Source organism: Cyrtonyx montezumae, unplaced genomic scaffold (assembly GCF_038088225.1).
Source record: "Cyrtonyx montezumae isolate F1298 unplaced genomic scaffold, pur_monq_1.0 scaffold_0, whole genome shotgun sequence".
Classification (NCBI taxonomy): Eukaryota; Metazoa; Chordata; class Aves; order Galliformes; family Odontophoridae; genus Cyrtonyx; species Cyrtonyx montezumae.
In genome coordinates, this window is record NW_027071824.1 from 8444209 (window position 1) to 8514386 (window position 70178).

The following is a 70178-nucleotide window of genomic DNA, read 5'->3' on the forward strand; positions in this document are numbered from 1 at the left end:
TCACCCTCTCTCAATCACTCAATGCGGCTTTATGGCCAGATCACATGGACAGCACATGGCAAAGCAGTTGTGATCTCTGATTTCCTCCATATATTTATTTTCTACCCATCACCACTGCCCAGATGTTATTTCCTGCTTGATCCTATTTGCATCTACCTGAAGTTTAAGAGAATCTTTGGAAACGCTGGACTATATTTCATTTGTTTTTATTGTTAGTGCTTTGGGCACCTGTGTAGGTACAGTTGTGACCCTTCCCTGTGTGTATGAACTGCACACAGTATGCTTTATTTACAATAACACAGCTCGCGTATAGAAACAAGGGACATTTGATCTTGGTGTTCCTGAGGTTCATATTTATGGAATTAAACTAACTTTTTGTTGGTGGTGGCAGTGGTAACAATGTCTTTTTCTAAATACTGGCCCACTGGGTAGAGAAGAACTGCTATCTACAACAGAAAAAGAGTTTCCAAACAGATATGGATCTTTCTAACAATCTGACTCCAAAAGTTTGTCAGTCTACACAAAAATAACACAATGAAGCTATGTGTGTTAATGCACAAAGAGGTCCACAAGAACATCTGTACCTCTCTCCCATCCTCCCTCCCCTATTCTAAGTCCCACCTATCAAGGGTTGAAAGCTGAACTAGAGTTCAGATGGGATTTTGAAGAACAACTAGCCCAGAGGCACATTGAGTGGGGCAGCTTTTGTGTCTGGGCAAAGTCCCACGGAGAGGAAGCAGCCCTCTATCTTTTCTCTCCACTTGCTTCAATGGGGATCTTTCCTTTGCCGTGTCATGCTACCTGGGACACAACTGGGACTATTACATGTATAAAGCCCGAGTAGTCCAGCCCAGTCACTGCCAAGAGTATAGTACAGGTACTAGTGAAAAAAGGTGAAGAACCATAACATGGGGTCTCTGTGGGAAGAAAGGATGGGAAACCGATCAGGTACCTTATGTCCAACCCAAGATGTCCTGGCTAATTGTCCTTCTGGGATCTCTTCACAGAGCAGTATGCATGCAGTAAAACACTTAAACACTTGCTTCGGCCGACGGTGTGTGTGAACATGTTTTGTGCAGATGCCTCATCCCTCAGTTCTGTACGCCCTGATACAAGGAGCCTCTTTGGAGAAAGTCCCACAGATTGGCAGTGGATGTTTTCAGAGGGCACTGACACCTACACATGCAGGTTACATGGCACTAGCACAGAGTTCAACTTCCACTCAGAGCTTCCCAGGCAAGAATAGCGATCCCAAAACAGAAGGGAAGTTATCCAGGGGTGCTTTGATGGGAGCTCCCACATGGTGCTCCATTTAACAACTTCACACTGTGCTCTGTTCACTTCCTCCCTCTTTGTTGTGTGTCCAGAAAGACTCTGACCTCAGAAGTGCTCTCTCCACGTATTTATAGCAACAAGCCCGGGCCAATCGAAACTTCAAAGCCACCCTTTCCAGCAGTGCACTTCACAAGGACAGGCCTTCCTGCCAGATAACCCCCAGCCCTCTAGTTTCCCAGCAGTGGCAGTGCAGTGCGAGGGGGCCTGGTCCCACAGGGTAGTACCACAGCAGGGATAAGGGAAATGTGCAGGGAGCTGGGAATGCAGGGCTGTGATGGGAGCATCACAGGGCACGCACAGGAGAGCGGGACTGCCATAGTGAGTAGGTCTCAAATCCCTTGGAAAGAAAATCCCTGTGCCTCTTGTGCAATGGGTTATCTTCTGTTAACACAGGGACACTGCCTGATCTATGCTGAGGCTGGGCTGACAAGGAGCCAAGCATCAGCTTTCACCACTCGGTGACAGAACACACAGCCCTGGCACAGCCAAAATAGACACGAGATCCTAACATACCCATTAAAGGAGACAAAACCCAAGTGTACACCCTTCATGGTGACACAGGGAACAGCTATGGATAGAGTGGGTCGCATGTTTTAGTGCCTCATTTGTCTTTTTTTCCTCCACCATTATTTTTCACAGTTCCATGACTCACAGCATTACAGGGGCACAAAAGATGGCCAGCACTCAGGGCAGGAAGGGAGGTCATGTCCACAGAAAACCAGCTTTGGGGCACAAAGGGAGGGATAACCACCTGCTGGAGAGGAAAGCACTGAGACAATGAGGTGCTGAGGCAGTCTGTAACTTTTCTTTGATCCCAATTGAGTCTTTTTTAATTCCATATAGAAAGCAAAGAGAAGAACAACAAACCTTTCTGCTAAGCCAGTAACTTTCTCATATTCATTTTCCTGCTCTGTAATGGAAACAAAGGCCCTACCCAGCATTAATGAAAAAACAAACAAAAGCAGAAGCTCATTAGTGATAAAAGTTGCATTTCCAGCCAATTATTTACTGTTTCTGCTTCTAAAGAGTCTATCTATACACTGCATAGGAGTCAGCTGAAAGCACCTTCAGCAAACACCTTTGGTCAATTTGTTCAAACTCTTATCACAGTAAGTAGCAAGATAACATGTATTATCTGCTTGGCCTTACTGTCACCTCCTCACTAGTTCCCAAGTTCATATATTGAAAAACTATTCATCCTCATAGCTTGCCCCACAGTTTGGCAAAAGCAGGCCAACAAGGCAAGTTTCAGAAGGGCCCTGCAAGTCATAGCACCTGCAGCCCTCCAGAAATGAACTGCAAGCTCAGGCTGTGGAAAGTACCTTCACATCACTACCATCACCCTGCATCCTCCACATAATGTGTGCAGGTTTATTTCCAGAGCTTGCTGCCCTCAGTGCCAGCTGTAGGAACAGGGCTAGCAAAGCCAACCAAATAGCACCCCAGAGCTGGTACAGCTTCCCGTCCTCCTCCACATGTAATTCCACTCCCGTGCTTCACACAGCCAGCATGAACCACGTGTAAGGTAGCCTGGTATCACCTGCTCAGCATCTCCTGCCACAACAAAATCATTAATATCATATCAATAAGACTATTGCACACCTGTTCCCTAGCACCACCTGGAGGCAAACTGTGTCCTTCACGAATTCAATGGAACTGGTTCCTGTAGATCCAGGATAACAAAAGGCCCTAACTGCTCTGGCTCAGAGCTTCAGGAGATTCAAGTGGTGCTGACCTGTATTGCACACTGTAACAGAGACTAACGCTTCAAGTTTTGTTGTTTGCTGCAAGACTGCTTAGAAACATATTTAAATTTGGTATAACTCTGGGTAAAAAGCAGAACACAACGTGGGTATGGGTATGCTTTACATCACAAGGTTTTGCTCCCATTTTAATTTACCGGAGAGCTGATACCTTCTCCATCTGAACCCTCGAAATAGCAAATAAAAACAAAATCTTCTTCCTGGCCTGTAAGACAGAAGTATTCAGCTCTTAGCAATCTAATATGCCAATCAAGCCAATATTATCTTTCCTCCTCATGAAACCCACAGAAAGGCAGACATCTGAAGAATTCAGAATAGGGCATTACAAATCATTTCCCAAAGGCGCAACCAGGAAAACACTTAAACAGAAAGACAGGAAGAAGTCCAACCTGGAAAATCATGTATGTGTACAATCTTAAAGCAAGTGCTCTTGCCAAGGGCTGGTAGGATGCATGATTTTCTACCAAAGGTGGTCACGGACCAAAAAACAGTACTTCACTATTTTCTTCACGAAGCTACTAACAACCCCCAGGGAGACAAGGCCTGTACCTCCCTACTTGGCCCTCAGAATAAGTGACATTTTTAACTCACCTCTTCATTGTTTAATTCAACACATTTTTGCTCAGTATTTCAGCAGATGCACGTTCATATAAGGTAATGTGAGACATCACAATACCCAATTCTTGCAACACTGGTTATCATAGCAGAATCCAGAGCAGACAAGTCCCTCTAAGATCTCAAGAGCATTGGACTCATTACCCTTTCACGTTCCCTGCCTCCTTATACTAGGCAGACAGAAGAGTAAGCCTGTAAATAAGACCCAATCCAGAGTTCTTTGAGAATGATTCAAAAAATAATAATAAAAGCACACCCTTCTCAATATAGCGAAGATCTGAGCAACTCTTTTGTTACTGTATGCAAGGGAAAAGAAGGGGGAAAGTAGGAAGACTGCCATGCTTTCCTTCCAACTGCACACTGAAAAGAATTGGAGTTGTTACCTGCTCTGCTCAGCTGGGGTTTTCAAGCAGGTCCTAGTGGAGCTAATGTGTCACAAACACGGAGCCACAGACAAGTGACTTCCAGTCAGTGGAAAGAAGCACAACATATCTTTATCACATTTAAAAGACAGTAACATTGTATACAAAGAAAGCTATATTTGTTAGTAACTTGTATCTGTATAACACTGTGCTCACTTCTTGACCTCTCATAGCAAAACTCCACTTAAGGCCAAGATGTATGTTGGTTTTATTTATTATGCCATAACCAATAGTTTCAGTAACACCATATATTTCAGTTTCTAAGTCTATACCTGAAGAAAGTTACGAAGCTTGGGGAATACTTGCAGCGCATTCTGCGTCGTCACTTCTATAACTTCTTCAACTGGAATTCCTTTAATTTTAGCAATAAATTCTGCAGCAATGTAAACATTTTTTGGTTCGTTTCTCACCTGATTTAAAAAATATATATAAAAAAAAAAATCAGACCAAATAACAGATTCCTCCAGACAAGTGCTTCAGACTCAGTACTTCCTGACATACCTTCAGTCACATCACAGTATTTATGGTAAAGAATGTACAGATACCTACTGTCCTTGAATCATTTTCCCCTCTGATCCTTTCTGGAATGCAATCTCTTCAGCTACTTCTCTGACTTGTTCATCTCCAAATTTCCACACCTGGCAATCTCCTTCATCCCTTGTCCATGCCTACACTACTCTCCCATGCCAGCAACTAATCTCCACGAGGAGCCATTGTGGATAAACATACATAGAAATCCCCCTCATCATTTACCTGTTTTTCAGGCCCCAGAGCAGGAGAGTCAGTTTCCAAGCATATCCTTTCCAGAGGTAGCATTTTCACAAGTTTCTGCTTCTTGAAGAAAATAAAGATAACTGTTGAATGTTTTACATATTTAAGACTTGCAGGAAAAAAAAAAGAGAGATAAAAAGATAAGCTCTGCATTTAAAAGCACTGTTCAAAGACTGACACCACTGTCAGTATACTATCAGCAAGTCCAGAATGGCAGCAAGAATACCAGGAGTTGCTCAAGTCCCTTTTAAAAACAATTATCCCTTTTTTTGTAGCTCTAAACATCTGAAGCACTATTACCTGAATACTGAATCCTTTATTACTTTATCAAATCATGTGATTATTTTCCACAGAATACCCCACAATTAGATTGTCAATGCAGTCTTAATCTGCTACTTTTCTGTATACAGAGCACTTGAAAATCCTTTTTCCTACCTCTGCTTCTAACACTCAGCCCTCTCCCTCCTGCAGCTTCCTACCCTCATCCCCAACCACATCCATCCCTCACAACCTTCCAATATGAATGCTGCCTTTTCTTTTCATACATTTCCTGAGCTTGTTACAGAAAATGATGACAGTGCAGGATGGAAACAGACTGCTACCTGAGGAGTCAGCATAGTTTGCAGCAGCCCAGAGTAGAAACAGAAGCAGCATTTCACTAAGGCCAGGGCTGAAACTGGCTAGTGCTGATTTTAAGCAGTGTAGCTCAAGTTTCAAGAGGCATGCCGTGGAGTGATCACAATTAGTCCTGTAACTTAGCCAATTGCAAGTGGGTTTCCTTTCAAACAAAAAGTGCCATAGCTCTGAGATAAAAGCTAGTCTTTTCCCATGAGTCATCTCTCTACTCTAAAACATTACAGTATCAAAAGTTTCCACAGAAAAGTTCTTAAGAACACAGTAAAAAGAGAACAAACACTCATTTTCTTAATGCTTGCTTCTCAGGAATAGCTAAACTGTTTTAGTAAAAATTTATATTCCAAATGTCTAGCTAAGGCAAAAGTCCCAGACTTGCAGCCAAAGTAAAAAGGCAATTTTAAAAGTAACCAAAAGCAGGATGTTCTATCAAAAAGCATCAAGTGGCTGTAATTGTATCTGTCTATGATAGTCCTTTAAACTATACTGACTTAATGAAAAACAACCAAACATTCTTTTGAGCTGCACAGTAAAAATGTTATGTTAGTTATGTCTGTCAACATGTTAAGCTGTCAACTATCACCTGCAGCACCCATGCACCAAGGAGCGACCCCCTTCAAATGTTACCTGACCACTCCTAATAATAGAAGGAGGAATGGAGAAGAAGTATCCAGCTTTCACCCCTTCCATTGCTACAGATGGCTTCCCATCAAATGCATGAAGCAACACCTTTGAAGCACCTTGGAAAAGATAAACAAACCAATTTATTAGCAGTGTTTACAGCAGGTTCACCAAGTCAGACTCTAAATTGACCTCTGCTCCACCAAAGAGCAAATACAGAATCTCTGCACCACAAGTTTATTGGGCATAAAATGATAGGAAGGCATTCCAAAACTGAAAAAAAATATTCTATGAAATTCTGTTGGCAAAAAATAAGAGGAAAAAAATACATTAAAAAAAACACCTTGCTCCTTTAAGAGATTAATGGTTGGTCTTCCAGCTGAGCGGGAGTGAACATTTCTACAAAGGAAAGAGAGAGAGGCCAGGCATTAGGAAATTAAGCAACAGTATCTGTACCTATATTTCAATAAACACAGATCACAGAATCATAGAGCTTGGAAGGGACACCTGTAGGTCATCCAGTCTAGTCCCCTGCTACAGCAGGCTCCCTAGAGAAGATTGCAATAAACTAACAGCAGGTTGGGAAGAAAACAATTCATCTGCATTACCACTTTTACCAGGAAAAAAGTGCAGAAATGTGTATTTAAATCATTTTAGCCACACAGAATATTAAGCAACAGCACTGTGAGGACAGGATAGAGAAGTCTGCTGCATTCGTGGGCAAAATTCAGTAATTTCATCTCAGGTTGGAGAAGGTCAGGACACTAATACCAGTTTAAGCCTTGTAAGTTCTGGAGGATCTTAGTAATTATAAATGCTGGGAACTATTCCCGGAGGTTACTGAGATCTGGAAAATTCTCCTATTAGTTAAACTTACAAAGGCAAATCCAGTCTTCTTGCTAACTCAACCTGCTTGATCAGAACCTGTCTTTGTGCTTCCTTGTGTTCATCTGTGCTGGCAAATCTGGGAGTGAAATCTAATCCAACCTATGGTACAAGAACAAAAGTGAGGAAGTTTTACAGATCTAGCGCTTGACTAAACCAATAGCATAGGGAGAAAAACACAAAAGGCTCAAACCTGCAAGGCATTCCAAAACGTATTTACCAAAGTTGGCAATTAAGAAGGCTGTAGCCACAGCTGCAGCTTAATTCAGAAAGGAATTTATTGTCAAAATAAGAGTTTTGATTATGAAAGCATTTGAGGGCAGAGCCTGTATTTAGCATTTTAATCCGAGTTTTTATATATTAAATATTATTTCAGACTAAATCTCAAAGCTGGATCTCCAATCTAAGTTGAATTTCTGACTTGAACCTGTAACTTATCTTTAACAAAAATTACTCATTAATTCTATGCTTTTTTGATCTAAGCATGTTCAAACAGAATTTAAACTTTGTCAAAGAATCCAAACTCGCAGTGACACCAACCAAAGACCTTGTTAAAGTATAGGAACAACACAGAATTACAGAACATCCTGAGTTGGAAGGGACCCATAAGGATCACTGAGTTCAACTCCTGGCTCCACACATGACAAATTTAGCTCCGAGTTGTCTCCACACTTGCCTTTCCTCCAGCAAGTGCAGAGCCAACCACAAACTACTCTGCTACCAAAATACCAAAGGGACAGACTCTACCCTAAAGTTTTCAAGCTTCTGATTGTTTATATACAATATAATAAACATTATGTGCATAGAGCCAGACAAGGAATCACAAGAAAAAAGGACTCATAAGTCATCAAGGCATGCTGAAACCACAGGCTGGCCTAACTGTGTTGGGGAAGAGAAGAAGGATCTGAACAAGGGTAACTATTTCCTAGTAACAGTATAATGAAGGAAAACAGGGATTTGGGCAAATCTATGAAGGAGAGCACATTGAGAGAATTACAAATGAGACTTGGTGTTTTTTTAGACCGCCAGCAACATTTATAAGTTATACAAAGCCAAGCATTCAGTAAACTTTTCTAACTCTGGTGGCAGATGCTGCCAAAACCATACACATTTGAACCCATTTTGGAATTCCACTTACTTCGCCGATCGCCACCAAGTTATCTTTGTAGAGTTCTATAAGTGGCAATGCCGCATCCAGATCCTGCAAGAACAAAAGTAATCCTCATTGACCTTATGAGGTGGAGGCTGCGTGAATGCAGAGTAGTGATTCATTTGAACTCCCTGGCCACAAAAGGCACACTGTTGGATCATGGGCAACGTGCTGTCCACTGGAACACCTAGGTCCTTCTCAGCAGAGCTGCTTTCCAGCAGGTCAGCCCCTAACCTGTACTGATTCATACAGTTATTCTCCCACAGGTGCAGGAGCCTACACTTACACTTGTTGAAACTCACTAGGTTTCCCTCTGCCCAACTCTCCAGCATGCCCAGGCCTTGCTGAGTGGCACCAACAGGTTTCTGCTGTGTTAGCCACTTCCCCCAGCTTTGTATCATCAGCTTTTCCCTTCTCTTAAATTCTAAAACTTAAACTTGCCATTACTGGGAGTCAAGCCATCAACCATACTTCAGAGACCTGCTTTACTCAAAGACCCCTCCTTTCAATGTGAACTTTCCATAGGACCAGAAGAAGTAAAAAAACCCACAGTCAGTCTGGTCACGCTATGTGGCTGCAGACAGCTCCCCAAGCTCCCCAGACTAACGGCACAAAGTGGTATCCTCCCACTCCCATGCTAACAAAGGGCCATCTGCAAACACGATGCATTCTGTTCACTGTAAGCAAATTATTCACTTGAGATTTTTAGAACTGTTTGTCAGCAGCATCACTAATGGGGCCAGATGGCACCCAGTGCTACTGAAGTCACACAGGCAGATGCTGTGCTGGAGGCCCTGGGGTTTGGGTCTGCTGCATTATCCACCTTACAGGAACACAGCTAACTGGGAATCAGGCAGATCAGTGCTCCTCCTTGTAACTCCAGCACAGCCATAGCATAGAATCATAGTAAGGGAGTCTCAAAAGATCTAGTCCTTCAAAGTTTCTCCCTCACTGCAGGACAACAGCCTCTTGGCTAAGGCTGCAAACATATCAGAAAACCAACAGGCTGCTTTTTCTTTTATTTTTCTGTTCCAATTCCTATACAGACAATACTTGAAACCTCCCTCCCACTGCTGGCCACCCTTCTTTTGATGCAGCCCAGGATACAGCTGGCTTTCTGGGCTGAGTGGGCACATTGCTGGCTCATCCACCAGTACCCCCAGGTCCTTTTTGGCAGGGCCGTGCTCCATCCTTACACCCCTGGTTGTACTGATAGCAGGGGTTGCCACGACCCAGGTGCAAGATTGCACTTGGATGTGCTGAAGCTCACAAGGTTCTCCTAGCCTTCCTGCTCAGCCTGTCTAGATAGCATCCCATCCCTCAGCACGCATCACAGCTGCGCCAGGATCCCTGCCACTGCTTTACCTTTAAAGTAACGCTGCGTTGCTCTTCCGGAGAAACCTCCTGCACAGGGTGAACGCCCAGACACGGCAGCACGAACCCTGGGAACCTACAAGAGAACGCACGCACCAGCACAACGACAGACCAAGCGACTTCGAGGTGGCCAGGCCCTCGCGTCGCACCTGTGGGACAGCTCCAGCACGCTCTGGAACTCCTCCGCCTGCTCGGACACCGCCACCACTGCCGCCACCGCCGCCTGTCACAGCCACAAACAGCGCTGAGCCCGCGCTGCGGGCAGCACCTGCCGGGCCGAGGGCTGCCCCTCACCTGCCGGGCTGCCTCTCACCTGCCGGGCCGCCTGCACCACGGCCGCCACGTCCTGCAACACACACGCAGCGCCTTAGCGCCGAGCCGCGCCGCTACGGCTGCCCCCCGCCCGCCCGCGGTGCCTCACCGTCTGAAAGCAGCGCGCGGAGAGGTGGCAGTGGCAATCTATCGGCCCCACCGCCATGCCACCGCCCCACGCCCGGCCTCGGCAGGGAAGGGGCGGGGGAGCGGCGGGTTGTGCTTCCGGGCCGGCATTTTCGGTTCTGCGGAGGCGGGAAATGGCGGCCGAGTCGCCCGCCCAGCGGGATTGGCGGGTGCGGTGCTGCTCGCGGCGCGGCCTGGACGACGTGGTGGGGCTGTGCGCGCCCTTCCTGCGGGCTCTGGCCCGGGGGCAGCCGGGCGACAACGCCGCCGCGGAGGATGCCATCTGGGTACGGCCTCGGGGCGGCCCGCGGCGCGGCTGGGGTGTTCCGATACGGCACGACCCGTCATGCCGGGGTCGGGCGGTCAGCGAGCGGCAGAGCCCCGGGGTGCTGGGGTGAGGAAGCACAGGGGTCGGGTGCTGTGCTGTAAGAAGGGTACGGAGCGGCCAGAACGCGCTCCGAGGGGAACAAAGAAGCTGGTGAAGGGCCTTCTGTTTTCTAGCGGGAGTTAGGGAGGGGCTGAGGGAGGCTGAAGGGAGATCTCGTTGCTCTACAGCTGAAAGGAGGCAGTAGCGAGGAGCGGGTCAGTGTTTTCTTACAAGTGACAAGGTGGACACAAGAAAACGGCCTCAAATTGTGCTGGGGAGCTTTAGATTGGATGTCGGGAAGGATTTCTTCATACAAAGAGGAGTCATGCATTGAAACGGGCTTTCCAGGGAAGTAGGAGAGTCCCCCGTACGGGAGGTATTTAAGAAATGTGTGGACGTGGCACTAATGGATGTGATGCAGTGCTGGACCTGGTAGTGCCAGGCTGATGGTTGGAGCTTTGCTACCTTAAGGATTCCATGACTCCTGCCTGCCCCGCCAGGCACTCATACAGGGAGGGTTCTTTGTGCTGATGTTGAGCACGTATGCCCTAAAGTATAACTTCTACAGCCCGTGCATCTCTTGTAGAACTTTGAGGCAGCAGTGAGAGAGAATGTTACCATTAATGGGCAGCCCTGGGCGGAGGTATCAGCTGACTCCGAACCGAGCGGTACGTGTGGCTTTTCATTCATTTTTCATGGGTTTATTTATTTTGTTCTTTTTCTTTCAATGTTGTGTTCTTAACTGGGCAGTTCTTTCTTTGGTGACTGTGGCAACAATGACACTCATGAAACAGATGAGGTAGAACTCAAGCTTGGCTGCTTCTGTACAAAAAACTGAAGTACTACACAGCAGGAATATGGTTCTTACAGAACAGTGTTTTAAGGGAGAAGCAACTGAAAGGTATAGGAACGTGTAACTGTGACAAAAACAGAAGGGAAGACGGCATGAAGGATCTGTTCTTTACTGGAGGAAAGTAGCTTAGAAACTCACTTGTCATCTGATATTGACATAGAAGAAAATAAGGTTTAACTGTTTTTAATGTTAGCTGTCTTGCTGGAAAGTCCACAGGCTTTTGGAAAGTTACTGTTCCAAAACATAATTTTTAATTCAGGTTAGGAAAGAGCATGTTCTGCTTCTCAACTTCCCTCATAAAGAAAAAGGGAGTATACAAAATCTGATGGACTAGGGCCAGTTGATCTATTTTTAAAGCTAGAATATAGCAGCAGGATGGATCCAAGTGTGGAGGCTTCAGCTCTGCTCTAGGCACCCACTGGTTGATTGCCCAGATGGTGAAATTTTTTTCCTTGTGGCTGTTGGAATTTCCCTTACTGCATCATATCTGTTGCCTCTTGTCCTTAAGCTGCCTACCTCTGTGAAGAGCCTGCCTCCATCATCTCTAGAACCATCCTTTAGCTAGGCAAGGGTAACAGATTTCTCCTGCAGCCTTCTTTAGGCTGAACAAGCTGCTGTCTTTTATCTGCTTCTCATACATCACGTACTTCAGATGCCAGCCCTCTTGGTGTTCTGCCATTATCCAAGCAAAGGTGGCATAGTCTAGGTAGGTGAAAGTGCTGGCTGGATCACTGAGCTCACAGCATTATCTTTTATGGCTCGTTCTTTTACATCCAGGCTGATTACAAACAGATATCCTTCTGGGACCTGTTAGGTTTAAAAACTACTTCTTTGATGTGCAGGAGAAGATAGAAGGTACCTTTATCCAATTTGTAGGTGACATCAGCTAGGGTGGGATACACTAAATTAAACCTACCCCCATGGATATTCAGGGGAACATAAACAGAATGGAGAAATGCACCTATGGGAATCTCATGAAACTCAACAAGGACAAACAGCAAGACCCTAAACTTACCCCCAGTGGTGGCATAGGATGAAAAGTACCTGGGTAGCAAACAGTTAGCCACCCTAGTAATATTCTTTCAACTGGATTCTAGTCAGCAGGTCCAGATAAATGATTATTTGAAACCACAAAGTGGTTTGGGTTGGAAAGGACTTAAAAGACTCTCTAGTTCCAACCGCCTGGGCTGGGACCAGATATCTCTCTCTAAACCCCACTGTGAGCAGGAGGTTTGAGTCAGGAAGAGACCTGAGAACCCTTGCAGGCTGAGTGATTTTGTATGGCTGACATTGGCCAACATCTCATCTCTATCGAGACCAAATGATATGTTGGTTGCTACCATGTAAAATACAAATTAAGTGCTTATTATTACTGTGTAATCATATATTTAGAGGTAATATGTGCAGTATGTTTATAATTATTGTCTTTTTAAAAATAATAGTGGAGTTTCTTGGTAATCTGTTGTCCAAAGACAATTTCTTTACAATCTGCTTGCCTGCCTCTGTTAGTGGTAGATTTTCTTTTCCCGCAACTTGGTGCTTTCTGCAGTTCTGTGAAACCCAAAACATACAGATATTGAGCTGGCAATGTAGTAATAGCACCCTGGTTTTGTCAGGAAGCTTCTGCAGCTGTAGATCTAGATCTAGAATGCCGAAGCTCCCTTACACTTCTTAATGGCAAGTCTGAGAGGAATCCCACTAACTCTCAAAACTTGTTTTTGTTTGCTTTCTGGGGTTTATAATCACCTGATTCTGCACAGTGTGACCAAGAGAGGGTGCTCAAAATCCATTTGTTACCACAAGATTGAAAATAATGCATGGCTTGCAAGCTATGTTCAACACATTATTGGAAACTGTGAATGTAAATTCTAAGAAGTTTGCAAAATTAAATGTAAAAATTATAAAGCAAAACTATTTTTGGAGTTTCAAGTCTCCAGATGTATTTATCTTCATTGAGAATCGTGTTCGATTTCTTATTTCAGATGTAAGGCTGTTTTTTTCCTTAGGACTTTGTCTCAAAGAAAAGAAATGCTGTATTTAGGAGCATCATTACAATGACTTTGTTGTGTGCTTGCCATGCTTAGGTTCCGACATCAAAATTCTTGAAGATCAGCTTGATGAACTGATAGTAGAGACAGCAACAAAGCGTAAGCAGTGGCCTAAGAAGATACTGGTGCATGCTATCCAAACCATGAAAGCAGAGCAAGAGATGTTGGTGAGTAACACAGATGGTCAGGAAACCTTTGCTATAGCTGCTGCTGTGTAATTTGAAGGAACAAATCGTCAAATATCGACCTTTAAGTTTCTTCCCACAGTTGCATTTGATTTTGTCATTGCAAGGGCACTAGGTAACTATACAGTGAGGCAGATTACAAACTGACCAAACTGCAGACCCCCGGAGTTGTGATCAGCAGTGTGAAGTCTACCTGAAGGCAAATATACCCCAGGGGCTGATGCTGGGACCAGTACTGCCTAACGTCTTCATCAGTGGACTGTATGGTGGGACAGAGTGTACCCTCAGTGAGTTTGCAGACAGCACAAAACCAGGAATGGCTGATTCATTGCATGGCTGTGCTGTTCAGAGGAATCTGGATATGCTATGAAGATGGACTGACAGGAAACTCATGAAGTTCAGCAAAAGATAATGCTGGGATAAGAAATAACCACATGCACGAGGCCAGGCTTCCCAACAGCTGGAAAGCAGCTTTGTTGAACAGGCCCTGACTGCCAAGCTGACTGTGAGCCAGAAACGCACCCTTGTGGCAAAGGAGGCCAACAGCCTCTTCTGCAATAGGAAGAGCACTACCAGCTGGCTGAGGTTGTGACATGTCAGAAGTATGGGTCCAGTTCTGGGCTCCTCAGTGCGAGAAAGATGTGAACAAATTGGAGAGAGTCCAGTGACAAGTCACTGATGTCATGGCATTGTTCAGCTTGGAAGAGAGAAGTCTTGGGTGTATCTGAGCACTGTGTATGAATACTGCATGCAGTAGGAGAGAAGTGTGACCCACGTTCATCTCAGTATTCAAACAATGCTCTCAGACATAGGGTTTGAATTTTGGGTGGTCCTGTGTGGAGCCATGAGCTGGGCTGTGTGAGCCATGTGGGTCCATTCCAACTCAGGATGGTCTGCGATTCTATGAAGAGATGCTGTTGCATAACACCAAGATTTAACAAGACCTGATCATTTTGCAAAGGGAAGCTATGTTCCAACTGAATCCTAAATTAGATGACTTATTTAGGATGGTTCTCAAACTCCTTTATTCTGCAGCTGACCTTCTCCAATTTTACTACACAACTAGATGATTATTTCAGTTGTGTCTGCAAAATACAGAAACATGTTCATGTTCCCATGTCTTTTCTTGCATTTCCTTCTTCCCCAGTAGTTAGTTTCTTCTAATTCTATCCTTAATATAATTAAATATTGATTATATTAATTAGTAGTTAACTTCATGCCATCGTTCAGTGATGTCACAAGATTCACAGTAGAGCCAAAGAGCTGGAGCATCTGCTTTTTGCAGGAGATTGTTCTTACCCTTGCACAAGTAAATGCAGTGATAAAATACAGTAATTCAAATAATTTTTCTTAGCTTTTTATCTTGATGGCTGTACAAGTTTACTACTCTGTGAAAGAGTACTGTTTTTGTGAACGGTTCGTTAGAAGTCAGAGGTGTTCTTTTTCCTCAGTTGTTCAGCAGATGGTAATGCTGCTTCCAAAACATCTGGATTTTAATTTAGAAATTCTCATACTTTAATCATTAGAATTCCACAAACCACAGCAGATTTTGGAGACATGTTCTCAGTGAACTTAACTGTGTTAATCAGAACATCGTTTCTACTAGATGAGTATTAAATAACATCTAATACACTCTATCTAATTCCACCACCATCTCTTTCTATTGACCTTTCTCCGTTGTTCTAAATGCTGTGTATTCAGCAAAAAGCAAGAGAGTGTTTCTGAATTTTTCTCTTTTGAATTTGCAGAAGCTCTACCAACCTGTTGTAACACCAGAAGAGATCAGATCACAGCCTTCTCAAGGTAATGATTTCTCAGGGGAGGGCAGTGGTACTGAGGGAGTGCTGCCTTCCTTACTGGCTAGCAACAAACCTGTATGCAGGTTAACTCATATTTCTCTTGTTCTGAATACTCTCTGCTGTCATATGCTGTTCTTAAAGACAGAAGATGCCACTATGAGGGCACGGGGAAGAAACTGTTAAGTATTCACTCTTTTTCTTACCTCTATTCCCCCTATGTTCTTACCTCTTTTCTTCACCACTGGTAGAGGCAAGATGCGGAACTAGATGGACCGCTGACATTATACTTTGACCATTCTTGTGTTCCTTTCTAAATAAATACTAGAAATGCTTCAGTCTCTCTTCCTAATCAGGCTGCTTCCTCAGGGAATTGAAAGCTGTCCTGTGGTACTCTCTGCTGGTAGGGTTGACTCTCCTCACTTGTAAAACACGTATCAAATTGTATCCTGCTTATGATATCTTTTACACTTTTACGTAAGTCTTCTACGCCCTTTAGGAAGGTTATTCCTTGTTATGAGGCATTTGTATAAGATGATGTGATGTGTATTTTGCAATAGTAAAATAGGATGTGCGTTTTCTGTAGCTGGCTGAAATAAATGCCTTGCCTGTTTTTATGCTTTTACTGAAAAGCAACAGGATTTATGTAGGTCACGCCAAAAGTAATGTCTCATATTTGTTTCAGTGCAAACTATAATGGATACAAAGAGCACATTAACACTACTTGATAGAGCAGATTCTTAGCTACAAAACTATTTTTCAACGTAGTCACTACTGTTAGCAGTGCATCTTAGCCAATGAGGAACAAGAGCCTGAATGCTGCACTTGTAAAAATCTGCAGCCATGGAGGTGGTCACTGTTGCACAGCTGCCATGGCTGTGTCATCACTAGGAAAATGGTGCCTGTGCAGTCTGTCTTTCACTGGCCCAAATAAATGGAAGTCAGAAGGCACCACGTCTGAACTATACAGTGGGTGTGCTAGGACAGTCCAGCCAAGGTTGGCAGTGTGCTCCATGGTCTCCAGACTGGTATGGGGCCTGGCTTTTTTTGTGTTGCAAGAGAAAGATTGCTTTCTTTCCTGGCCCGACTCTGGAAGTTCAAGCCTTTGGCTTAGTCAGCATCAGGATGTAGTGGTCAGAGGTAATGGTCTGCCCGGGTTTCAAGAAATACTGAAGGATCTCAAAAGTTCATAAGTTCATAAGGTTGGAAAGGACCTATAAGATCATCTAGTCCAACCATCCTCCTATCACTATCTCTACCCAACTACTAAATTAAATCCTTTAGCACCTCATCTAAACGCTTCTTGAACAGTGCTAGGGAAAAGGCAGTGCACATCACATACCCACTGAGGGCTGCATCTTGACCTTTTTCCTTGTTGGGGAGTTCACTTGTCACCACTCCATAGAGTGATGTTTTGACTCTGACTCATAGTGATGACACAACGTCTTGTCACTGGTAATGATGTGATCCTGGAAACTGTCACCTTCAGCCTTGCATTGATTCAATAGGTTCTGAAGAACTTGCATATGCTGTTCCTGTGTAAGGATTTATAAGACCCACTTGGTGCAGACTTTGTGATATTCCCATGTTGCCACCATCATATCCAAAGCAGTGAAGCTGATATTCAGCTCTGAACACAGTACTCCAGTCATAATCTGCCAATGTGTGTACATGAGCTGATCTAGGCACTCTTCATTTCGTGGTATAACAGCTCTTCATGGCTGTCCAGAACATGGCTTGTATTTCATGTTGGTGTCACCACTGCTGAAATGCAGCACCCACTTCCTCACTGTGCTCACATCCACTGTTTGCTCACCATCGACATCCAGCAAATGCTGATGAACGTCAGTGGGTGCCATTTTTTCGGCATGGAGGAATTCAGTGACACACCTTTGTTTGATACACTCCTGTGTCACGTGCCATTTTGTCAGACTGCTCCTCTGTTACCATCTGTCTCCTGGCAATGACATGTAATGGGATATTGGTGGGAAGGTTCGATCTTTTCTGCCATACCACCAGCGTCCACCTCTGACATGGTGGGCCGATGTAATAAAATAGGAGGTGTTACTTTTGGAGCAGTCTTTGTACCAATGCTGTTTTAAGTGGACAGTCACGATGGGAGAACTGTCTGTGGATTACTGCACGTGCTGTAAAGCTGATATAACAGGCAGAGGTGTTAAATAGAGTTTGAGAAGCAAGGCTCAGGCCTCCAGCTCTCACTCTGCTGATCTGGCTTCACTCTAGGCATCGTTTCCTCTTTGTAAACAGGAGATGTTGCTTCCAGAAGTGCCAGCCTATGCAGCAAAGCAGCTAACAGGAGCAGCAAAGAGTGCGCTTCGTGTCTGCACCTCTTTTGGTTTCTAGTGTGTAATTCTATGCTCTCCTCATATGAATTAGCTACTTACAAGCTAGTAAGAGCTTGCGCTATGGTTTTACCTTTTCACTTTAGGTAATGGGAAAGCCTCAGTTAAGACAGCATAGAGTTTGTGCTGAATATTAGTATTATTTAGTATTTGGGAAGTTTATGTATCCCAGTTTAGCAAGTACAGCGGCCAGAAACAAAAAATGTTTAGATTACTCAATACCTTTCATTTCCTCTTTTCATTTCCCTATGTTTTGGAAAGCCTTGAACGCTGAGGAATATACTGCTGTCCATGTAAAGCTGAACTCCTGCAGGCAAATTGCATTTAATTGTGTGTCAGTCTTTCTGTGTAAGTGAAATAATCCCTGAAATTATTTTTACTTAACTCTCTCCTTACAACTTTGTAGTCTTCTAATCCCCATATTTTACTGCAAGAATTCCTTTTTATGGACATGTCCTTTTAGAGAATGTCCATCATAGACTTCTGTGTTGTATTTGAAGAAGCCACTACTTGTGTATTTTTTCTTCCAAACTCTGAATGATGGTGCATTTTAGCATCCGTATCCAGATGCAGACTGTGTTTCCTAAGCCAAGTTTGATTAGCACTGTTAGCACATGGGCAGACAATTTAACAAAACACCGTCTCTTGCTGTGTACTACATTTCAGCAGGAGGTCACTGTCACCTTGCACTACAATGCAGTGATTGACGTAAATCATCTTCAGTAGCATTAATTAGACTGATTTCAAAGCAGATTTGTGTTTTGCTCTGAAATGGTTTAGGTTGTGGTATTCTTCTGCAGGCACTGGTGACGCCCTACAGACAAATACTAGTAGTGGATATGAGACAGCTTAGTTCCCAGATGCTCTCTTAGCTGCTGATTTTAAGTTTTTGTTGATGGCATAGTGCCACAGGCAGGGTAATGGCAGAAAGCATGCAAAACTGCTTTATAATACCTTCAAAAGTTGAACTCCTGAACAGAACTATCAGTCGTCAAAAAATTGTGTTGATGATTGTATTGCTACTGCAATCAAATATATGCCTTTTTCCTCCAGTATTCTGCACTGCTGTCTGCCTCAGTCTCCCCAAAGGTTTCTTTTTCATTCTTCTGTTGTTAACCCAACAGAATGAGCACCTTGGTTCTTTTCTACTCCCACTTGAAAATTAAGCCAGCTTCAAAACTTTGCTTTGTTTTTTGTTTAATAAAAGGTTGAAGTTGTAAGACTGAAGATTTTCCCCCTCCATGAGATTATTTGCCTTCATGAAATCTTCTCCACAGTTATCTTTATTCTTTTGGGCATTTTTATTTCCATGGTGTAATAGGAATTTAAAAGATTTAAAAACAGATGTATTTCTTTTTAACCTCATTTATACACACACTGTTTCTGTGTCTCATGTTTTGGACAAGCTGTAGGATTTCTAGCAAAGAACTCTGTGGCTTGCAGTAGTGGAGGTCTCAATGCACTACTGCATTTGGTATGATTAAAAGTAATAAGAGTAAGATGAAGCACATCAGCTGTCATCACCAACGCTAATTAAAGGGATACATTGTAGGTTGAATTATAGAGGGACTCTGCTGCTTGTCATGCTCAGCACTGAGAAGTCAGTAGTGAGTATCAGGGAAGGAGGGGAGGAGTTACGTGTCAGAAGCTCATTGGAGCTTTATGTTTTTCTTAGATACTTACATCGCAGATCTGAAGCACGTGACAGAAGTGGCATCTGAGCAGATTGGTGAGGCAATGAAGGTGAGATCTATGCGTGCTCCAGGGGGATTTTGTTTTGTTTTCTTGTTTTGATAAGGCCATGAAACAGGAGTTCTAATTTATCTTGGTTATGGACTTGTACAAAAAAGCCTCAGTGTGCTTTGGAAGCAGATACATCTTTAGGTTTGTACTACTGAAGTTACATCTGTGAAAAGTTCTCCCTCAGTTGTAGTAGGAAGGAAGAATACCCTCTGGCTTTAGGAAGTTATTTCTTACAGAGATTTCAGAATCTGCAGCATCTGAAAAATGTCTTCTGAAGACGGTACAACTTCATGTAGACATGCGTTACTGTAGCATCAGTTTACATGTGAACTGTGTTCCTGTGATGCTGATTCAGTTTAGAAATGGAATTAAGGAACATTTAAACTTAGCATACGCTTGTCCTCTGAGCACAGACCCGTGTCACTGTAGGCTGCTAGCTGGGTTCCCAGCCTTCACCTGCCTTCCTGAGGATCATCTCTGCAGACACTGAAGCTTTTGTGCCCCTCAGAATCTAATTAACATGTCTCACTCATTGTAGCCATTACTTTTCCCATGTAACTTGAGACACTTGATTTGTTTTTGCAGTCCCTCCCAGTGCTAATAGAAAGAGCAGAAGGTTTTTCCCAAGCGTTAACTTGGCAACCAACCTTGGAACTCTGCAAGCTGCGTCAAGAAGTCTTCACTGGTTGTAATGCAAAGGAGGAAAATAATGCCCAAAACTTTGTATCACCAGCAGAAGTCACACCAACAGACACTGATAGCAGTAACAATCCTTACAGTTTGTTCAAAAGAAAAAAAGCTGCAGATACACCACAGAGAAGGTATTATCCACTTCGACGGAGGAAAATTGCCCTCGTCACATAGATTTCTCATTTAGTATTTGAGACTGGAAATTCAGAAATGTTCAGTGTATTCAATCTTTTTAAAAAACAAAACAAACTTATTCTATCCTCTAATTCAGTGCTACACAGGTGAGCTTCCTTGATTATTTACTCTTTGATTCTTTTAAGTATTTCACTTCTTATGTGCACCAGTCACACCTGATACCCTGCAAGTATGTTTACTGATTAATTCTCTTCTTTTGCCCTTTTATTACAGCACTTACCTTTGGTCTTCGAGCTTCTCAGAGCTGTGCAAATGCTTTATGCGTGTGGGCACTCCTTTTGTAAACCACTAAGAGCCCATACACAGCAGGCACATCTCTGAGGATGTTGGAGAATGTCTGATTCTCCTAAAAATACTTCATTTATACTGAGTTTGGATATTTAATAAATAAATTAAAAATACTTTCAGACTGGAACAGATTTAACCCAACAATTTTAGTACAACGTTGCGGATTTTAGAAAAGCCTTGTGCAATTCTAAAACTCATCCCTCCTGTTCCACCTCATAAGTAACCTTGTAGATCAGAAGGGTTCATTAACAGTCATCTCCATTTGAACTTGGAATTTTAATAATTACATGCATTTCCCTGCAGTGTGCTCTTTCTGCACAGTGATTCGACCATCTGCATTTTACCAACTGAGATTTCAGTTTGTGTAATTGATTGGGGGTTTCCTGGACATGACAGGATCTTGACTTGGCCACGCATTTGTGGCATTTGACTAAACTTAATAATAATCCAAAACAGTATAGATTAACAGTAAATGTGTTAAGTTGAGCTAGCTTTTTTTGTTAAGCACAGTAGTACCTAGACATTTACATAGTGGTATTAAATTAAGCATTGTGCCTTGGGCACTGGAAAGTTTTTCCAGCTTGTGACTGCATACGCTTACAGTAAGTACTCGTGTCTAAGCAATGTGCAGTGCACTCCCTCCCACAGTACATAGGGGGTGTTTTAGAAGCTGTCTTAATGGAATGTAGTGTAGTGAGAAGACAGGTGCAGCTTGATGTCTAGAGACTGACAATTTTCCAGATGTGTGACAGATTTTAGCATCATTTATTTGTAAAGGTGAGCACCCGTACCAAGACTTTATATATTTAACCGTATGTAAATATTTCCTATCGCTTTTGTATATACAAACTTCCATTTTTATACAGAGTTAAAATAAATCAATTAAGAGGGATCAAAGTTCTGCATAATGTCTGTCTTAGTCCTGCAATACATGGCGACCGAACAGTTAGTGCATTAGTACTTTAGAAGACATCTGTGTTAAATTTTATCTGGAGTAACCAAAGTAGTTCCATTTAGTGCCTTTGAACTTAGGACTGCTATCAATCACGGGGCTACAAAGCTTCTAACATAAGAGAGGACAGGATGTGAGAGGGACTGGAACTGCAGAGCTGTGCAACGTGTGACCGGGATGGTTTTCTGCGCAGTGAATTCTGGTTTGTTTGAGTACGTGTGTTGCAGCTGACAGTCCCCACTGTTGCACCAATGCATACGTCCTCACCAAGCGCTGCAAGATTTTGCAGTCTACTATTAAAGTGTTTGGATGTTTGTGTTAACAGAAATAGGCACATCTCTTTCAAGAGCAGTGTAAGACAAATGCCTTAAGAATTAGAGAGCGAGCACTGTGGATTGAGAGCTACTAAGGGAATTAATGAATTCATCCTACGGCGCCTGTTAGAGGTAAGAGATTGCAGGGCAGTCGGTCTGCATGGGGTTTGAAAAGTGGGAATGGATGTCTGCTGCCTCAATCTAGAGCTGCCAGACCTGCTTCTGTGACCCTCCTTTCAGTCACAGCTGGGTAGAAAAACACATCTGGGAATGCTGCCCAAATAAATGATATAAAGAAGAATAAAGAAAACCAGTTGATTCCCAGCGCAGTGTCTCAGCTATGAATTTGCATGACTGCCTTTGGCCAAGCAGCAGTGGAAGGTGTCAGAGGACCTCCCTTGAAATGAAAGCAAGGTGATGAGCTGAACTTCATGCTTGAATGTTCACTTGTTTTCCCTGTGGTTATTAAAAATGTATACAGCAAGCAACAGCAGTGTCTGCCTTCTGTGTTTCCACTCACAGAAATATATAAAATATTCCTTTTCTTTTTTCCCCCCTTCCGACAGCCTCTCGTCCTTCAGTTAGCTTCATAGAAATCAGCAGTGTTGTGCAAGAAGACTGTCTGTTCAGGTTTCCACTGAAATGTCACAACATCCAAGCTTCTTATTTTTAACTTGGGGTGAATTGGTGTTGCATCAAGAAACGTCTGGTCATTTTTCTTTATATAGCCTTTGAATTTTGTAAGACAGCTCAATGGTGAAGGATGCACGGGAATATTTGCAGTCTTAGTTTGAATGTTGTGGTTATTTCGGGCGAGATGAAACGTGTCACCGTTCTTTAGGATGTGCTGCTGGTGGCTTGCCTTCGGCTGGCTGAGCTGTCCACGCGCAGTGAAATCTTACCAACTGCCTGAGGATCCACATGCTTGTAGCACCTGCAGTTTTGGAACAAAGGAGATGACACGATGCTAAGTGCTCAGCGACTGCAGCCTGAAGGCGTGAGGCTGCTTCACTGCAGACAGAAGTCGCTGATATGCTCGGCTGCTTAGACTGCTTTCTGGGCTCGTTTTCTCTCCTGCATAAAAACGATGTGCTGCGTTATCTGGAACTACTGTGCAGGCATTTCTACAGATGTACCAGAGATAGCTTTAATACCAAGCACAAACTCGTTCCCACAAGCAAATTTTGAGTTTTCATTCCCTTTGCCACTTGGAGTGCCAGCAGACTGTGCCCAGGCACAACGAGACCTTCCTGTGATTTCTCCCTTCTCCTGGGGCCCCGTAAACCTCCTCACTTTACAAATACAGGAAGAATTTATACCAATAAATTATGCATATCAATGAATTCTTGGAAAACTTGTGACTTAGCTCTGTTGAATCACCTACTTGTGCAGCTGCTTCTAGGGGATGCATGTATGGCTCCTGTAACAGCATGAACACGTGGGGTCATTTCAAAGCCCCTCTTGTAGGAAGGGATTTTTTCTTCTCCAGACACAAACCCACAAGCCCGATGGCCACTGGGACCAGCAGCTCCAATGAGCCCTTTGGCTCCCTTGCCTAAGTGCCTTGACCTCGTGTCTGTCCTGCAACTGCACTGGGTCCACCAAGTATCTTTGAAAACGGCTCTCAGGCTCGGTCCTCTGGGTTCCGAGGAGCTCTGGGAAAGGTGAAAGCAGTGCAGGAGAGAGGCAGGAGGTGCTCTGCGGCACAGTGGGGAGAGGCACTGCCGTGTAGGACAGGTCAGGCTTTCAGCAATGCTGACCTCAGTCTGACTCCTGGACTCCCATCAACATCAGCTGTCAAACACATCTTCCTGGAAGGATGGGCTGTACTGACTCCATTTGCAGCCCGCAACTTCATCTTCACCTAAGCTGAATGACTCAGACTTCGGGTGAAGCGAGAATAGGGAAGTGGCCGATTTATGAAGATACCTGGGGTTGACGACCGACTGCACGGCAGCGTAGGGGCACGTCCCCTGGCAGGGCCGTGCTGCTGTCCCGGGAGCTGCGCCTGTGTGCTGCTGTACACACACACGCGGCAGAAAGGATGTCGCTGGGTATCTGCGGGGGCACGCAGCAGCGCCCTTCCTTCAGAGCGCAGGGAGAATTCAGCTTCAAGTTGCGACGTAGGAAGAACGTTTGGAAGGATAAAAGCAGCCTCGCCCGGGCTGCTGAAGTGTTCCCGGCTGAGTGTTCGAACAGAGAGTTCTGTCCCGGCCACTGCGTTTTCTGCACTATCTTGCTTCGCCTTTACGAGAAACGTGCGGCATTTCCTTATTATTTAAAGGAACCGGGCAAATAGCGAAAGTGAAAATCGCTTTATCCCAGCCCCGATGCCTTGTCCTCACTCCAATGAACCCCGCCTTGTGCTCCTGCCGATTCTCCGAAGGTCGTGCCCTGGAAAGCCGATGTCGCACGTGTTCGGCGGCCAGGAGTGCGCGGGGGTGAGTCAACCGCGCGCCCCTCGGGCGGCGATTTGCGCAAAAGATGCCACTCAAAAGCCCCTCGGAGGCAGCGCTCGGGCCACGACGGCGCTTCAACCATCGGAGGGGCGGCGGGCGCGGCCAGCCCCGGGGCTCTCCGGGGGATTTTCGGGCGGCTCCTGCCCGGCAGCGCCGCGCCACGGGGGCAGCGGGCTTCCCCCCGGCTGCCGGGGGCCGATCGGGCCGGGGCGCGGACCCCGCGGGCGCCACGTGAGCTCCGGGCGGCTCCGCCCCGGGGGCCCCCAGGTGCCGGGGCGGGGCGGGGAACGGCTCCGCGCCGCGGGGCCGGGGGAGCCCGGGGGAGCCGAGTGCGGCGCCCCGGCGCGGGCGGCAGCCGGCGGGATGTCGTGCGGCGCCCCGGCGGCGGGCAGCGCGGTGCCGCGGAGCGCCGAAGGCGGGCAGCAGGTAGGGCAGGGGCGGGCGGGGCACCGCAGAGCAGGGCGGCCAGGGGAGGGGGGGCTCTGCCGAGGTTAGGGGCGGGGGAGGCAGGGGCTGGCTGCAGCTTGACGCCTAGAGAGGCGCTTCTGTCTTCTAGAGCCACGAAGAAGATGATAAGAAGGTGAGGAGGAGAGAAAAGAACAGAGTCGCTGCGCAGAGAAGTCGGAAGAAGCAAACGCAGAAAGCAGACAAGCTTCACGAGGTGAGCGGGTACTCGGTGCTCTTGGGCGTGGAGTGCGGGACGCTCCGATAACGGGACGCCTCCGGCACGCCTGGGCCTGCCCTGGAGCCGATCCAGCCCGGAGCTGTCGGTGCAGGAGAGGCGGGGGCCGCCGGGTGCCCGCTCGGGAGCTCCCCGGCGCTCTGCTCCGCTGGGATGAAGCATCTCTGCCGTCTGTGACGCCGGGGAGGAGGGAGGCACGCGGCCGTGCCCACAGCTCCCATCCCTGTGACCACCTGCCGGCCGGATCCCAGGCTTCTCAGGGCTAAAGCAAACGCGCTTTCTGATGCATTACTGCCGAACCTGGCGAGCTCACGGTGGCAGCGTGTGAATGCTGAGTGCCTTGCAGAGAAGGTGGTGATGGAGCGAGGTGTCGTGCTGCTCGGTGGCACCGCTGGCTTAACTCAATTCTGAAGCTGTGGTCTGAGACAGAAATACCCAGTTGAAAAGGCTTCTTAGGAACTCCAAAACCTCCAGGCAAGAGAGCTGGGTGCAGCTAACTGCTGTACTCGTGTGCTCTGATAAAGTAGCAGTGGGTGTTTCCAAAAAACCATGATTCTTCCAGAAACTTTTTAATGCTTCTCAATATTACAGTGCGGTGCAATTTTGTCATGTCCTTGTTGCAAATGCTGAAGGTGAGGAATTGCTGTTCTCTTGTTTAGGAGGTTGCCTCAGTGCTTTGTTTTCTTGCAGCTAGGGCTCAGGGGGTAGGTGTTGGTTGCACTGCCACAGATGTGGCTTTGTTGGTTGCTCAGCTCCGGAGGCTCAGCACAGCCTCTCCTCTCTCTTCAGGTGGAAGGATCAGGCAGCACAGGCTGGGAGGTGTGAGGTGGGGAGTCTGGGCTTTGGTTTTTCCCAAATCTCCTCTGAGTCAGCACCCGAGACAGCCAGGTGCTGATGTTTCTGTACAGGGACAACCCCTGGCTTTTTTGGGGTCACTGCTTGCCCCTGCACTGTCCTGCAGCCGCTCTGGTGTTCCTGCTGGACTTGAGGCTCTTTCTCGTGCTGGGAATCCTCTTTCTCAGGTTTTTCCAGCTGCAGACAGATCTGGTTGAAGGCATTCTTCCGTAGCAAGAACAACTTGGTGTTTTCTCCCCTGAAAATTGTACAGAACAACTGGAGGGCAATGCTTGCTCCATGGGCTTGGGGCACCAAGAGGAGAGCAGAGCCAGAGCTGGGGATTTTGAGCCCTGCTGTTGTTTGGCTTCAATTATGTGTTCAGAGGATCGCATCTACTTTACTCCATGTGAGTGGATGCTGGAAGAGTGTGAGAGAGGGCAAGGAGATCCAAACTGCTGCAGCAAGGAGGGATGGCATGCATAGTGTGGGTCTGCCTAGAGGAGCGCTGCATGAAAGGCTTTTCCTGTTGCCTGCTAAACAGCCTTTTGAGGGCACGTGTAGGGTTTGAAGTTTGCTCTGAAGCTTTCCCCAGGAGGTGAGATTGAGTGGGCAAGTGCTGAGCCCCAGGCCAGCAGTGAGGTGCGGACACCTGCAGGTTGTCCGTGGGCTGGCTCTGAACCTCGAGCTCTCTTCTCTTTGGGATGAGAAGTCTTGATGGCAGGGATACTTGAGACCTGCAGTTGGCAAAAAATGTGACATGTGAATCTCACATCAGTCACAGGTGCATGCTGCAGAGTATCTCAAACTCTCCTGCAATTAAGAAAAGCTTATTCATTGACAGTGAAGCCCTGGCTCTAAATCATCTCAGGTCCAAGATAACAAAGGCAGCAGTTGAAATTGCTTGTGACAAAGTGAGGCTTGGCAACAAGCTGGCACGATTCTCAGCTCTTCCTGCTCCTAAGTTCCTGAGCATTTAAGCAGGTGACTTCAAGCCATGGGCTGGAGGAGAGCAGCTGGCACCATGCACGTGGTTTCAGGTGTGCCTCCCAGCCGGTGCTTTTCCTCACACTGGCCTGGGGCAGGATGTTTCTTTCCTACAGTTAAGTGAATATACTCAAGGTGGAGCACTGAAAACAATGTTTTGCCTATGAGTAAGCTTTTTTTTTTTTTTTCCTCCTTTTAGGAATATGAATCTCTTGAGCAAGAAAACACCTCCCTGAAAAAAGAAATTGGAAAGCTAACAGATGAAATGAAACACTTGAGTGAAGTGTTGAAGGATCACGAAAAGATCTGTCCTCTATTGCACTGCACCATGAACTTTGTGACCGTACCAAGGCCTGATGCACTCAGCAGCTGCCTGCCCAGATGAGACATCTCCTCAACTGTTGTTAAGTGTGATGTGTGAAAGTGCCAGTAAAATGTGAGATTCGAAGAACTGCCTGCTTAAGGTGCAGGTTTACCCTTGAAGAGGGCTGGACTTGCCCACACAGCTCTTCTCCACTTGTATCAGTTTTCTGAATCTCAGGAAAACATCAGTACAGGAAAAAAGACAACTTGAACTATGACTCCTTTCTTTGGTAGGATCTCTGAGCCATGGTTTTGCCTTCAGAAATATCACGGTGCAGTGCAGCCCACCATGACACAATGGAATGTAAACAGGGAAACGTACCAGCCTTGAGCTGGGGTGCCTTTCTCCCATACGCTCACCACTAGTAGCCCTTTGTCAGTTGCCATCCTTTTGTATCACATTCTAGCTGCTGTTCTGGTTTTTTGGTGGTTTTTTTTTTTTCCTCTAAACAGATTTGGCTAATAAAAACAATAGTAATGTTCTATCTTTGCGTTGTTCTCCACCTTCTTCAGTATCCACCGTCCTTGTAATATCTCTCCTCTTAGTTTGCTGGACAAAATCCAAAGTCTAATGGTAATGTTCCTGTCAGTTGTTTTATTGTTTGCTTATTGCTGCCTCATTAGTCCTCCTTTTCAAATGCATGTAACAAAGGACTTTTCCCAGTCTTCATTTCTTTACTATTCCAAATCATCAGCTCTGTCAATATCAACTGTAAAAAAAAGTTTTAGAGCCTAAAATATGGCTCAGCCTACTTCTAGTAATGGTTGCCTGCTTTGTATTGGAGGAAAAGCAAAGCAGAGTTTGCTTGTTTTACAAGTTGTTTTATAGAGCAGATTGTAAAGTTTATTGGTTTAACGCACCCACTGGAAATTAACTGGGGGCTTATTTGCAGTTGGGGGAATTGTTTGGATTTTTTTTGGTGATGCGGTATCTTTATCCTTCATCTTGAGTATTGCTTTTGTTAAGTAATAGAGTAAGTCAGTTTATCTGAACGATTAGTTCCATGTCCACGTGGCACAACTTCTTGCAAGGAAGGAAAATTTTGTTTTATTTCTTTATCTATTTATTTATTTAATAAAAGGGATAATTATGACAACATTAGCGAGAAATATGCAGAAAAAAGTGCTTAATTTCCCTCTGAGTTTCTAAGAAGTGCCAAGCTCTAGAAACGTGAATGCTCTAGCCTGGGATCCAGCAAGGAGTTTTTATCACAGTGCTTCCCAATCAAAGAGCATCCTCAGATAACAAAAGGCTCCATCCATTTGCCAACTCTCTCACTTTGGCGTTCATATTTTTTTCATCTTATCTTATGAGATCAGTTTCTTTGTTCAGCTGGATCTGTGTATTTATCAGCAGAATATAATGTGAAAAGTCTGATTATTTTTTTTCTTTTTTAGTTTTACTGGATTAATTATGCATTGCTGACCACTGCCAAGATAGAATTGGGAAAACTGTCTTCTGAAGGACCCTCTCATGCCATTGTTTTAGGCTAGAAATTCAAGGTCAACAGGAGAAGAGAGCCTTTGGCCTCTTTAGAAGTTTGTATTAGGTTATTCCCAAGAGAATTTTCAGTGCTTGCAGAAGCCACCTACAGCCTAAATGTGGTGTTCAAAGTTACTTATGGTCCTGTAAGAACTGAGTCATCATGCAAAATAAAACAGGTGCACTCCCTGACAAGGAAAATGAAAGCTTCAGGACACTTGCAATATGCTTTCTGGATGCTGTCCTTTATAGGATTCCTTATGTCACCCTTAAGAAAGGAAGTTATCTTGACTATCTTTGTCCACCCACCCACATTCCTTCCGCCCCTGAATGCCACACTGTAATTCAGGCTGAATAGAGGTGTAATGGAGAAGGTTGAACATAGTGGAAATGAACAGCATTCATTCTGGAAAAATTCATTATAGCTTAGGATGGTTGGAGACTGAAATGATATTTTACATCTTTTAAATATATACATGCAGCTGAGCTGAGGCTGGAATGAAAAAGCTAACTGAGGTCAGGTGTGAGGCAAAAGCATGGTCTCTCCCCTGTGTAGCCTCAGAAATGAGAGAAAAGTTCAACCCCCTTTCCCAAGATAGTCCATCCCAGCAGGACCTTCCTAAAGATTCTGTCCCGTAGGTACTTTCTTCTGAAGTCACCTGCATAAAATCCTCCTCTTTATGTATTAATTCATCTAAACATCTGTCAAGAAAATGGCTCCAGATTTTCAATAGTCCAAGATCTATTGAGTGTTCTTCATTTGTAAGCAGTAATATTGTCCTGCTGTGCAAGCTTATCCACTGTTTCTGCACTTAAGTTTATTGGCTTATTAGTTATATAATATATATGCAGAGAGTAAAATGAAAGACCACTGAATTTACAGCAATGTTGTGTGCTTGTGACAGCAGCCTAAGCCTGAGGTTGTGCTGTTCTTCCCAGGAAGAGCTGGGAACCCAACAGGGTCCTCATAGTCTCAAGTTCTTTCCCATAACCAGGTGTAACAGTGGATTTAGAACCATCAGGGCCAGGGCTGCTTCTTCCTCCTGCATCTATTTCATCACTTTTTTTCCCAGCATTGTTACCAATGGTTCTTGTGCATCATTTTTCTGTTTCATAGTTGATTAATCAATGTATCTATTGCAGTGTTTTGTATGAATAAAGTTCACAGGCAGCTGAGAACCCTAAGCAAAAGAAGTGAGCCAAGTGAATGTCCCAAGCTAAATAAATCCAACATACTGACACAGTTTAAGCATAAATGACATTGCTGAATCATGTGAAATCAAAGAAACAATGTTAAAGCACTAGTTAATGTATCACTAATAAGATTATACGTATCCAGATTGATCACACAATTTGCAGGAGCTCTTCATAATGATACTGACTTTCATAGAGTTTTAAAACTGAAAGTATGTTCTGGAGCCTGGGATAATTGTAATGTGAATAGGGAACCAGAAAGGAGAACAGAAAGGAAAAGACCCATTTGTTAAGGAAGCAACAAAAAGTTCTTCTTCAGATTCAGACCTCTCCTTTTGCAGCAGGGTATTACGCCATCAGAAGAAAAAAATGTTTCATACCTATAAATGGCTGAAAAAGTGCTTGACATATTCTAGCTGTAAAAAGCTATACCCTATGAATGTGCTCTACGATACATTATATTCTGATGGAGGTACATAGTGAAGATGTTTTCTATGTTCAGATGGTGATTCACGTGAGGAGTACTATGAATTGCAGTCTTGTTTGGTCATATGAAATATACATGAAAATTGCCAAGTTTGGGATTTTCCCTTTTATGTTCACAATGAAGGTTACAGTTTGTCTGCATTTGGTTAGCATGGATTTCCTCTTTTCTCTGAGTCTAATGAAAAATCAAAATGCTTGGTTCAAACTTACACGAAGATACAAATATTCACTTCAGTAGCAGATGGAGTCCAATCTGACTATTTGTTCATTCATTTATTTCAGATGATGTTGGGTCAGATTTTAAATGATCATATTTTTTAAAGATAATTTTAGCTTACAAAGATTAAAAAAAAAATCAACAGAAAGACAAAAGCAAGCATCCCAAAATGGCCACAGTATAACAGAGATCAATTATTATACTTCAAGAGAGCTGATTAGAGAAAAAGTCCTGCTCCTGCTCACTCGTGTTTTGTATAAATGTCTGTGAATGTTTACAGTCAACTACATGTAGTCATCCCAAGCCCTGCAAAAAGTACACCTTTTTTGAAGAACACAATTGAAACAGCCTATTCTACAGACACCACATCTTTATATTCTTTCTCTGTTGTTTGCTTGTTCCTTCTGTAATACCTGCTGGTCTCACCTACGTTTGCTGCTATTTGCAGTAGCCATGTATTCTTCCGTTATATCATTTGAGACGCTACTTTTTACTCCCCCTCCTTCCCTTGTTTTCCTTCTGTTCTTATGTGGTTTGGTGATGACATTGCTAAACATTGTAAGTATTATAGTAGCAAATCTAATATATAGGAGTATATAGAAATTGAACTTTGCTAACACACCCTGAATATGATTGAAGTGTATTATGTGTGGTTAGCTTTGTCAGACAAATATTGAGGAAGGTGTCTGTGCAAACCTTTAAAGCATACTTAGAAGTGATATAACCTTGACTCTAGCCTATAAAACCCATACTATTTCCTGTCCATAGATGAACGCTTTGCTGCATGGTGTTTGGGGTTTCCATTTGTGAATCAGTCTAGAATTTCTGCTTCAGTGAAAGTGATAGATAAAACAACCATTAAAAAAAAATCCCTTTGCTCTTCTTCCCATCAGCGTGGTGATACAATTAATGTCACAGGAAGGAAGCATGTCTGATAAGCAGGAGAAGCAGTGGGTTTACTTACTGTTACAGAGACTAATGATACTCTCTTAACAGGAAGGCTAGGAGTTGTTAGTAAACCCTTGGCTGCTGTCAAGTGGTCGCTGGAGAAACATTTTACATTTATGCAAACCATCTGGTTTGGTCACCCATCTGCAAAGGAGTGAAAGAATTTGGATTAGTTAATTGCAGAAATTTGGGTTCTACACTGATTTCACTGGAAGTAGGAACAGTCCTACAGCTGCCCCAGAGGACACATAGCACTAAGTTTAGTAACTCAGGTAATATTTAACTAAAGAACAGTTAAAGACTAACTTAAAGTGGGTAATTGTTAATAAGAAAACCACAGTAGCAATCATTCCTGAAACTGCATTCTTCTTTTCTGCTACTTATTCAGTTGGTTTTTGTTTGTTTCTTTGTTTCCCCTAGTAAGTTGCTGTGGGAAAAAATCCATCAGAATTGAGTAAAATTTTAAACTATGACATCAAAAGTCAGGGCTTTTTATTTGCTTTTGCATATACTCTGTTCTCTACTGGCTACGTGTTCATTCTGCTCTGAGGGTATCATTATAGTTCTCTTTATAAGTGGATTAACTAAACCACAAATAGCTCTCTTGATATAAAATGAAAAAGTTCATCTGGAGAGTTGGTTCAGAATGACTACTATGCTTCAATTTCACATCTTTCCTTATCCTTAAGCATCTCCAACATGTAGCCAGATAAAAAATGACACCCTTGATAGACGTTTTTGTTTTACATCTGCATTAGAAGAGTTTTGTATACATTTGGTAAGTTCTGTAGACTGCCATTATAGCTTTTTATACTCATTTAGGTATTATCCAGTTAATTCTGCTACAGACTGTTCCTCTCAAAACTCGGTTCTGGATAGGTGTCTCTAGCTATCTCTCCTCTGGAGGATCTTTCTCCTTCAAGTGTCTCATGAATTTATTGCCACATTTTCATCAAAGTTAATAAAATGTCAAAACTCTTGAGATGTTTATAAGACAACTGTCTTGGAATAAGTAAACTATCAAGATTTGTCTTCCATTGTAAATGATAAGAAAATGTATTTATTATTTGTCTTAGGTAAAATAACTGAGAATAAGAAATAAACAACAAGACTGCTTAAGTATTGAATGCAATGCTAGTATGAGATTAATTCAGCTGTAGATAATGTGACTTAGTACAAGAATAAAAAAATAACAAGAGTATGAGCTGAAGGAGGATGGTGATAGCTTGTTTTGAAAAGAGAGCTGTCTGGCTAATGCTTAAAAGGGAAGGCTCTCAAGGATCAATCTCAGACCAGTTGTGTTTAATATCTTTGGTAATGAGTTTGGATATGGAGAAACCACTAGCACAGATGAAGAATGAAATATCATGCAAAAGGAACTGTGTGACCTTGCGGGTGAGAAGAGAAACAAAAAAATAATAATAATAATAATAATGCAAAGTTTACAGTCACAAACTTGAAGAACTAATAACAAGAATTTCTATGGAGACTCATGCATTAGTTGGAAATGACAATGGAATGAAAAAGCAATATTACATTAGTCAGTAACTGATGCTTGAGGCACCAACACAGTGAGGCAGAAAGGAAGTTAATTAGCAACTTACATGTGTTGTATGTGTTGTAATGGGGTTATTTCCTTATGTGTGTATTTGTGTTATTTAAGGGAAAAAACTTCCAGAGCATGATGAAACCCTGTGAGAAATTCTGCATATATTTCTGCTAAATTCTGATAAAGAAAGATGAATCAAGACTACTGCAGGTACATAGAAAAGCTGCTAGGAAAAATAATGACATGGGTTTTATTTTTTATTTTTTATTTTTAAATTTATTTCAGGTTGTTAGGCAAATAAAGTCTGAGCAATAGTAGGAATAGCTTTCCAACAGAAACAGTGTGTGAACAATGCCACAGGTAAACATGTACACATTCAACCTATTTTTAGGATGAAACCTGATTATTTAATGTGAGACCAATGGAGTATTCTGGTGATCTAAAATATTTCTTCCTGTTCTGTGTACTTATTTTCTTTAGAAAAGCTCTGAAATTGTTCTCAAAAAGCAAGGTCTTAAGTAAATAAATAAACAAAATGAAACAGAACAAAGCCCAGCAACCTCTGAGATCCCTATATCTCACCTCCTTATCTAGCATCTCATTTAGTCAGGAGAGCTAACAGAGGTGTTAGATTTTGTCAGCAGAAGTATTATCTCTTGTAAAATTAAATAACTGAATTAAGAAGGAAAAAAGAGCATAAAAGAGAGGGAATTATTCTTTTCCTGTGTTTCTACTGAGCAGTTTTAGAACAGTCAGAAAACTCTTCACAGAAAAGCAGAAAAAAACCAAACACAACAGGAATGTGGGAAATTTCCCAAACTGTTTAGTTGCTTACTTTAAAAGCTGAGTTACTCCAGCTTTAGGAATATACATTTGACAGAAGATAGCAGGAAATTTTTGTTTCTCTCACAAGCAGTTCATTGATTAAATATATAAACAGGATGTCTTTAAGAGCAGAAAGTTTTAAAACAGGATTTGATACTAAGCAAGAGAGCTGCTAGTTCCCTTTTAGCTATTTGAGTTTCATCTTTGCTTATCAGAGCCGTTTTAAGGCACAGTAATTTCCAAGTGCACTATTGGGTTGTGAGGTAAATAATCTCTAGAGATGAATTTATTATTATTATTTTTTTACTGTAAATGACAATAGTACACAGGCTAGAAATTTCCCTTGCAAATTCTAATCATCCCTTTTGTTTTCTAAGTTCCAATATGGACTCACGACCTACTCTGCCAGTGCATTGACAAGATACGCACTCGTGCCATTCTAGGGGGAGGTGATCCATCAGCTGCGTGTATGGGCTTGACAAACTTCCAAGAGCCCTGGAATTTGAAAGAGCCCTTTTATCAAACAGGTGAAGTGAATAAACTGCTTATACATTGTTTCTATGAGAACAAAAGCCCAGTTCTCAAGGCCAATAAAGTACTGATAGAACCTGCCTTGGTTTGAGCCGTTGCCCTTCGGGTTGTTCCACGCTTCTCCAGTGTGGAGTTTCAGGTAACACAAGGAATCTTGGAGAGTCAGAAAGGTCAGCTCAGGCAGAGCAGCGTGCAGCTGTCTAAGTATAAACAGGGGTACAGGTGACTGAGACTTGTAACATGAAGCTACGTGATAACTCGAGCTTCTTATTGGCTGTTCCAAACAATACTCAGGTGTGAACACACCTGTATTTTTCACTACCCTGTTAAGGAACTGTGCGATTCAAACACTTTCCCCACGAGTTGTTAATTACCAAACTTTATATCAGTCGCCTATATTGTAATATTCTACTTACTTTAAATGAAAAACTATTTCTGCTGTTTTTCACTATTTGTTTTTGCGATGCTATTCTTTCCATGTATTTTCTTTATATTTCCAACTAGAAATGGTCACTATCTTTACAATTCAGGAAACAATATGAAATTATCTCAAAGTAGGTAATTACTTTTATTTCAAGTTGTAACTCTCATAATGATTGAGGAAAATGAAATTATTTTACTCTTTAAACATCAGCTATATATGTTAAAAGAAAAGATGTATGATGTGTTTTTGTTTTCAATTTCACTTTTAGCACGTTATCTGGCATCAGATTCTATTCTACGGAGAGATTTTTATCTGTTTGGTTTTCTTTATTTGCTCTCACGGACTGGAAGAACATATTATTATTAATGATGACACAAGGATATTAAATTGTTGAATGATTTCTTGATAAAAATCCCATTACACAATCTGAGTACTTGTTCAATACCTCAACAGCAGTGCTTCAATAATTTATCCCAAGTCAACGTGCAGAATGTCTCTATCTGTTCTTCACAGAATCACAGAACAGTTTGGGTTGGAAGGGACATCGAAGCTGACCCAGCCCCACCTCAGCCATGGGCAGGGCTGCCCCCCCCAGCTCAGGCTGCCCAGGGCTCCATCCAACCTGGACTGAGTGCCTCCAGGGATGGGGCACCACAGCTTCCCTGGGCATCTGTGCCAGGGCCTCACTGCCCTCTGAGTAAAGAATTTCTTCCTAATATCTAATCCTAATTATTTCTTACTTTTTGTTCTAGCACTATACTTCCTGATAACCCCTTTCCCCCAGGCCCACGTTAGCTACTGGAAGGTTGCTATACGGTCTCTTTGGGGCCTTCACTTCTCCAGGCTGAATAATCCCAACTCCATCTGCAAATGACATCCTGATTTTCCTAATACTAATAGTAACATTTTTTTGCATCACTTTTCACACATTCCAAATGCTATTTAGTGAACAAATGTTTTCCACTGGACTCTTATCATTCACTGTGAGTTACATGGCTATCTGTCGTTTACCACGTAGCTCTCCACACCATCCGCTTTACCTACTAACCGTGAGAGCCTTTTAGGGCAGAGGCATTTCTCACAATGAATAGTCAATTCAGGAAAATGTTCCAGTCCTTTTCTGGTCTTTCCATGCCCTGACAGACTTGATTAGAACTCCTCTGCTTTTATGTATACTTTGTCACACAATATGACGGCTGTGGGAACATCATCGTGTATCATGCGGCCTGCAATGGTTGGTTCTAGGTAAGCCCTACCTTGTGACACCTGATATACCCTGTGCACCTTACTGTTAGTTTTCCTATTATCTCTTCACAGTGCATAGCACCTACTTGTACTTAGCTCAGGTTGGGGTATTTGTATATTTGCAATAATTCAGTGTCGTTTCCTTTTAACTTCAGTGACATTTTCTTAACTAGAGAAAAATTATGTCAGTGCACATGTAAAGTGCATATTTCCTCACCTTAGCTCTACGCTTGCTTGGAACCCATTCAGCACTGAGTTCAGCAAGAGTTCAGCCACATGGCACACAAAGGGCAGACCATGGTCTGTGGCACCTTATGTACAGTGGTTACGACATGTTTCAAAAATGTGTCCAGTCCTGCAGCATGTTCAGGAAACTTGGCACATATACACAGTGCTCTATATAGCCAGAATCTACTGCTCTGTTCAAGGAGTGTAGTCTGAAAGATTATGCCTTAATGTGAGAAATGAGAAGTAAAATTTTCTGCTTCAGGGTTCATTTTTGTCATATAGCAGCTAGACTCCTGCATCTATCTGTGCTCCCTATAATGTTTTTACAGCCAGTCATGTTTGCCAGCACAATACTAAATGGTCTCCAAATGCTGTTTTAGCTGACTTGTCATGTTTTCTTCACCATACCTCACTTCGTAATTACTGCCTCCCATTGCCAATAACCGATGCCCTCCAGAAGGTCCTGTTTAAGAGCGAGTAATAAAACACTGAGAGATTAATATTAGATTGATGACAGATCATTTAATGCAACTCTTAGCAAAACTCCCTGGTGTCTAGGAAACTGGCAGAATGCCACTGATGCCTGCTTTCTGATGTCATTCCATTAGCAACCAAGGGCTGGGGATCTTAGGCTATTCTTTTCAGTTCAATGGAACAGATTAATCTTTAATCTTCAGTCCTCTCACGGAATTGTATGACATGTGTTTCATTCATGTATATTCGACATGAAATTGGATCTTTCTGGATTACAAAACAAGTTTTGTGTTACTGTCACAGTACTGTAATTAGTAAATTTAAATATTTTCACTTAGCTGTGTGCTAATACTTTCAGAGAGGGCAAAAGAGACTCATGCACATGGATCCACATTCATGTTCTGAAATTGCATTGCATAGACTAGGTTTTCTCCATGTTCCATGGGAAATTTTGAATGGTTGCCTACATTGCCAAGCAGCGTTGCTGGGACGGACTGCCTTACTGATTTCAAAACTGTAGTCTCAACAACTCAACTAAAACAATAAAATGTCACACCTGTTTCTTTCCCAGTACGAAGCAAACACCTTTATGCCATCCTGATGATGCAAAGGAGTTTTAAAAGTGAGTGTACGTGATGCTTATCTCATTTACAAGCTGATTTCAGTTGGGATGTTCATGCAGCTACATTCCAGCTAAGAGCATTGATAAACTGGCTCTGCTAAATTCATCAGCCACAGTTTGAGATACAACTGCTCCTGTGCCATTGGTTATTGGAAGTTATAGAAGGGGATACGTACCCCAGCTTATCCTACTTTAGTTCACTCTCAAATGTCTTGGTTCATTTGAAATTTTTTAAGGTAAGAAATTGCACGATGCTTATTTGTCTTTTATTAACAAAGGAGTCAAAGAGTAAGAAGTATTGATTTCAAATCTGGGAGAAGTGCTGGGATGAAACCTTCTCCTCTAAGTCAGTGGGGCTTGCCATCCCTGACTGTCTTTCTGCTAGAATTTCAACCCAGGAGTTCAGCTTCTATTCAGTGTGGGGAAGGGAAATGGCAGTTGATACAGACACTCAGGGATAAAAATGACCGTTGGTTGTCCCTGAAATCAGATGATGATAGAAATTTCATGCTAGATTAGCCCTATATGAATATATTTTCAGGATGCATAGCTGTAACATGTAAAAACACCAAATGCAAATGCCTGCTTGAGAGGGTAGGTGCACATACCATTTTCTGGGTGACTACACCAACTGAAGCAAGCCTTATCTGCCCACCCCTAGTTGTTCCTTCTCCCATATTTCTATCTTTCCAATGGCACCAGCACAATGTTTCTAGGTTTTGTAGTAAGCTGTGCAACTGGTTGAAAAGTAATCCTGAGTGAAAAGGGAGGCCTTTTTGAGTATCAGTTGGCTGATCTTTTTCACAGAACAGCTTGACAAAAAGTAGGAGAAATGACACAGTTGAACAGGAAGATAGGAGAGACTGGTGGCAGGAGAATGTCTTGAATCAGTAGTCTGTGTTGGACCAGTTTTGGCCTTGTTTGGTATCCAACATTTGTGTACGTATATGGGATAGATAGTCTGTCATTTGATATCTGCCTGCACATCTTAGCTGCCTTGTTAATGTGCTTTACTAATAGCTGAACTCTTGGATATTAATAGGCAAATGCTTTCTAAATTGACTACTTTCCAGCAGATGAAGATTTGCCAGTTACCCTGAATTATGCTCTTAGTGGTCATAATTTCTCTGGAACGTTATTGAATCAGATGTAATAATCTGAAAAGATTACCCTCCTTCTCCATTTTCCTTTGGAAATAAACAAAGTAGAGAGAACTTTGTGAGAATCTGCCTGATTTAAAAGTTTCTCTGTAATTAAAATAATCTTATTTTTTTACTTTGTATATGGATGTATTTTTGTAGTACCTTCATAAGTATTTTGTGAACCTTGGAGTGATATCAGTGTCTATTTTTAAATAAACCCATGCTTTCAAAGAGCAGGCAGCATATATGCTATATGTTGTTTTCACCTCTATCTTGATATATGCTAAGGTGTTACTGGATGATACCCACTAGGTTATTGCTCATCATGATTGGTGCTTTCAGTATTTAAAAACCCTAAACTGGCCTTTGCAGTAGTGTGAATGTGGTACTACCCAACACTTCTGAATCATAAGTATTGGCAGTCCACCCATGCATTAATTCACTCTGAAGTAAGGCTTGCCATCACCAGTGGAGAAGGTCACTTCAAACTGAGCACTACTTGCAGCTTCCCCGTGTTGCTTTTAATTTCAGAAGGAGCTGAATAATGTACAGTAGCTGAAAAATGTCTTACGTGGCATCTGATGTATGTAACAGTGGTTCTCAGCCAGTGAGACAAGGCTTATGGGCAAGGAATGACTGTGACATTCAGGAATGTGCTCCACAGGATTCCTCTGAGAGCTGGAAGGCATTAACAATTTCCTCAGGTGAGGTTTATCTTCCCAGAAGCAAAACACAGAAACTGTTAAGATATTTAAAAGGGAAATTGCACTTGATGTAGAGTCTGTTTTGCTTCCAGTGAAGAAAAAACGAATTGAGCTAACACCTTCTGAAAGTGCTAACTGATTGTGTTAACAAGTTTATGTCCATGCTTTCTAAAAGATGTTAGACATTCCTTTGCTCAGGGTTACAGTTCTGTAGTAGAATTAGCAGAGTAAATCATTCTTGTCTACAATCAGTGATCAAACTGTTCCTGAAGCTGCCTTCTGATCTTTCTTTCAAAGTGCTTGCAGAGAGCTTGTGTGAGTTGTTACACTACTCTCTCCTGGGCTGCTTACTCTATAAATTACTTTAACTGTCTGCTGTGTGCTATATAAACCTGAGAGCATGTGTGTGTAGCAAAATAAATAAAATAATGTGTTATGCGAAACAAAGTTGATGAAGGCAGGCTTTGAGATAACTACTCTTTCTGAGAAGCAGAGCTGATTTTCACTCGGGACTTTGAAGCGTACTGGTAGGGAAATCACACGATGGTGCAGCATTTTCACCATTAAATGATTTAGGAAAGAGTGATATGCCACAATCCTCCTGTGCCATAAGCCAGTGCTTGCTAAAATGGCAGCTTGGCTGGAGTCCTGAGCTGGGGGACAGCCCTGCCCACGGCTGTGGGTTGGGGCTGGGTGGGCTCTGAGGTCTCTTGCAACCAAAGCCGTTGTGTGAGCCTACAAGTGACCCAGGCAGGGGCTGAAGGCACGTGCCCTGCGCACCCTGGGGTGCGTAGCTGCCGTTATCTATGCATCCCGCTTTCATGAGGGCGGCCTGCTGGGCTACACCTGGAAGCCATCAGAAAATCCCAGCGACCGTATTTTGTTACTCATGATACACAGTCTATAAATTGCCTTCAGGGACTCTCCATCCAGATAACCAGTGGGTTGAGAATTTTCATTTACAGGATCTCAGCTTGCCGAAACAAGGGGAAGTCCCTGTCATGTACCATAACGCCGCGTGAACTCGAAGTGCCTGGAAGTTACACGACAAGCCGCGCTGACTCGCATGAACTCGCACGGCCGCTTCAGCCGGGCAGAGCCGGAGCCCACCGAGCGGGGCGGCGGGCTGCGCGGGACAGCCGCTCCCGCCACCACCGGGCGTCGCGGGCGCCGTCCCGCCCTTCAGCCGCGGCGGCGGAGCGGCTCGGCCGGGGGCGCGCAGCCGGAGCCACAGCGTCCCCTGGCGGCGAGAGCCCGCCCGCGCGCGGAACGTGAGATGCTTTCGGCTGAGCGCTCCAAGCGGCGTCGCTCCTGAGGAGAAGGAAAGGCCCCTCCTGCGGCCGTCGCGGGGAGCCCTCGTGGGGCTAAGGCCGAGGAAATCGGGCTTTTATTGCTGGGTAAAAATAGAACCGCTCCCCAGTCTGCTTGGTTGGGTTTATGGCTATTGGGAATGCGTAGGGCTGCGATGTGCTAGCTCTGACGGTGCCGTCCATAAACCCACCGCTGTTCTAAGAGAAGTCATCCATCATCCCGGTGCACATCCCAGCAGCCATGGTGAGGCTGGTTTTGGTAACTGCTGGATGCTGGCTTGTCATTAAAGAGCAAACTCGGAACAGCTTGCTTACATGCAGTCCTGTTTCAAATTAATGAGAATCACATCAAGATGATGCAAGATAGATTTATGGTCTAATGCGAGAAATATGTACAAATCTTGCACAAACCATGCAGAGCGATTGCATCGTTTTGGCAGCAGTAACAGTACATTTGCTGACACGCCGCTGAGCCAAGGTAAGAAGCAAAAGATGCGATGTTTCAAAGAAATGTGCTTGTTGGGAGGGAACGACTGTTTGCTGGGGCAGGCAGTGCCAATGTGCTGCCCTGGCGTCCATCGGTGGGGAGAAGGAGTAGAGCAGCAGCAAGTAAAGTGCATCCGAAAGCTTGTTTCACTTCTGCTTGGTGCTGCTTGCTACCAGCTGGCAAATAGCTGGGTACCGCCTTTGGGCTGCCCACCAGAGCTGCTCTGGGGACAGCCTGATTGAGAAACACGTTCTGGAAATACCACATTTCATTGAAGGAGATGGTGAATAGAAACCTTGCATTTGGGCTCTTGTTTCTTACTGTACTAGAAGACATGAAATACCCCATGGTTTTGTGGTTCGTTGCTGGGCTACTCACAGCATGCTCATGGTTCTTGTTGGAAGTGCTCTGCGCAGATGTGAATTATGAGGTCTCGGTATGAGCGGGATCTTTCTACTTTTGAGCAATCAAATTACATACAAGAACTGAAGCACTCATCAGAGGACTAGCAAAAGTCTAGATTGCGTGAATTGAATTCTGCCTTTTGTAGTATCTGTGGGATCAGCAATTGGTTTCACTCATGCTGAAGCTGCTGTTATCAAGAGGAGAAATCTCGATTATCCATGTTACCCTTAAAAAGATCTGATTACTTCCTTCCCTTCTTTTTGTCCAGGGTCCTAATGTTTCTTTTCATTATCTTCACCCCTAGGGACAGTGACAGTTTTTCTTAGAAAACTCAAGAGAGATGCAAGAAACTGTCTTCTTCCACAGACCACATATACTTATCTATGACTTATCAGAAATGTGAGTAATTGAGGGAAATGCTCTCTCTGAATTACTAGGAATGGTAATATCTGAGGGATCCCCCAAATCATATTTCTCCCTTTTGCTATTTTCCTACCCTATTTTGTCTGCAAGTGACACTGGCAGTTATCTATGTTTCTTGTTAAAAAGCAGAAGACTACATTTTTCTCTGTGTTAAATAATCACGTAAGTTTTTTATACAGTTTCCCTTCTTTGCCAGATCAGGACAGTAGCTTGCAAACCTCTGAACCAAACCACAATTTCTTGTATTGTTCCATCTCATAAGTATTGCTGGCATGCCTTTGAAATGGATGTTTGCAATCATTTGCTTTATTTTTACTCTGGTAGAGTAATGTTCTGTGTTCTACTCTATTAAATACATGGATATTTTTGACAGTAGAGCCAAAGAGAATTCTTTTACCTTTCTTTATGAATGACTGTCTACTTCTGAGTATTCTATGCAAAATTAATCCATATTTTTTTATTCGATTTTTCACTTAGAATCTATGATTTCGGCTTGCTAATTGTCTGTGTATCTATCTAAAAGCTTACAGACCGAATAACGTTTCTGTAAGGTGAACCAGAAAGCTGTCTATCCAGATTGAAGTCTGGATTGGTCCAAAACTGGTTGAAAGACTGAAGAGCACAACTTTGCCTTGATTTGTTTTTTAGCAAAGTGATGAAGGATGAGGTAATAGGAGGTGTATGGTTCCCATGGGCAAATGAAACTGACCTCAAGCTCCGAGTGATGCTTGCTCCCTGCGAGGCCTTATGAGGTAGAGATTTGTTTGTCTACATCTAGTCAAACGTGATTACAGTGTGATCAGAATGTATGGAAAATTAAAACTGGTATTGTAAAAGAGAGCGGCTTATTTTAGTGCAAATGGGCTGAAACAAACTTTTGATTATGCATTTTTATTAATAGATTTTGTTTTCTATTTAAAGGAAAACAATTTTCACTCTTAGTAATGAAATGGCCCGCCCAACAGCAATGCATGGAATACTGTAGATCTCCCAGCAAGTGTCATGGGTTGGACTGACTTCCCACCTATATAAAAATGTGTTCAAACCCCAAAAAACAGTAAAAAAATCAGTCTCCCTCATTCCCACTCATAAACCCAGAACTGAAACATTCCTTTGTATCCTGCCTGGCTTTTCAAGATGGGATTTTAGTACTTCGGAAAACTGCCCACAATTTCATATTTATACACTGCATGGTGGTAAAAGAAAGCTATGAGTTCATTTGTGGTTTCTAAACACTGCTTACTACAATACATATTCAGCCAAGTTTAACAAGGACTTCAATCACAGTGTGATTGTATGCAAATTATTCCTGAAAGACAAGTATGTGGTAAAATGCAGTAAATTAAGCTAATTCAGAGCTCAGCAAGTGTACTAAACAAGCACAATGGAGATGGTTAAGAGGAAGAATCGCGGGAAGATGATATATACTGTTAAATCTTAAACTCTACTGTAAGTTATGACATCATGTGATGAGGATTATGTGCTTTGGAATAACTGCCATTACTGATGTGTTTGGCCTCCCTGCAGAAGCTATGGAGTGAGTGCAGCAGCACTGGTGTGTGTGGTTGAGTTTGAAGGAGCTGGAAATGCTCTGGGTTGTGCTGAGTTCTGGGATCCACAGGAAAGAGATTCCATCGAGAGCTGTGCTGGGGGTTTGTACTCGGAAGAGGCACAGGAAGGGCCAAGGAAAAGGGGGTGGTTAGGATAAGGCTAGAACTGAAAAAAGAGCAAGAGTGGGAGGACTGTAGTTTTCAAGTTTCTCTTACCCTTTACCATAGCACTTTCACACTGTTAATCCAGAAAGACAAAATGAAAGGAAAACACTTTATAACCTTCTTGGCTTTCAGCTTTTTCTGCCAGAAGAGCTTCTGCGACACCCTTGGCATGGGAGAGTATTTTTTTTTTCAGTTTAAAGTTTAGATTACCTGTTGAGGTAGGTAGATGCATATTATTGAGAGCCTGTGGAATTCTGCCATAAGGCAGATAGTGCTGTCTTCCTTTTTGCAAGCCAGTGCATATTAAGGTCACAGGTCACTTTGCCCAGCACCTCTGTGTGAATAGTTTATATTGCCTGTAAGCTGATTCTCATCTCACACTTTCTGAAGAATAATCACTGAAGTCAGTGTTTCTTTGGACACCAGGATTATAGATTGTGCTGCTATTTAGTCACTGTTAATTTTGACCCATAGATGTTTTGGAGATGGATATGCCTCCTCTGCTTCTATTGCTGCACTCCTATTAAGTAGAAGTCTGGAAAGGACAAAAAGAGACCTCCCTCTAAAATTTAATTCAGATCACATGCATTGTATGGCACAGAATGAGAACCACAGAGTCCTCTGCCAGTCCTAGATCTTATAAAATCTAAACACACCAATAATCACGGAGGCTATTTTTAAATGTTTACCGTGACTCTCAAAGGCACATATGTATTTAACATCTGTATCTTTTTAAAGCATTATTTATTCTAATATACCACATCTCTGGCAGGAATTTTGTGCTAATTGCTCAGAACATGCTGTCCTTTGGGAGGTTATAAATTTCAGTATGACACTTACTGTGCTTTTTCAAATTTACACGTATCGAATATTTAACTAACTCAACACTGGGAGCTCGAGGTGCCTGCCCATCTCACTCCAAAAGTGTGGATTTATTGCCATGAGTCACAGAAGTAGAATTACCTTTTCCTGAGGTTGGAGTGATCTGTCTTTCCATATAAGATGCTACTATGGTAATGTCGGTCATGTTACTAGGGTGACCTAAAAACAATAACTGAATGTTTTACACAGCATTCATTTTAAAGGAAACTGAGCATTACCTTCTGTTCACTTACTAATGCATATGGTTATCCATATTTAGAAATACTTTTTAGTTCTTGAATTTTAGTTTGAAATTAGACCCCCGGAAGGATTTACGATCATTAAAGCCATCACAATTCCAGCTCTCTGCTGCCTAAGCCTACACTTCTGTTCACCTAGGTGTGCACAGACATCAGGTTCCACCATCCATGGTTTTGCAGACCCATAGCTCTTGCGATGTGCCCTGAGCAGAGCTTGGCCTTGCTCTCTATCTGTCAGTATCTGACGTGGCGTTCATGCTGAGAGTGCACACATATGGCAGCTGTGTATGTATTTAGAAGGCTTACTCTCAAAATGTTTCTTCCATGATGGCTGTACAGATTGCAGTTCGAGGAGGCTGGGCTAGGAAACAGTGCATTCTCTTCAGAACCACAGGGTTTGTTACCAAGACAGCAGTGTGGGCTTTTTGTAGGATATTTTCTGCAGACCTTGGGACATTCATATCTGTTTCATTCACATGCAAAGTAGTAGTATGCTAATGATTTCCTACTTAAGGAACAGCCTGAAATGCCAGACATAACTGGATATCCTCTCAGCAGCTAAGACACTGACTATGTATATATATACATATATATATATATATATATGCCTGTGATTAACAGAACTGAGGTTTGGAAAAAGAGTAGAGTCCTGTAGTGCATTCTATACATCTGTTTGTGACAGGTCAGCTTTCAGAGGGAATCCAGTTTCCAGTGTGGAATAACTGCCTTGGTGTTTCTGAGCTAGCTGTGTTTTCTCAGTACTTTAGAAAATTGTCACTAAATAAATGTTCCTTGAATTCATGAACCATGAACGCTGGTAGGACTGGTGGTAAAAGCAATTAGAATTGAAAGACAATTAAATGTATCTTAAAGTAGCTAACTGGGAATGAAGGGAGAAATACTCCAAGTTTATTTAAATGGCTGCAAAAAGTTGGAAAATGGCTCTCTGACAGGTTCCATGTCTTCATTCTCTGATGTATGCATCTCAGTGCATGGAAAGTATTAATATTATGGAATTTAAATATGTGTCATATGTGCCATAGTCATTAGTCTGGAGTTGCTGGTTTTGAGGGGAGAGAAAGATGGGAAAATAAAGAAGGAATTCAGTCTGATCTCTCCCCCAGCCTTAGGTTCTTATCATTTATTTCACAATCCTGCAGATCTCTCATACCCTTTTTTCACTGCACGGGAACTTCTGCTGCCCAGATATGTCCCTAGATATACTGATGCCTTAGTCAAACATAGGATTGTTCCTATTCTCTCCTGGGTCCTTTTGTCTCAGAAAACTTGTCCATTTATCTTCCTCCAAGCAACTTGTGTGAGGCTTGGTACTTGCTGGCAATGCACACCTCCTGCCCCTGGGCACCTGGGAATGAGTGTCTGCTGCTCTGAGAGTCCAGGGTTCAGTGGCACAGGAAAAGGAGCAGCTGTTCTTATCTCAGGGTGGGAGTTTGCTAGGCTGACTGCCTGCATGTGAGGGTCTCTATACAGAGGAACTGGAGGTTAAGAGCTGACACTGCTCAGTAGTAGTTTTCTGTCTACAAACGCTGCTATAAGCAGTCATCTACTTAACTTCTGCTAAGATTGCTTTTGCTGCTGTTGTCACAGTGTCCAGGAGGACCAGAGGAGCTAGAAGTGCTTCTTTGGAAAGCACTTCCAAACTTCCTGTGTTTGGTTTGTTATTACCTTTTTCTTTAACACATGGCTTCTGCCATAGTGACCTTTTCTGGCCCAAGCATATTTAAATTTCCCCCTTCCAAACGTTTTTACAGGACTCTTGCCTGTGCTGAAGAAGATTCGAGCATGACTTTCAAAAAAGACATTGGCTCTCACTGACTGAAAGCATTACCACCATCACTTTCCCAAAGGCACAACACCTCTTGCAATGTAGACATTTATTTGCAGTACCATTATCAATAATGCTATGCTTTTGTGCTGCATACACTTGTACTGTAGTCCCTTGCAAATATTTTGGAGCCCTGGATGTGTGGTTATCAGTTCATTTGTGTTTGTAAGTGCAGATTTCTTCAGTAAATAGCTCCTAGAGGAGGTAGTCTGTGAATCTATTTGCATGGCAATAAGAATCTTAAGTCTATTTGCTTAGTGTTTTCTGTAGACTTGTTCTTGAAAGATTCTATTCCTGTTACATACGGAACTGTGCAAGCTACTGCACAGAGAGAAGGAAGAATGTGGTATGTTATCTTACTTGGAAATAGTTGGTCACACAATTAGAAGATATTTCATCATTCATGTGTAAGATAGCAGAGCTGACCTTCTGCTTGCACTCTCAACAATGGCATTTCCTGCTTTTGAATACGTTTTTTGTGCAATTTAGTATTTGCTTTAGTTTCCTGTAGAATAGTTTCTCTTCTCTTTAGGGGAACTATTGAGTTGTTTTATAAACCAGCTTTGGCACATTCTGTACGTTTGAGTAATAACTTCTAAAAAAAAAACAAAACGGGAGTGGAGGGGTGAGTGCACAAAGGGATTGAAAAATGTTTTGAGTAAATTCAGATAAAAGTAACAGAGTGCTTTTCACTGCATTTAGTAAAATGCGGAGGGGCATGATATTATTTAAAAGGCAGGTAATTTTTGAAATTAATTTGTCCTCTCTATTGCTGTGCATTCTAAGGAGTTTTTTTTCCTTCATACTGTGGGAAACCCTTCAGAATTAGCACTCATAAGCACTAGTTTCTACATCCACCCTTTCCTTGGTCTGTGGATGGTTTTGCTGTCAGCAAGTGAATGTGACATGACCAAACCCAGACATTCAAAACTCCTGTTTAATAGAGCCCTCCCCTTCCCCAGCAAACAAACGAGCCCCAAGTTCCCAGAACATTTGTTTCTAAACATGAAACATTAACAGTCTAATGCATCAAATCTTAATTTATTTTCATTTGGTTCCTGTACTTCTTAGTTCAGAAATAACTAATATTTCTAAAGCTTTCTCCTTAGTAATGAGGAATGAGGTTCCCATCCTATAACGTGTAACTCAGATCTGTGGCTAAAACCATAGGAATTAGCTACTAACATGGAAGATAGTTATAGAAGTCCTGTGGGATTCAGTTTTTATGGTGGTAGGAGATAAAAGCAAGAGGGGAAGTTCTCACCACCAGAGGTGGCTATCACAGATTGTGTTTATGTAAGTCAGGTGAGAAAGGATCTCTGTTCTAGACAACAAAAAGTAGCTGCACTCAGTCAGCACAGGGGACTATTGTATATTTGGTTACTCCCCAACTGGTCTCTTTTGTTTCTATCTCAACTCTTAACTAATGAATTTCTCAAGGGATTGATGATTTTGACTGCAGTAGCTGTTTGGATAAATGTATCAAATGAAGTGCACATGGGCTCTTTCATTACCAAAAAGGAAAAGTAGTATTCCTGAGATATTCATGAAAACCATCTGATTTATTCTAGTCCTATGTGTGGGTAATTCCTAAGTTAAATACCTATAGGCAAAATTGACTCTGATGTCATATATGAAATAATGAAATGTTGGGCTTGATTTTGTCATTACTTCTCAGGAGGGAGACTTGTGGGTTGTAGTAGATAGTTCCATTGCACCAGACTCAATTCTTGGTAGTTATCAAAAAAGCAAACCAAATTCTTGGAACTATTAGGAAAGGAATACTAAACATCAAGATCTCACTGTATCAATCCATGTCTTGGCTATGTCTTAGGGTACTGTTTATAGTTATGATCTCCTGATCTTAAACTCCTGGAAAAGACACAGGCCTTTCTCAGAAGGACTGGGTAACAAGAATGACTGAGGATGTGAAATTTGCTACCAAAAGAAAAAGTGACTGAATAGGCTGGGACTCTTCACTCTTTACGGTGGATAGTAAAGGCACGAGTGGCATGGAGAGCATAGAAAAGCATGAATTCAGTGCAAGAATGAGGGTCTTCAGGTGAAGCTGTGAGGAATGGGTTCAAAACAAGTAAGAGGAAGCTTTCTTGAAGTGGTGACAAATCTGTAAAACTTGTCACCAAAACATATTGTGGGTGCTGGTATTGTGGGTAAATAATCGAGAGAAGGACATGATGAAGGTTACTATCTAAGGGATGTTTCCATTTTCTATTTAATCTATTCACAGATCTGATCATTTGTTTTTTAGTGCCAGATCAAATATGCTTAACTTGGAATCTGAAAATCATTAGCTTTTTTTTGGTTCACGCATCACTGTCAGCAGTAGTAAAGCTATGCAGCCAGAACTGGTGCTGCATCAAGAATAGAATCTGGTGTATTCTCTTTTAATGGCTCTGAAGAGCTGACAGAACTGAAAATTAGTAAAGAACTATTTTTATCACTGAAGTCAGCAGTTCTGATTCTGTGTCTGCTACGGTCCACTTTGTGTAATGAGATTTTTTTAATATTGTCACTCTTCATCTTAATTACACTTTAAAAAGAAATGGTGTCTATTATATACGCAAAAAATCTGACATTGCTGCCGTTATAAGCTAGTGAAGAACTTTACTTAGTATTTCTCTGCGAATAAGTATTCTTGAACATTTTCATCATGTGATTCTCAGGGTCTCCAGTTGGGGGCACTGGGCAAGCATAGAAACGTGGCAATGGCCAGACAGTGAGACTGGTAGTAGGGCAGTGCTCTGCCACACGAAATGAGGGACAAAAAAGAAGAAAATAAAAAGGACGGGAGATATAATTGCCACTTTGAATTTAGACTTTTTTTTTTTTTAAGATGAAGTAGATTGAGCTTTTAAAACTTTTTGTTATTAGCAACTGTAGCGTTTTATTTTCCTTATCCAGTTTCTTTGATAAAGCCAACAATGACAGCGACTTCAATGCCACCTCCTTAAGAAGCCATTTCAAATTCTTGATGGGTCCAAGTACAAAAGTTATTTTATGTTTAAATTTGTTAGCATTTGGTGTTGTTAAAAGAATACCTAGCATGAATCACTGGCTTTGCCTACCTTTGATATTAGTATTTATTCATTTGTATCTAGGCAAGAGCTAGAAAAAAAAGTAGAACATGTTCCTTATTGGTATACAGGATAAAGCTGAGCATGCATTAAGTTCTGCATGGGCCAGTACACACACACTCTGTGTCTCAAACAAGACCAAAGGAAAAAATACAACATACTATTTAGTTCAAGGAATATTAATTATTCTATTAGCAATATGTCACCGTGGCCAGCTGCTTGTGCAATTAGATGGTTTCATATGAGATCATTTAAAGAAAAGATTGTAAAATATCAGTTCAGAATTTCGTAAGTCTAGTTTTGTTGATAAGGTTTTCTAAGATGAGGCACCTTTAAACAGGTGTACCAGTAAGAATAAGCATTCAACATTGCCTGGTTTATAGTAGCCTACATCTTCATTCCAACTGATATTTAAAGTAGATTCTGTAATAGCACAGTGGATTTCCTGGTCCCCAGAGCTCCTGGCCTTCTATCTCATCTCTGTAGTACAAGCTAGGGTTGCTTGCAAAGGACTGAAGCCAAAAGTTTTGTCCACACCACCAGCTATCAAAACACAGGGACTTCTGTCCGAGTGCAGATAGTTTTGGAAAGGCAGGATAGAACATTTTGTTCGTGCTTCTCCACACACGCGCCTGCACACACAAAAACACACAGAAACAAACCAAAGCCCTAATTGTGCTGTGCTTCTTTAGTCTTCCACATAACCATAGAGAGAGCAATCTGTAAGTATTAAAACTTGACAACAGCAGAAGTATTAAGCTTCTTACGTAACTGGAAAGCTGAAATAACTATCAGCTGGTTGGCTGTAAGATTTTGTAAGATTTGGAAGGACTCAGAAGTTCTAACTTCCCGTTTCTTAATCTAAGTTTAGACTGAGAATGAGAAATTAGCTGGAATTCACTATCAACCTCATAATAACAAAGCTTCGTTTGTTATCTGGACAACCAGTGAGCAGTACCATTATCACCTGGTAAAATGCTTATTTTTGAAAATCTATAAAATGTGTTTGTTTTCTTCTAATATCTTGACGTTATTTTAAGCAAATGAAGTTGCTCCTGGATATTAAGAATGAATTAAATGACACATAAGTAAATATATATTATTTTTTTATTAAAGTATCAAAACAAACTTGAAAATAGAAAACAAACTGCTTGTAATGCATTTTAAAGGTTCTCCTGAATGACATATACTTTTATAAAACTCATGCAGCAAACTGCTCCCATCTTGCTGTTCAAACACTCTTTTATGGGCATAGTCAATGAGTACCATCACTTCTACAGTAGCGTGCAGGAGCACGCATGCACACTCACACATACACACAGTAGAAAGCAGCTATCACTGAGCATACAAAGAAAAAAAATAATTATCTTCTGACAATAGTAGTGGTACACTATTAACATTTGGCATGCTGAATACAAAACATCAAGCAACAAAAGCATGACGCCTGCGTCATCAGCAATATGGTTAAAAGCAACCATACAGATTCCCTAAAGGAGAGATGTTAATTGTGTCATTGTATTCTAGTCTCTGCTGGAACACTTTATAACAGTAGAGGAGGCAAACCCTTTTACCTGCTGGTATCTGATATGCTAAAGGCAAAGCCAAGGTGCACAATACCATGATGAGGCCTCAGTTTTGTACTCCCTTGCTACAAAAGCTGGACATTAACGAATATTGTTTGACAAGTTTACTGGTAACACGCTTGATGCGTATCCATTGTCTGACAAACGACTGGCCCAGTTCCCTGTGAAACTTTCCCCCTGAGCCAGTGAAGTTGCAGAGGCTCCAAACTCTGCCTGCAGGGCATTAATAAAACTCACTGAAGTCCAAAGCAGCTCCTTCCAACATACAGAAAGAAAACAGATTCTCAGGACAGAATCAGACCTAGCATGTTGTCTTTTTAATACATTCATTTTTCAGATATATGAAGTACATAGCTTTAAAACATGATACAGGACATTACAATATATCCAGATCTTAGGAAAATGTACTAAGAAGTTCTGTTGCAGAATATAAAGATCATATAAGGATCAGGAGTGATATCCAATACATTCAGCCAGGACTTGTAGAGGAAGAAGCTTATGGCTGAGGTATCTTTAAGTTTAGCCTTTAGAAAAAAACCACAATTTCAACACTGCATAACTGGTGTAAAATATTATGTACTGTAAGCTCCATTTAAATTGCGACATTGAGCAGCTAGACACCATTGATCTAGATACAGAATTTTGAGAGGTATATTCTCTGCACCCAATCATTCAAGATACTCAGTGCCTCATCTGTGGAGATGATGAAGGTTAAGTGGTGTCTCTTGCAACTCGTGAAGTTTAGGAATATATAATATTAAACACCAAGAGATGAAAGTAAAAAGACAGCACAACACTTGTGTTTTCAGTTTTATCTTGCTTGCAGTATTTATTAACTTTACTCATGATGATATTAGTGATAAATAAGGATATTTTCTTTTACAAAAAATTGTAAGGATATTCTTCATAGGATAAAACAATCTGAGAATTTCACAGAAACATCAGAATTTAAACACTCGTAGCTCCAACTGTTTTGTCCAGCAGCTCTTCTATCAGTTCAGAAACATTTAAGGTTAGTATTTAATAAAAAATGAGAACAGTTATTCACTACTTCAGAACTCTTGTCTCCTTTAGGTTCTAAGTAACACTTCTGATTGACTGTAGTTACCACCCAAACATAAAAGTAGCTGCAATCATCATTTTTCCCTCTGAATCATCTGTCGAGGACGGAAAAAGCTTTGTCTAGGTCTTACTCCTGAGAGCTATTTGTATAACCAGATCACTACAGGCCATGGAACCTCTTCTGTCAGTGAGGGTTAAAGCTTGTAGGATTAGATCCCAGATGATTTTTTTTTTTTAACTTTTCACGATTCATGAGCCTGAGATTCAGTCCTGCGGTTCTTTGCTTGGGCAAAACCGTATCAAAATCCCTTCATAGTTACTTCCCTCTTTCCAGTGGGTCCAATTCAGCCAGTTGCCAAGTGATGGTACAAAATGCTCTCCTGAATGCAAGGAAACACTGTACTTCCCAAAGTAGAACAGGTGGGGTTCCAGCTCCTAAAATACCAACTTAGCTACATGGATATTTTGCAAGAAACCTTCCTTTGTCACACCTACTAAGACTTGTCAAATTCAGTCTCTGAGATGAGTCATAGAAAAAAAAGCCCACACAAGTGTTGTGAAAAAGTTACAAAGCTGAATTGGAACTAAAGGCTTTTTGTGTGTTTGTGTGTGTGTTAGGTTAGAATGCAAAATTATGTATCAGTACATTCTGCCAGAAACCATCCTCCTGGAAACTACAAAACTTTAAAAAATACTCTGTCTGCTTTCCCTGCCAGCCACAAGGAAAAGTAGTGTCCATCCAGCACAGCTGTATGTACCATGTGCATCATCGAAGTCATAGTGTTCTAGCACAAACGTCGTGAGTGCAGATACTGTATACTAGCAGAGAGCTAAATCTTCTGAAGCTGTTGTCTGTAGCTCCTAGGAACAGCATGTATGACAGGTGCAAACCTATATTTGAGGCAGAAGGCTATTCAGTTTGACCGAGACCAGATCTTCCAAGGGGAAGAATCTCTGACAAGCCAAAAATGATTCTTTCTGCTCAAGAAAGCAATCTGCCCTTCCTAAACGCTCTTTACTAATAGAATCCTACACATAAGACAGATCCTCTGTGGATTCTGTAGCTGTTAAAACATACTATAAATATTTCCACATTTGCCGTATCACTTAACCTTGTAATGTTCCTTCTTTGATCTGCTGAATAAAAAGATTCCTTTCATCTTCAGGTGTCCTTCCATTTTGTGCCCGAACTATACAGGTGGGCCTGTGCAGATTTAGCATGTATATCAAATGCTGCTTCTCATTCTTTAGCTCTTCAATCTGGGCTTTTAATTCCGCATTGATAGTTTCCAGCTTTTCTGATTCCTAGTCACAAGGTACAGACACAACTATTAGAGCGAGCATTTCAAATAGTTAATTGCAGTGTTTATCTAATAGTTGCAGGGTTTTTTATTGGTGGAAGAGCATACGGTTAGAAGTTACATGCTCCTAGTGTCCCTTAATGGTGAAATTATACATCCCCCAATTCATAATAGTCTTTAAGAACAGACTGACTGTTGCATTCTTTGGCCTTCACAGAAGTGTAACCAACACTGAGAAGACAAATTCAGGTTTATATTCACTTACAATGGCAGGCATCCAAAGTAATGTTTGCATCTTTTATAAGATATTTTGAGCTTTTTGAATCAACTACTGACCCAAAATTATTTATGCTACTTACTAACTCCCCAGTACATCATATCACATGTCCATAATTTATGTCAAGCCAGAATATAACTTTCTGTCAAAAGCTCTGGATGTAGAAACAAACACAGGCCTGATGCTGCCGTAAAATAGTTTTAAATGGTGGCAGATCAGGTGAAGAAATGTCATTCTTGTTCTCACAGTATGATGAGTGACTAATATATACATACTATATATATATAAAAAAAATCTAAAGCCAGATACTTACTTTCTGCAAACATTCTGTTTTTTCCTTCTTTTTGTTTCGGCACTTTGCAGCAGCAATTTTGTTCCTCTCCCTTCTTCGCTTTTTTCTTTCATCCTCTTCAGGAGAAAACTATCCCATAAAAACAGATATACACAATCCATAAGATGCTGTAAGCACTCTGTATTTTGACAACTTTGACGTATTTAAAAGCAATACAGTGCTGTTAGTGCTCACATCATGAGTTACATAAGGATGTGATCTGACCTTGCTTGCAGTACTGTAAAATGGTAGTAACTGCATTTAAGTTGTCAATAAAAACCTGACTGGAGTTAGGATTGACGTGATGGCTCATTGTAAATCAGTGTCACCCAAAAAAATTGCCAAATGTCTTCCCAGGCTGCATGCTGAAGAGGGGGTGCTGGGCTCAGACACAAGTGTTGCTGTCTCCCTAAGTTTATCTGTTTCTTCACTTTATATTGTAACGCTTTCCATTGAGATTATTATCTTAAATTAAAAGCCTAGTGGTTAGGATGTAGCACAGGAAGGATGACTTCCTTGACTTACTCCAGGTTCAGCCACATGTAGGTAGAGAAACCAGATTTAGCACTTACTCTAATCACTGCCAAACACTGTCCTTAGTTCATAATTAAAAATAAAACATTAACGTACAGGCTTCATTGGAAATTACAAATACGATAGGAATTTCCCAGAACTGGATAACAGAAAACCAAGCAACAGGCTTAAAAGGATCAAATAAACTAACATGTTGAGATGGTGGAGAGGGTTGTTTGAATTTGAAAAAAACACTTCTCTTCTGGTTCAAGCTGCTTAGAGAACCAACTATTCACACGGAACTGCTGATCAAAGTGCCATACCTCTGTTTTCATGATTGATGTTTCCAATGGCCTTTCGGACACTGTCACTGTATCCAAAGTAGAAGACATCCTGTGGGACTGACGTTTGTTTTGGATGGCAAATCTAAGTTCCTCTTTCACCAGTGGGGTTAAATTTGTGAAATCATCAAACCCCAGTGACCCTGCAGGGGACAAAGTGGGAACAATTGCGGAGGCGCTGACTTCTAATGCAGATACCTGGCCGGAGTGTTGGACCATCATTTTGCTGAAAGGTAAAAAGAGACAGGAATAGTCTTTCAACAGCTGTCGAGAGGCAAATATTATCTCCTAGAAGTATATTTCATGCTGTGAAATGATTTTATATTCCTTGCATTGCATCAGCCCACATTCTCTGTGTACCTCAGTCTCTCATGAGAGAGAAACAGCTCAGAATTTGATGACCAGTAAAAATTCTCACATCAGGTTCACTTCAAGGCAGCATTTAAAAACATTAACCAAAAACAGTAAACAAAGAATTATTATTATTGTTTAAAACATAGAAGTGTCTAGAAGCCAGAGAAGTGTTTTGCTCCATCCTCATAGCAATCCCACCACAAAATTACAGCTTCAAATGGATGGAGCATGCCTTCATCTCAGCTACACTTGAGTGAAGATTAAAGAGTTTTACTAGAAGCTGAAGTTTGCTAACCAAGACAGAATCAGCTACAAAACGCTCAGCATGTTCTGTTTTGCAAACAGACAGCAAAAGCTATCTCATTATAAACTCCAGAAAAGCAGTCCGCAATCAGAGCTGTCAGAAAGGTGAAAATTTACACATGCTCTGGAGCTTTGAGGCACAACATGACACAGAGGGAAGGAGTTCATGAAAAATATAATGCCGATTGTTTCCCCCCTTTGTGCTCGTAAAGTCTGGAACTGTCCTCACGTGCCCTCAACAAGTTCTTAATTCTTCAGTATTTATGGTCAGATCTCCTGCTGATATAAAGCTGTGTAACCAAAGAGACTTTGGCTGAGACTTTGGCTAATGGGGCACCCATGAAGGAACTTCATTTCTAGCAGCTTTCCTACAGAAATAAACTGATCTGGCAGTGCTCTCTTCTTTCCCCTTTTTAGCCATTCTCATTTTTTTTGCCAATTTTGGAAGAGGCAGAGAGTCACCCTATAAGCTTTGTGAAAACTGGTAACCCCGCTGAGGGAGAAATACACAGAACTCAGCAGTCAGCCATCCAAACACCATGTGCAACCTAGCATGAGCCATACATCCCTCAGCAAAAACACGAGAAGAGATGTAGAAAAAAGCTGAGCATTTTGAGTGGCTGGCCCACAGGACAAGAGGTGCAAATCCATAGGAAAACAGATTGTATTACCTCTCCTAATCATAAAGCATTTTTTGTTAATTGGATTTTACTGTATTGCTTTTCCTGCTTTCCTTAGTGTAGGAGTTTGAGTTTTTTAGTTTCTTTGATTCCTTTCGTACTTACTCTACATGTTATCTATTCTTGATTAGAACTGTAAGAATTATATCCAAGTCAATTGTAATTAACTTAATGCAGGTAAGCAAATAGTCGCCTTGGGATAGCAGTGTAGGTAAATTAAATTTCAACGTGGACAACCCCAAATTGTGCAGTTTCCTGTTTGCAACCACTGTGACATGGCAAGAAATGGTTGGGGTCATGTGCCTTGACAAGAAGATAGATTTCGCTCAGAGATATCTAAAAATATACTGTAAATCCGCATCGGTGCAAATTAGAGCAGAACCCAGTTCCTCACTATGTGAGCTAAACACAAAAATCCAAGGGCAGTGAGCTGCCAGCGGGCAGAAAATCACTTGCCCAGCTGCAGAGGTTTCCTCACTCTGCGTCTCAATGACCACAGAAGAGCCAAAGATTTCCCACACCCCAGGGGTGAAGTGCTAAAGCCACTGAAATCAAAAGGAGTTTTACTGTTGACCTCAGTGGGGCCAAGGTTTCACCCTCGGTTGTTAAATATGAGGAAATTATTCAGAACAATTTGTTATTCAGAAAGACCTTGGGAAATTTATGTAATTCTCTTCAGAAAGCCCCTGCTCATGAGTCACATTTAAAGTACTGATACAGTATAATCCTATAATCACAGAAAGCTAGCAGTTACTTTTTCCCCCACCCCAAATCAGAAAGGCCCAGTGATTTCCAGCTGAACTCCCCCTGGCATTATTTACCATTTATCAACATTCAGCTCATTGAAACTGGCTGATTCTGGATGATATCAAGCCCCCCATTGTTCGCAGAATTTATAGCTGCGCTCCCTGACTGTCGGTCTCCTCCGCTCCTGCTGCTGGCTTCATTCAAAACAGTTAACTCTGTATGATTCAATCAAACCAGGAGTCTTCAATTAACAATAAAACCAGCACACAGAAGAATTAATTGCAATAAGCATTTCTCAGCACGGGGGGTTTATTCATTTATATTTCAGTTTAGGTCAACTTTAATTGAAGTCAGAAGCGGCACCAGAGGAAGCCAAGAATGCCTGTGTTTCAGTAACGTGCCTGAGAAGTTGTGCTTACCTACCACGCAGTGCTATTCCTACAAGAATACCGGGCACACTGGAGGGGTCCTGCCCCCAGCCCACCGCAGCTGTCAGGGCTCCTTGCCCCAAGCTCACTCCCCAGGTGCCTGGCAGAGGGGCTGGGGCCGGTACATGGCACGGCAGGATTCCTTCCAGTGTACGGCTGAGGTGGTCGGGAGTGACAGGGATGTCAAAAATAATTAGCCTGCGTTGAAGCCAATAGTAAGCCAAACAGATTGGCTTTCCATAACAAAAGGTAGATGCTTTCCAATTTCTGAGGAACAGATCTACTTTTAGAAATGCTTTACAAGGATGAAGATTAAATTTTCCTATTAAAAATAAACCGCAACAGCTTGCCCTTCCGTCTCCCAACTTGTGTACAAATTGTTCCTCTGTCTATCAGCTTTCAAGACAGGCACGCCGCTCTTCCCTAGGTCTGCATAGCAGTAGGGATATCTAGCCTCAAACTGCGATTACATCTGGGCTTCCTGATCCTATCTGTTTACTTTGTTAGACCGTGCACATGGATGGCAGCTCCGGGCTATTTTGAGGACTTCTGAAGTTACTGGAACTGAAGGTGTCGAACACTTCACGGACCTGACCATAAAGGCACAGCTTGCTCCCACTGTGAGCTCGCGCTTCTTTATTCTTAGTTTGGGAATTCTCCGGAGGGAACAACTCTCCTATCGATGGTACCCTTCAGCTTCGGGTAGATTCAAAAAACTTTGCTCCCGCCGCTATGCTCTGTTCTTTTGTTAGTGGCTCTTTTCCGTCCCCACCAAATCTACGCATCTCCTCTGCCGATGTTTTAGCTCTGCTACACGATGCCTAGCCGTGCACTTCTGTCAGTTACGCGTATTCCCGAACGACTGCTTGGTGTCTCTCCGCTCAGCTGCGGACGGCTGACCGTGCCTCTCGGTTTTGCTTCTTCACATGAATTCCTTTTCCTCCGGTGCTGATGCAACAAACCCCGATAACCGTTGAGGTTAATCTTAAACGGCATTAGGGGCAATTACAGTTCACACCCTCCGTGCACGCCAGTTGACCTTAAGCTTTCTGACATCCCACATCACTCCCGAATCACTTTCCGCCGGCTTCCAGCCGCTCAAACGCGAGAAGAACCCGTTTCGAGCGGGAAGTTCCTCTCAATAAGTTTTCTGTCGAGCCACGCCTGCCTCGCTTAGGCAACACTTTAGCAACCGGTCTCCGTGTCGGACATCGGCACAGAAAGAGAAGCGAGCGCGTCCCTAGCGCGGTCCCTCCTGGCGGCGCGGGCTGCCCGGCGCCCCGCAGCCGCTCCCGGGCGCCCCGCCGGCAGTCGGAGCGGCAGCGGCTCCGCAGCGCGGGCGGGCACGGCCGGCATCCCCGCGGCACACCGGCGCCGAGCTCCGCGCTGCCCGCCCCCGCGCGGCGCCGAGCGGCACGGCCGGCCAGGGGCAGCCGCGGCTCCACTCGGGGCTCCGCTCCCGCCGCCGGCATCCTGGGAGCGGGCTCCTCCGGTTGCCGGCTCAGCCCCGTCCCCGACGGCGTCCCCCGGTTCCTACCTTCAGTCCGCCGCCGGCCGGCCGGGGCTGCTCGCCGGCCCCGCCGCGCCCGCGCTCCGTGTCTCTCCCGTGCCCGCTCCGCCGGCGGGAGAGCAGCGCCCGCTCGCGCTCCCCGCGCCTCTGCCTCTCGCTGCGGTTGCATCACCCGCCTTATATAGCCGAGCGGGTAGAGCTGGTATTTACTCTGGCGGCGAGTCCCGGGCTGATGTCATGCTATTAATAGCTCCCGGAGGGCGGGCGGCCGGGCGGCCGGGCGGGGGGGCAGCGGGGCCCGTGGCGGTGATGCAAGGCTTCCCCGCCGCACGGAGGCGGGGCGGCGCGGCTTCACGCTCCATAACAGGAGCGCACCGAGCCGTGCCGTGCCGAGCCTGGCCGCCGGGACCCCGCGGGACCCCTCCCCGGCGGTGGTGGAGCACCCCGTGGCTGCAGCACCCCGCGGGAGGGCAGCTCCGGGCACCCGGCACGGGGCCGTCCTCCCTCGGCGCTTTCTATTCCCCTTCCCCTTTTTTCTTTCTTTTTTAACGCACTTCAGGGGGCGTCCCGACTTCTTAGGCGTGCGGGACGTCTTGTTGCTTTATCATAGATCAGAGTCCTTCTCACGGCTTGGGGACGGCAGAACTAAGTGAAGGCAGCGCAGCTTTCGAAGGGACTAGAAAACGGGAACCTTCTTCGCCCCCGAACTGTTGAACACCCCCTCCCGAAAAAAACCAAACCACCCCGCGCTCGCTCCGTGCCGCTCCAGCTGACGGCTAGAAGCGTTTCACGTGTCGGGGCGGGGGGCTTCGGTTCTTAGCCCGAGGAAACGGGAAAGAGCCGTTTAATTGAATTCCAGAACTGAAAATAAATAAATAACTTCTCCCCTTAAAACAGCGCAGCACGCGATGTCGTTCTGGTTTTGGGGAAAACCAAAGAGTCCCCGTAGGAGGCAGTGAAACGTGCTGGTGGTGGAGGTGAAGGGGTCTTGTTTTGTTCATTTTTTGTTTCCATAGCTTCCTGGTTTGGTAAGTGACGGCAACTGCCTTCCAAAATGCTAGAAAATAGACATATCAAAAAAGCACCTATCCGAGAGCACAAGGCTCACGGAGATTTGCACAGCGTTATCCAATACGATAATATTCCATCCTCAGTCCACACAGACTTGCTGTCTTTGGGTCTCTGCTAAGCATGGGAAGAGCTTGGAGACTCGTTTGTTCCCTTGTAACACGGACCCTGATCAGTCCTCCAGGCAGCTTATTCATTTCACAGTGTTCATAGGGCTGCATTTGCTAACGGGTAACATGTCTCAAGTGGGAAAAGCTGGCATGTATTGATAGCTTAGAGCATTTAACCAAGGACATGGATTTCTAACATGAGTCTGAGCCAGTCTGTACCTCACCTCTGTGCTCCTGTGGCTTTTGTGTCCACATGGGTGTATGTGTGCATACATAAATGCACACACTGGCCACCAAGACAGGAACTGTACTCTGAGCTTTTTAAATGTCACTGTGCTAGCATGTTCAGCTTTGCAAACACAACGTTCCTATTTCAAATTTAATTGTCTGCCTTGGGAGAAAAAAAAAAGAAAAAAGCAAAAAAAAAACCCAAACCCTAGAACAAAAAAAAGTGAGCAGTTCTGTGCTGTTGGCTTTCCTCCTGCAGGATGTGCGGTTGCTCGTGCTCCCCAACGGTTCCGTGCACTTTGAGGCACGGGAGAGAGCCCTGACCCACCTGGCAGCTGCTCCTGCTGGAAGCTCAGGCTCTCACCTATCAACAAATCAAGCTGAGTTCTTTCAAAACATGTTTCTTTCCTAATCTGTGTAAATCAGCATCAAAAATAACGCCAGGCAAAGGCTTTGCTCTACACAGGGCTTTACAGCAAGCTTTGCGTTTCAGCTCGGTGCACTCCGAGCTCACACTACTTTGGAGGCATAATGTTATAATTCATGCTGTGTTCAGAAACAGCTGGCATCGTTTTTCTCAAGCCTAGAAGAAAAAAAAAATCCCTCTCAAGCAGAGGCCAAATGTGGAAAATGTCTTCCCAAAAGATAATTGGTTGGAAAGTTCCGAGCATGAAGTTATTGTGGAAACGTGTTAGCAACGTCAGTTTTAGTGGTCATGACCAGGTGCCTGCTGTAATGCTGACAGAGACGGAGCAACTGCCCGCTCCCCTTCAACGAGCTGCTCCAGAAGGGAGAATTTATTTGGAGTCTTTTCTGACCACTAGAGCAATGTCACGGAATAACGGAGGTGGAAAAAAGCAAATCCCTCCTCCAAAGTGGCCAGAAGTACCTTTGAAATGCAACCATTGCTATCCGGTTGTTTAAAGGTCACTGACATTTGCTCAGTAATCACAACACTTGGCCGAGTAGTCAGATGATAATTTTGTTTTGAAATCATACTACCTTCTATAGACGTAAAGCCAATAGTTTTGTTTGCAATCCAGTGCTTCTTCCCCGCTGCTGGTCCCACCACTCACAACGAGCCACACTTGGAATGAAAAATTGACAGCAAAACAGTTGTGTTAACTCCTGAGCCACTTCTGGAGCAAGAGAGCCCCTCCCTGCAGAGCAAACAGAGATCGTTCCGTGCACATTCAAGATTAGGCCACTGAGACATGTCCTGGCTTGAAATTCTTCTGAGAAAAAAGAAAATGAAACCACAGTGAAAAATAAACCAGGCTCCATTGTGTCACACAGGTTTTACCCTGCTCTTTGAAAACAAACTACCTTAGCCTCCATGAAGATGTAGGATCAGAGTTCTGTTCAAAACCAAATTAATTAATTATTGAGACTGTCAGGAAGTGAGGGTAAAGACCAGCACAGCCACCATGCTCTTTGTCAGTTTCGTTTTCCAGCATCTCATAAAATATCTTTCATTTGTTTCCCTCTCAAATCTACCAACCTTTTTCCATTTAATTTTTCTGCCGCTGTCAGAAGTTTCAGGGGACAATCCTACTGAACAGTAACTACTTCCCATAGTTGAAATTTCTGTTAAATATTTCTGCCCTCCAGGTAAAAAGTGGCTCATTGCCAGCACTGACATTTGTTGGGTATCTCTCCCTCTGGAGAGACACCAGGCTGAACTTGAGGTGCTGTCCTTGCAGCCCTCAGAAAGCACCCAGTGCAGAGGAAATAACTCTTTCCTTTGCCTTTTCCTGACCAAATCCTGCCTCCATATCCCTTCACACCACTTCATGTGATGTGTGTATTTGCAGAAATCAAAATTGTGGCTTGCTAAGCAGAGCTGCAAGAGTCACTACACAGAGCAACACATCCTTACAGCAACAGCTTTATGTTGTCTTCTGCAAAGTTATGGAGGTCAGTCAGACTAACAATGCAGTGTACTCATCCCATCCAGACTTTTTGTTATTTTATGGTCATGCAGCTCCATTAAACATATTTGATCTGGTTAAATACAGGATGCAAACAAACAAAACGTGTAGTGGTATCTTGAGTAAAACCTGTCTCTCTGTGTGCTTTGTGGTTTTAATTGTTTTAAGTCTTGAAATTACTCTAGCCCTGACAGTTCCAATTTTTCCCTTTGTGGCATATGTATTCGAAAGAGCTTTCCGGAACTCAGTTATTGTGTTGCAAAATAAGCACAGAATCAGTCTTTCTGACTGCCCTCAAAAGTGTTCTGTATTTCTGTGATGGGAATTAGCTTTCACCATGTTTATTTTGCACCACAGAACAATCTATATAGTAAAGCTCCTCTGTTCTCAAAAACATGCACGGTTTTTGAGCTAATTTTCACATCTGATTGAACTAACAACTGAGCTGAAACTTAAGAATACCTCTTCCAAGATTTAGATCGCTGCTGCTTGCACAGAGGAAGCATCAGTGGTTCCCAGTCAGCCCAGGGCTCATCAGCTGCCGGGCAGGGACCCCTCAGGAGTCTGTGGGCTGCCTCCAAGACTCTCCCCCAATAAGCCACTAAAACCATTAAGGCAGAAGTAGTGAAGAACAAATGCACTGTAGAAGGTTTGGATGTCTGCTGGTCTAAAAACTGATGGGAGTTAAAAACCGCGGAGGCAGAGGACAGGTTCTCACTCCAGTTGTATGGCAAATTATCTTACCTTATTATATTCAAACCCACCCAAGTGGGTGGGTATTTGTCTCACAGTGGAAAATTAGCTGCTATTAAGTGCACAGTTTTTGCTTCTATTCTTTAAAACTGAAGACAGGATTCATTTGCTCCTCGCTTTTCTCTCCACAACTTACATTTTTTTTCTTTCTGCCTGTTTCCATCACTACCCGATATTCCTTCTAAATACGTTTCTTCTCTGGTTGTTTTCTTCTTTTTTCTTTTTTAAATCTCCTTTTTTGGATGCTCCTTTTTCCTACACACTTTCCCTGTTTCAACGGCAGCCCCCTTCCTCCCCCCCCCCCCCTCATTCCCTCAAGCCAGCAGCTGCTCATTTGCTTTCCTCACTTCCCTGTTTCTCTCCCTCTCACACCTCCCTCTTCCCTCCCTGTATCCCTGGATTCTGTCATCCCACTTTCTGTTCCCCTCTTCCACAGATTTTCTCCCATTGGTCATCTGGTCCCACCTGAGCAGTTTCCTAAGTCTAAATGAGTCATTTTGATTTTCCCTTTCACTTTTTGTCATTTTACTTTTTGTTTCTCTGCCGATAAGATGGAGCCAGAGATGATTACATTACCAGAGGATGCAACAATTACCACGGACTTTAATGCCCCAAATTTCCATGAACTTTCATGCAACTCTAGTGAACTAGATGTTCCAGAATGTTGCCTATCATTGTTCTGCCCAGTGCTCTGGGTGAGTCTGGGGGTACATAATTCATATACCCCCCCCCCCACGTAGCTGAGAGAGCCTGATGGGCTGACCTGATCAGGTGCATCTGTCACTCCTTTCTGCTGAAGACTTTCATGGTGATTTTGTAGTTGGACTTGTGCACTAGCATAAGAGCTGCTCACCACGACAGTCTTCAATTGCATTCTTCAATCAAACAACTGATAAAGAAAAGGCATCCCACACTGGGGATCCCACATACACAATAATCACATCTTAAAACAGGCTGAGCAGGGCAGAATCACTGGTTCCACTGAATAAGAAAAATATCAATTGCACACCAGGCAACTGTGAACTACATCTCCCTTACACAGCCCTTATCTCCCCACCTAGATTATGGCATGGAAGGTTCTGTCTTCACAGACCCTTCCCTCCACTGTCCCCTCCCCATCCTGTAAACACACTCCGGGTTGTTGTTTGAGAGACTGATCAGGGATTCATACTGAACCACATGCATTCAGTTTACGTGTAAACAGTTCACTGGTTAAAGTATATACCAAGACCCGAGCTAACCATTGCTAGAGTCAACAGAAAGATTCCCTTTGACTCCAATGAGAGATAAATTTAGCTCCGAGTGGCTATGAAAATCAGCACTTGTTCACACTGCTATTGAGATGAATTAAAATAAATGTTAAGGAATTGTTCACTGAAGCCGTGCGTTTCACTAAGTGGACTTGGTGTGAGTGTGTTCCTATAGCCTGTAAGGTAATCACGAGGATGAGGGAAAGAGTGTGTGAGAATATATAGATATTTCTTACTATGATAGGCTCCAAATATTGAGTGTACGTTGTGGAATCATCATGCTGCTACAAAGAAACACACACATATACACTCTGAGAATTGCCTGCTCACTTTCATTGCACTTGGAACCGTGCATGCATAATGTTCTGGAACTTAATATAATTAATAATACTTTTAGCAGCACTTCTCGTCTATCTTGTTAGCATGTAATTTGCAATTTACTATCATGACAAATAGATATTTCTAATTGTTTAACAGTGATTTATGTGTTAAAAAATTACATTTCAAATACCAACAATATACAAAGATTTGTCATCTACAGTAAATTCATAACCAAGGCAGACACTGCAGCTTCCCTTCTGCTTATCTTTTGTCCTTTTGCCTAGTTCACACGTGATTTGCCATGAGAGGAACACATGAATGATCTTAACTTTCAACCTCTTATCTATGCTGCCTGTTTTTTTTTTTATTTTTGTTTTTTATTTTTTTTAACCACAAAGGAACCTGCCCAGCTAATAAGGACAAAGTGTAAATGAACTGAAACTGATAGAGCTGCAGTCTGTCTTTTTTGCCAGCCCTGAAGCCCACCCTAGTCCAGATCCCAACTGCTCTTGGGCACAGGAGGCTGCACCCACCTGGTACCCTCCCTTGATGATCAGTTCTGTGGGAATGCTCACTGTGGCTATGTAGGTGCTGATTTTATTCAGTGACTCTGAAGCAAAATGATTACATGGACAGGAAAGCAGACTCCAAGATGCCCTTTGCCCAGAGTCACGTCCTCACCAGCAGGCTCTAAGTTAGGCACCACCTGCTTTACTAACAGCTCTTATCTCCATGACACCATAGCTTCAGTGGGAGAAGCCAAGAGCAGGGTTCCCCAGACAGCACAGCTTATTATTTGGTGGCGGTCATTTCTCTGCAGAAAGAGGAGATGGGCTTTTCATCCCTCTCAGCAAGAGATGAGAACCAAGCTCTGGTCCTCACCTCCACACTGAGCGCTGTCACTGATGGGGCTTTATTAAAAGATGGCCTCAATCCCTGAATGATGTTCTGCAGTCAGGGGAATGGTGAAGTCACAACAGCTCTGATCACAGAGATGCTGTGCAAGCCACACGTTGGGCTGTCTTTGGGTGGGATTTCAGACACAGCCGCCCTGCGGTGCTTCTGGTCAGCAAACGGGGTTGGAGAGGGTAATAATATTTACGTCCTAGGGTGAAGTGGCTGAGAATCACAAATGAAAATCACAGATGAGGCTGGTGTACTTCATTTTTATGTCTAATTTTAAATAGCACTCCAATGTGCCATCAGTCCTGGGCCTTTGTTGCTCTCTGTGGGCACTATTACCTGTTCTTACAGTTTGCTGTATGTGTTGCAGCAGCATTTAGCAGCAATAAAAATTCTGGGTGTGTTTCACTCACAATCATGAGTTCTATACTGAGCTCTAGAAAGGATGACAGCCTTTCAGCAGACAAACTGAAGCCAGATTCAGCACATTAAGTAAACATACAGCTTAACAGGCTCTGTCCAAAAACCTTGCTCAACTCAGGACTTGCTTTTTAGTGAAGAAATAAGACAGCCTTTACAAATAATACAACTAATTCCTGTTAATGTGTTGTTTTCCAATACATTTTGGATGATAGTGCCTGACAGGGTACAGTGTTGTGGTCTTTTGTTAAGATCACTATCGTGACCATTTTCTTATATGTTAACTGTTCATGTGAAGAATTGGAATTACTATTAATGTTCTTTTGGAAATGATGAAAGTTTAAAATTTGAGCAGAATCTGAACTATTAAAGCAAACAGAAAGCTAATAACCTTAAAAAGCCACAGAGAATAAAAGCAGTGCTTTGTCCACCTGTTAACACCAACCTCGGGATGCCTAGTGGTTGTTACAGAAGTGCCTAGCTAGTAAAAGATAAGTTCCACTGTAGTGCACAACCAGCTCTAAGATAAATTTCCTTTTTATTATTTTCATTGTAATTCTAATGCACCTGGGATGTAGCAAATCATTTAAAATGACCTTTTTCAGTAAGTTATTTAGAATTAAACACTTCCTGTACTTAAATAGGAATGCAGAGGATTAATTGTGCAGTACTTTACACCCAGATGAACAGTGAGTTTTGCTGACTGAAAACTCCTTGGAAGCATTCCACCCTGAAGTGATTCTCCCTGCAACGGCAGCAATAAGAGATGATGACTGATAAGAAAAGCTTTTTCTGCTACTTTAATGATGAGTTGGAAGAGTTTTCATCCCTGTATCTGTGCTCAGCTTGCCATTTACTGGCAGGAAATGCCTTTCCCATCAGGCATTTTTACTGTTAAACACCGGGAAAATATAAAACATGAAGAAGGAAGAGAAGAGGATAATCTCTGCTTTATTTGGACAAATTAAACTCACACTACAGCAGATAGCATCGTCAGTAAAGGTAGAACAAGGACTGGACCCCAGGCACTGGTAGTGGGACTGCAGAGACCAGAACTGGGAGGTAGGAGAGCTGCTGTATATAAAATTTGCAAACTAAAGAAAAAGAGGAGAAAACTAAGAAATTTCACCCAGGCAGCTGCAGGACAAACGGACATTTTGATCGTTAGTTCTGTTCAGTTCTGTGTGAATTCTGTGTTGTTAAGCTTACATGCAAACTTAGATGACGGAGATGTTAAAGTACTGTAAAGAAACATGACAAAGTGGCTGATTTCTTAAGTTATATATTCTATTAAAGTTGATAGTATATGCTTTATAACTTCAGTATATTTTTGTCAGAGCTTCACAGGACTGTTCAAATCACTATTTGTACAAGCATGTGTAAAAAATCTAGCTTATGCTATGACTTCAAGGACCAGGACAACCAAAGGGAATCCTGCCTAACAGAGATCAGCTGGGTGAAGCAGAATATTGGTCAGTGCATTTAAGAGCATTTTGGAAATTATTTCTGGAGATAGAAAACTGTCCTGTACAAGCAATCTCTAACAGATACACATGTAGATAGTTGAGTTTTATTTATTTATTCACTTACTTCTAGTACTTATCAAGATCTTTAAGAACCAATGTGGGAGTTTTTTCTCTGATACAACTCCTGTGAAGTTCAGTGCAAGGTCAGCCCCAATTAATTTTGCAGGGCTGTGCCCGCAGTGGGAGTGGACTGCTTTCCAGAATTGCTGATTACCAGGTCAAGAGTCTACTTGCTTTTGCAGATAAACACTGAAGGATTTTTAGTGACTGTTTGCACGTGAACGTGCATGTTAGTTTAAAAATGTAAGGACCTATTTAACTAAAAATACCATGCTCCCCTTTAGGTAGAAAAGAGATTGTGATATGCATTTATACAGAAAAGAGGCTGCAACATGCATTTATATGGAAAAGAGGTATTGATATGCAATCAGCCAGCAAACAGCATGAGAGAGAGAGAGCAAAGATATAAAAATAAAATACTCATGGAAAGGGCTGTTAGGACTATTCAGCAGATTTCACTGTGACTTTCACTGTGTTCTATACTGGAATTCAATACTCTATTGCTCCACATTAAGGGAGGGATTTACTATGTTTAAGGGCCCAGTTTCCCATAAAGAGAAAATGTTGTTCAAGTATGTTTAAATATATCACTTTTTCCCATAAGTGAAAGCTGATCAAAGTAAAACGTGGTTTACCATCCCATTTTAAAGATGTAGGTGTCTGTTATTTTTTGGGAGAGGAATGCATTTCCATACCGCTGCAGAGTTATTTCCTGCCCTCATATAAGCCAAGATGTTCCCCTCTGTATCAGAAAAGCTGTGAAATGTTTCATTAAGTGCACTCCAAATGACAGCCATGTGGTGGTATGGGTAGATACCAGGCAACCGCCAGCACAGCCTGACATTTTGCCCTCAATTGATAGCTTTGCTCCAGTTTTACTTGAGTTGAGATTGCAGGATCAGTCCTGTGACTTGTTTGGAAACCATAAATTATGCCCAAACATTTCCTGGCAAGTCCTCATCTTTTAGTCCAATTTACACATTACTTTAAGCAGTTCAATAAATCATCATCTACTTGGCTGCAGCACAAAATAGAGGTGTGACGTATCACCAAAAAGCCAAGAGTTACTCCCAGATACAGACTTTCATTTCATCACTGGAGGTTTGGCTTAGCTTTGTAATTTTTTTAACATTTTATTTTGTTTTGTTTTTAAAGCATATGAATATAGCAAAGAGCAGGCAAAATTCAATTATTTTTTTTTACAGCTGATCAGTAATTAGTGGAAAAAGTGAGTCTTTAGGCTTCAAAGTTTTCTCAGCAGTTTCCTTATTACTCTGTGCAATCTCTTGAACTTGGGCTGTCAGCCAGCCACATCTTAGGCAAAGAGTGTTTGAAGTGAAAAAAGGCTTTCATGGAAGTGTGATGTGCACATGGGTTGCTTGCAGACAGGCAGGGTTAAATGTACTTGAGCGGGTTCTTGGTTTGCAATACCGCATCTCACGATAATATTTCAAAAGTTTTTCCACGGATGCTGTGCATCTTTAAAATACCCACGTGGACATCTAAGCATTTGTAGCTTTCATCACCAAGTAGCACATGTTTGCACACACTGTTCCTTTTCCTTTTCAAAATGCCCGCTGCATGTATTTTCACAAGAGGTGATGTAAGAGCAGGACTCCTGGCTGCAGCCCAGCTCCCAGGGAAGTGACCAGCACTGCAGAACTGTGGGTGGCCAGGGCAGGGCTGCCTCAGGAACTGTCAGTGCAGGCCTGGGAACTTTTTTCTTTCCCTATTGAAAAACTTGGCCCTTGAGAGAGTGGCCATTTATCCAGGACCATTTTAGGATTCTTCTTTTACTTTCCAGGTATTCTAGTACATTAATTGGTTGCACTAGTGCGTCAGACACAGCCACGAAGGCAGTGAAGAGGCTGCATGCTCACACAGCTTCTCCCCATTGAGCCCCTGCCACAGGCTGTCAGTAGGATGGAGCCACAGTCCTCCTCTCTGAACCCATTCCTATGAACTGTGTGGCAGGAGAACCTCTATGCCCCTTGACTCTCCTACAAAGCCTATTCATTAAGTTGTGCTTCCTTGAAATGTGCCTGTCCCAAGTGGACTGCTGACAAAGCTGGAGGTGGGACGGGCTGTTACAACCACTCTTTTTCTGTCACTCCAGCCCAAGACCTGTCCTTGTCTCTCAAAACTTCTGCTACATGTCTCACAGCACCCAAAAGAAAGGTTATATGGTGAAATTTAGTGGCTCTGGTATACATGAGATCTGACCCGGTGAGATAATGGTCATCAACTATTATCATCACAGTGACTGTTATCACAGTCACCTATCTCCCAGATTCCCCTCGGGTTGGTACAAGGGTCTGTCTCTTGAACTGGCCTCATTTTGACCCTAATTCTCCTTTCAAATCCCAAAGTGACTTCACTGTCTTCAGTCTGGCTGCACTTAGTTGGCACAAAAAAGAGGATTGGTCCTCGAAGCCAGCTTCTGATAGACATAGCATTCCAACAGCATGTACATTTATGTGGTAAGACACCTAAATATCTTGTGAGGCAGGAGGTGCTAAGTGTTCTCTCTGGCCTATGCCTCCTTCTACTACAACACAGATTATTTTAGATGTTACAT

The 70178-nt window shown here is 42.9% G+C and overlaps 4 protein-coding genes across 6 annotated transcripts; 2 read left to right on the plus strand and 2 right to left on the minus strand.

Annotated features, from left to right (window-relative positions):
• Positions 1-4331: 4331 nt before the first annotated feature.
• TATDN3 (TatD DNase domain containing 3) lies at positions 4332-10067 on the minus strand. Of its 2 annotated transcripts, none has more exons than XM_065747579.1 (10): positions 9991-10067; positions 9883-9915; positions 9719-9792; positions 9561-9645; positions 8184-8246; positions 7038-7147; positions 6504-6559; positions 6167-6279; positions 4889-4966; positions 4332-4545 (listed from the first exon to the last, which is right to left on the minus strand). In XM_065747579.1, the coding sequence occupies exons 1-10, from the start codon at positions 10045-10047 to the stop codon at positions 4402-4404; spliced, it is 813 nt and encodes a 270-aa protein (XP_065603651.1). In that variant the 5' UTR covers positions 10048-10067; the 3' UTR covers positions 4332-4401. The 2 variants fall into 2 exon arrangements, with proteins under 2 accessions (XP_065603651.1, XP_065603575.1); XM_065747503.1 differs by having other exon boundaries at positions 4889-4969.
• Positions 10046-20381, plus strand: NSL1 (NSL1 component of MIS12 kinetochore complex). Its single transcript, XM_065747387.1, has 6 exons — positions 10046-10294; positions 10961-11042; positions 13312-13442; positions 15209-15263; positions 19295-19362; positions 19948-20381. Exons 1-6 carry the CDS (start codon positions 10046-10048, stop codon positions 20224-20226), a joined length of 864 nt encoding a protein of 287 aa, XP_065603459.1. The 3' UTR covers positions 20227-20381.
• A 3744-nt stretch (positions 20382-24125) lies between these two features.
• BATF3 (basic leucine zipper ATF-like transcription factor 3) lies at positions 24126-27562 on the plus strand. Of its 2 annotated transcripts, none has more exons than XM_065736179.1 (3): positions 24126-24242; positions 24817-24921; positions 26963-27562. In XM_065736179.1, exons 1-3 carry the CDS (start codon positions 24132-24134, stop codon positions 27146-27148), a joined length of 402 nt encoding a protein of 133 aa, XP_065592251.1. In that variant the 5' UTR covers positions 24126-24131; the 3' UTR covers positions 27149-27562. The 2 variants fall into 2 exon arrangements, with proteins under 2 accessions (XP_065592251.1, XP_065592259.1); XM_065736187.1 differs by lacking the exon at positions 24126-24242 and adding an exon at positions 24573-24686.
• Positions 27563-50715: 23153 nt separating this feature from the next.
• Positions 50716-59174, minus strand: ATF3 (activating transcription factor 3). The gene is made up of 4 exons (XM_065747685.1): positions 59058-59174; positions 54991-55234; positions 54137-54244; positions 50716-53550 (listed from the first exon to the last, which is right to left on the minus strand). The coding sequence occupies exons 2-4, from the start codon at positions 55228-55230 to the stop codon at positions 53353-53355; spliced, it is 546 nt and encodes a 181-aa protein (XP_065603757.1). The 5' UTR covers positions 55231-55234; positions 59058-59174; the 3' UTR covers positions 50716-53352.
• Positions 59175-70178: the final 11004 nt, after the last annotated feature.

What these genes read in the sequence shown, in the direction of transcription:
- BATF3 (XM_065736179.1), top strand. Translation starts at nt 24,132, where the DNA reads ATGCCTTGTCCTCACTCCAATGAACCCCGCCTTGTGCTCCTGCCGATT. An exon ending in GCGGCCAGGAGTGCGCGGGG is followed by an intron (nt 24,243 to 24,816) that starts GTGAGTCAACCG and finishes TCTGTCTTCTAG; the next exon opens with AGCCACGAAGAAGATGATAA. An exon ending in AAGCAGACAAGCTTCACGAG is followed by an intron (nt 24,922 to 26,962) that starts GTGAGCGGGTAC and finishes TCCTCCTTTTAG; the next exon opens with GAATATGAATCTCTTGAGCA.
- ATF3 (XM_065747685.1), bottom strand. Translation starts at nt 55,230, where the DNA reads ATGATGGTCCAACACTCCGGCCAGGTATCTGCATTAGAAGTCAGCGCC. An exon ending in CATCAATCATGAAAACAGAG is followed by an intron (nt 54,245 to 54,990) that starts GTATGGCACTTT and finishes TTTATGGGATAG; the next exon opens with TTTTCTCCTGAAGAGGATGA. An exon ending in AAACAGAATGTTTGCAGAAA is followed by an intron (nt 53,551 to 54,136) that starts GTAAGTATCTGG and finishes CCTTGTGACTAG; the next exon opens with GAATCAGAAAAGCTGGAAAC.
- TATDN3 (XM_065747503.1), bottom strand. Translation starts at nt 10,047, where the DNA reads ATGGCGGTGGGGCCGATAGATTGCCACTGCCACCTCTCCGCGCGCTGC. An exon ending in TGGTGCAGGCGGCCCGGCAG is followed by an intron (nt 9,793 to 9,882) that starts GTGAGAGGCAGC and finishes TGGCTGTGACAG; the next exon opens with GCGGCGGTGGCGGCAGTGGT. An exon ending in CTATTATTAGGAGTGGTCAG is followed by an intron (nt 4,970 to 6,166) that starts GTAACATTTGAA and finishes ATTTTCTTCAAG; the next exon opens with AAGCAGAAACTTGTGAAAAT.
- NSL1 (XM_065747387.1), top strand. Translation starts at nt 10,046, where the DNA reads ATGCCACCGCCCCACGCCCGGCCTCGGCAGGGAAGGGGCGGGGGAGCG. An exon ending in AGCTGACTCCGAACCGAGCG is followed by an intron (nt 11,043 to 13,311) that starts GTACGTGTGGCT and finishes TGCCATGCTTAG; the next exon opens with GTTCCGACATCAAAATTCTT. An exon ending in CAGATCACAGCCTTCTCAAG is followed by an intron (nt 15,264 to 19,294) that starts GTAATGATTTCT and finishes TGTTTTTCTTAG; the next exon opens with ATACTTACATCGCAGATCTG.